Here is a 70315-nt window from a genome sequence, read left to right on the forward strand (position 1 = left end):
GATGTTTGAAGGGGCTGCAGAGGTGAAGCTGGAGGATGGCAGCGGACGCTGTGCTGGGAGAGTGGAGGTGAAACACCAGGGCCAGTGGGGGACTGTGTGTGGCATCAGCTGGGACAGGAATGATGCTGCAGTGGTTTGTAAGCAGCTGCACTGTGGGTCTGCTGTCCAAGCTCATGCTGAAGCATACTTTGGGCCAGGTTCTGGCCCCATTTGGATGGCTGGTGTCACGTGTCATGGCACCGAGTCAGCCCTGTCTGATTGCACAAACAGAGAAGATTTTCGACAATACTGTGATCACAGTCTGGATGCTGGAGTGACGTGTTCAGGTACGGTGCCAGCCTGTTCCCCACCTTTGTGACCAGGACGGGGGAAGGGACCTGGCTGTGCCCTCAAGGAAACAAGGAGTTATTGGAGAAGGGCCTGGTGTGGCTGGTCACGCTGCTGAGCTGGGACTGTCATTGCTGGTTTCCCCGGTCCCTGAGGAAAAGCCAGTGGGAACCCGCCACTGCCTGACCCCTGATGTGTCTCAGCCCACCCTCCGTCAGTGCCTGGGGCTGGGAGATGGTGCCCTCGTGCAAAAGGAACTTAGAGCAGCTCACATGGCCACCCACAACCTTGGGCCCAAGGAGGTCAGGGACTTTTGGGTTGTGTCCCCTGGCAGACATGTGTCCCCCAAAGCAGAGGGGCTGCTCAGAGGGCAGGGGCCCTGGGCTTGGGCAGAAGAGCTGGGTGGCTCATGGCCACCTCATTCCCCTTCCAGAGTCACCCCATGAGAGCGAGCCCACAGGGAAACACCCCTGTGCAGGCAGCGCTGACCTGCTGCCCAGCCTCTCCTGCCTACCCCAGCCCCTGCCTGCCCTGTGCCAAGGGCACTTGCCAGCACTTTCTGGCTCTCCTTGCCCTGGGAGCTCGTGTCAGCCCAGGGCTGCTCCTCTGCCCCCTCTCCTGCCCTCTACCCATCTGGGGCCAGGGATGTGCACCCCTGGCAGTGTTCTCTGGCCCTGGCTGAGGACCCTCCCCAGGCAGGTGCTGGAGCTGGGGGCTGGTGGAGACAGCGACTGGAGGTACAGCTGCACCACATCTGCTCCCTCTGACATGTCCCATCTAATAGCAGTGCCTCAATGGGCTCCATTTCTGGTGGCTCCAATGGGTTCCTCAGCCTGGCTCTCAGCTTGGTGGGGCAGAGCAGGCTGCAGCAGCCAGCAGAACCTCAGCCCATCTCCTTGGGCTCAAGCGCTGCAGTGCCTGGGGCCAGTGCCAGGTAGCCCAGGGTCTCCAGGAGGGCAGCAGTTTTTCTAAGCACTTCCTGTGGCCGTGGTTTTGGGAGAAAATCCAGCCCACGAGTGCTGTGATGATGTTGGGGGAGCAGCAGGGGGTCCCTGGTGTGTTTGTGCCATCAACACCCACTTGGAGCTGCTGGGAGGGTCGTGGGGCTTTTTGCCTGTGGCCATCTTAGAGATGAGGTGGGACATGTAACTGCCAGAGGGCTGTGGGAACTCATAGGGTTCTTTGGTTACTCCAGGATTTGTCCGGCTGGTTGGAGGGGACAATCCCTGCTCAGGACGAGTGGAGATCCATGATAGGAACAAGTGGAAAACTGTCTGTGACTCCGACTTTGGTCCCAAAGCTGCCGACGTGGTCTGCAGAGAGTTGCAGTGTGGCACAGCCCTGTCTGTCCCCGGGGCAGCTCACTTTGGAGAAGGGGCTGGTCCCATGTGGGACAGAGAGCTGCAGTGTGTGGGGAATGAATCCCTTCTCAGCTCCTGCCCCACGGGGTCCCCCAGGGACCAGCCCTGCACCCACGCGAATGCTGCCGGTGTCACCTGCACACGTAAGGACTCAGGGCAGGGTGTTACCACCGGGGGTGTGCCGATGATGGGGGAGCAGGGACGGGACTGTGCTGTGCTGGGTGTGAGGACACAAGGGGTGATCACAGAACCATAGAATGGTTTGGGTTGGAAGGGACCTTTCAATGTCATCTAGTCCAACTGGCCTGCAACCAGCAGGGACCTCTTCAACTAGATCAGGTTGCTCAGAGCCCCGTTAGACCTGACCTTGAATGTTTGTCTGCAGCCCTAAAATGGTGCAGAAGGAGGAGAAAGGCAGGGTGTCCATTTGCCCTCTACTCCACCACCAAAGGGAGAAAAGCACAAGTCTGCCCTGTCTCATCCTTCTCTGTCCCGAGTTCACAGGGTTCAGGCTGGTGAACGGCAGCACGGCGTGTGAGGGGAGGGTGGAGGTCCATGTGCAGGGCACCTGGGGCACCCTCTGTGCCTCCCGCTGGGACCTCTTGGACGCCCACGTTCTCTGCCGTCACCTCAACTGCGGGTTTGCTGAGTCCATTCCTAAAGGAGGGCATTTTGGGAGAGGAAGCGGCCCTGTCTGGAGAGACTCCTTCCACTGTGACGGGACTGAAGCCCACCTGGGAGAGTGCCCAGTGACTGCCCTGGGGGCCTCGCCGTGCTCCCATGAGAACGACGCTGCTGTCATATGCTCAGGTGAGTGCAGGAAAACACTCGGTTACTCTGTTTTCCTCTTAAATGCTCCCAAAGCAGGGGACCCTGGGGCAGTGCAAGGCTCTGGCTCAGAAGGTCCCCACAGAGGGCTGGCGGCCGGCAGGCGAGCTCCAAGGCCCTCCTGCAAGGGTGCCAGAGCCTGGAGACATGCTGCAGGCTGCCGGGCTCCCCGATGCCGCCAAGGGCTGGGGCATGGCTGTTCTCCCCAGGCCCAGCTCGCTTCGCATCCCTGCGGCTGGTGGGTGGAGGAAGCCCGTGCGACGGGCGAGTGGAGATCTTCCAGCACGGGACGTGGGGCAGAGTCCTGGATGAGCAGTGGGACGTGCAGGAGGCCAGCGTGGTGTGCCGGCAGCTGCAGTGCGGAGAGGCAGAGGCAGCCTACAACCCCCCAAAGGCTCAGAGAGGGATGGGTCCCGTGGGGCTGCGCGGGTTGCGGTGTGCAGGGCACGAGGCCAACCTGACCCTCTGCAACACCTCCCCGCCTGGGAGTGCGCTGGAAGCAGGGATTGCCGAGGACGTGGGGGTCGTTTGCCGGGGTGAGTGGCGCTGCACGGTCCCCCCAGGCTCTGGGCTGGGTGGGCAGCCGGCCCTTGACGGCAGCCGGGGTTTCCTCCTGCTACAGGGAGCCGTCAGGTGCGGCTGGTGAACGGGCCTGGGCGCTGCGCTGGGAGAGTGGAGATCTACTACCAGGGCAGCTGGGGGAGCGTCTGCGATGACGGCTGGGACCGGTCTGATGCTGCCGTCGTTTGCCGCCAGCTGGGCTGCGGAGGGGCGCTGGAGGCGGTTGGCTCCGCTCGCTTCGGGGAAGGCTCCGCTCAGATCTGGCTGGAGAGCGTGAACTGCTCCGGGGCCGAAGCTGCTCTCTGGGACTGCCCGGCAGGGTCCTGGGGGCAGCACGACTGCGGGCACAAAGAGGACGCAGGAGTCGTCTGCTCAGGTGTGTGCCGGGAGCTGTGGTGGGAGCCCAGTGCCCAGGCAGGCCGGGACGAGGGGAGAGCCGGACACGGCCGAGGCTGTTCCTGGCCAGCTCTGAGCCCCTGACAAAGGCCATTGTGGGGACACCCATGCACAGGTGCCCTCAGTCCCACCGGGGGTCCCTGGGGCGCTCCGCTGTCCCTGAAGGTCAGCAGGGAGGGCAGGGGTGTCTGTCCATCAGGGACATTTCTCTGTCTGTGGGTGCAAGGGGGACATGCTGGACGTGCCTTTGCCTGTCTGAGGGCCTGGCGGGTGCAGGGGTGTCCCTGCTCCCCCAGCCCCAGACCAGCCTGTTCCCCCTCGCTGCCTTTCCTCCCAGAGTTCATGGCCCTGAGGCTGGAGAAGGGCACCAACTGCTCCGGGCGCCTGCAGGTTTTCTACAATGGGACGTGGGGGAGCGTTTGCTCCAACTCCATGACTCCTGAAACTGTGTCACTGGCATGCAAGGAGCTGGGCTGCGGGGACAGAGGATCCCTGGAAACACAACGGCCCTACGGCAGGCTGTCTAGCACGGCCTGGCTGGATCGTGTGGAGTGTGGGGAGAGAAACAGCTCCTTCTGGCAGTGTCCCTCCGCTCCCTGGCACCCGCAGTCATGCGACGACCTGCGAGATGAGACCCACATCACCTGCAAGGGTAATTCTGAGCTAGCCAGGCACCAGCACCCCCTGCGTTCCTGCTCCTGGCTGGGCATGGTCAAATTCCTGGGCCTGCAGGGGCCTTTCGTTTCCAAGGCAGACGCTAGTGCTGCTGGTACCAAAAATGGGACTTCCTCTCCTGGAGCCCCACACATTCACCAGCGGGTGCCAGCTGGGCTCCCAGCTTCGCCTTCACCCGTCCTCCCCACCAACGCTGGGTCTTCTTGGGGCCAGGCTGTGACCCACAGCCGGAGGGAAGGGGCTCCTTGCTGGGCTGTGAAACTCCCAGGAGGAGGCACCGGGGTAGCGGTGGGGCGGGAGGCTGGGTAGGGCTGTCATTCACCCAGCCAGGTGGGAGCTTCCCCATCCCTCATCCCCTGAAACCTGGTATGTAATGGGGGTTAGGACTGCGGTGTGCCGGCCCCTCACCTCTCCCAGGCCTGGTGCTGCCCTTTCTGTGTTCCTGCCATGCAGATCCCCCACGGGGCCGTCTGACCGGCAGCGGGACAGTCTCATTGCCCGTCATCATGTGCATCATCCTGGGAGCCCTTGTCTGCCTGCTCCTGGCCCTCCTGGCTGGGCAAGTGCGAAGCGCCAGGGCTGGGCGCAGAGGTGGGTCCCTTCCCAGGGGAAGATGCCTGCTGGCAAGGCCAGGGGTGCCGTGGGGTGTCAGTGAGTGGGAGAGGCAGAGCTGGGGGGACAAGAGTGTGTGCTCTCTGCGGGATCCCATCCCCTCTCTGACCATCCCTGGGCCAGCCCTGCCTCTGTCCACAGGCTCTGAGAGAGCTCAGGAGCCCTTCCCTGAGGCCGTGTACGAGGAGATCGGTTCCAGCCCAGCATGGCAGAAGCAGGCAAGGTTCAGCGGCTCAGGTTGGTGTGCGGCCCTCGTTGAGGACACATCTACAGTGCTCTTTCCCCTGGCTGCCACCCAGGGTTGACCCCTGCAGCCCCCTAACCCATGGTTCGTGCGGTTGTCGGGCTGTTGGATCTGTGTGGGGAGCACCCATGTCCTGGGCCCAGGAGAGAAGCTTTCTCCCCACCTGCTCTGCGCGTCCCATTTGGGGACAGCCCCTCTCTGCCTGCCCCTGCACCCTGGGGGACACCTGAGGGGTGAGGGAAGGGGCTGTCCCAGGGCAGCTCTGGCAGGCCCTTGGAGATGGGCTTTGTCCCAGGGCAGCAGGGTGAATCCTGAGCCCTCGTCCCCGTGCAGCCATGGCTCTGTGGGTCCCACGTCCCCAGCAGCACTGAGCACAAGCTGGGTCAGCAGAACGCACTCCCCTCACACCCGCTGGGCCTCTCTCCAGGCTCCTATTCAGAGGGGTCCCTGAGCAAGCTGCAGCCCTACCCCGGGGACAGCGAGGAGGAGGATGGTCCGGGGTCAGCACCAGGTAATGGGGGCAGGAAGGGGTGGATGTCTCCTCCCTGCAGACATGTGATGGACACCAGTGTCACTGAGCATCACCCTCGGAGCTGGGAGGTCAGGCGGGATCTCCTGTGGGGCTGCAAACACCGATGTCGGAGCCTCACGTCCCTGCGCATCCTCCCATCCTCTGCTCTGCAGAATGCATCTTCTCACTGTCACCAGCTCTCCTCTCCTTTCAGACGTCCCTGTCCTGCCTGGAGGTGACCCAGCTGATGGCTATGATGATGCCAGGGAGGTTTCTGACCCTGGGGAGGATCCTTCCCCTGGGCAGGAAGACTGGGAAATGCCCAGGGTGGCAGAGGAAGGATCTGGACCCACGCATACCCTTGGAGGTGAGAGGGAAAGAAAGTGCTGCTGGTTCCTGGGGTGGCATCCCTGGTGTTGGATGATTCGCTGTCGCAACGAGAGCCCAACATGCTGGGATGGGGGAACCTGCCCCAGGAGTTTCTTCTGGGGTACCGTGGGTGGGAGAGGGAGCTGAACGTCTCGGGACTGGTGAGGAGAAGGGAGGAAGGTGATGTACAGCCCAGGAGAGGCTCCCCATGGGGTGAACATGCAATGGCCTGCCTTGCTGCTTGCAGGGCCAAACCTGCTCTCCCAGAGAGGTGCTGGTGCCCCCGGAGCTAAGCGGGATGGCTGGTCCCTGTCCCCAGAGAGCACGGGCTATGACGATGCTGAAGAGGTGTCTGTGGCACATCCCCCTGAGGACACAGAGGCTGTGACACCGGAGCTCAGTGCACAACGGTCCCTGAGCCCCGGGCCAGGAGAGCCCGTCCCTGCAGTGCAGCTGGGGGCAGCCAGGAGGGAGGAGAGGTCTGTGCAGCTGGGAGAGCCGTGAGCACCAGGGAACCCTCTCCCTTTTCCCACGGGCAGCACAAACTGCCAGGGGTTTCCTTGATTTTGATTCCCCTGTTTTTACACAGGGGCCCCCATATTGGGTCTTATTAAAAGCCTTTGAGCCAGAGCTGTGCTTGCCTGCCCAGGTGCTTTAGTGTCTCCCCGATGGTGGCTGGAGGAAACCGAAGCCCAAAGACATGGCGGTGGGGAAGGGGCACGTCTCGGGTGGGTGTGTGGTGCAGGGCAGTGAGCTGAGCTCAGGTCCAGCACAGCTGCCCGCCTCTCTCCTGAGAGGGGGCTCCAAAGAGGCAGAGCACACAGCCCTCCTCACCCCACAGCCAGACCCCAGGGCAGGCCCACAGTGCCTGCAGAGGACCAGAGGCTCCAGCTCCAGCCTTTCCATCATTTATCAACAATCTTGGTCAACAGGGGAGGTACCAGATGACTGGAGGGTGGCTAATGTGACGCCCATCTACAAGAAGGGTCAGAAGGAGGATCCGGGGAACTACAGGCCTGTCAGCCTGACCTCGGTACCAGGAAAGATCATGGAGAGGATCACCTTGAGTGAGCTCTCACGGCAAGCGCGGGGCAGCCAAGGGATCAGGGCCAGCCAGCAGGGGTTTAGGAAGGGGAGGTCCTGCTTAACAAACCTGATCTCTTTCTATGACCATGTGACCCTCCTTCTGGATGCGGGGAAGGCTGTGGACGTTGTCTATCTGGACTTTGGCAAGGCCTTTGACACCGTCCCCCACAGCATTCTCCTGGAGAAGCTGGTGAATCATGGCATAGACAAGTGTACTCTTTGCTGGGTTAAAAACTGGCTGGATGGCCGTGCCCAGAGAGTTGTGATTAATGGGGTGAAATCCTCTTGGCAGCCAGTCACCAGTGGTGTCCCTCGGGGCTCAGTTTTGGGGCCAGTTTTGTTTAATATCTTTATCAATGATGTGGATGAGGGGATTGAGTGCACCCTCAGTAAGTTTGCAGATGACACCAAACTGGGTGGGAGAGTTGATCTGCTGGAGGGTAGGAAGGCTCTCCAGAGGGACCTGGACAGGCTGGATCGATGGGCCAAGGCCAACTGTGTGAAGTTTAATAAGGCCAAGTGCTGGGTCCTGCATTTCGGTCACAAGAACCCCAAGTAACGCTATGGGCTTGGGGAAGAGTGTCTGGAAAGCTGCCCATCAGAAAAGAACCTGGGGGTGCTGGTGGCCGGCCAGCTTCACATAAGCCAGCAGTGTGCCCAGGTGGCCAAGAAGGCCAACAGCATTCTGGCTTGTATCAGGAATGGCATGGCCAGCAGGAGAAGGGAAGTGATGGTGCCTCTGTACTGGGCACTGGTGAGGCCTCACCTCGAGTGCTGTGTTCAGTTCTGGGCCCCTCTGTACAAGAGAGACATTGAGGTGCTGGAGCATGTCCAGAGGAGAGCTACCAGGCTGGTGATGGATCTGGAGACCAGGGCATATGATGAGAGGCTGAGGGAGCTGGGCATGTTCAGCTTGGAGAAGAGGAGGCTGAGGGGAGACCTCATTGCCCTCTACAACTCCCTGAAAGGAAGGTGCAGAGAGGTGGGTGTTGGCCTCTTCTCCCAGGTGAATAATGACAGGACCAGAGGAAATGGTCTGAAGCTGCGGCAGGGGAGGTTTAGGTTAGATATTAGGAAGAATTACTTTACTGAAAGAGTGGTCAGGCGCTGGAACAGCCTGCGCAGGGAGGGGGTTGAGTCACCATCCCTAGAGGTATTTAAGGAACGTCTAGATTTGGCACTTCAGAGCATTCTCTTAATGAGAGAGATTTCAGGTTGTTGGGGTTTTTTTCTGGTTTTTTTTTGTTTTTTGTGTGTGTGTGTGTATGTTTGGACTCGATGATCTCAAAGGTCCTTTCCAACTATGAAGATTCTCTTATTCTATGGTTCTATGATTCCCTGAGGCTGGGCATTCAGGGAAGAACCCCCTTGGAGATGCTGGGGATGGAAGCCAGGATCTCCCACATGCAAAGTGGGCGCTCTGCCACTGAGCTACACCCTCTGGAGCCTTCCCAGCAGGAGACACTCTCCTCCCATGAGGGGTCTGTGATAGGCACAGCCCCGTTGTCCCCTGTGTGCCCAGGGACCCTCTGCAGGAAACAGCACTTGAGCCCTCCTGAGATGGGGGAAGTCCGCACGGCCTCTCCCCTGGGGCCTGATCCTGGCACAGGGCTGCACGGCAGAGCACTGCCCCTCCAGCGTCTCTGAAGAGCGATGGGGCAGAAGGAGGCTCTGGCTGCAGGTGCTGCTCCCACGCTCTGGCCGCCTCCAGGGCCAACGGAGAGGAGAAAACTCCCGAGCCTCCTCTGTCCCCCAGGGCAAGGGCAACCCCCCTGTGTGCCACATCTGTGTGTGGTCCTCATACAAAGGGGACAAGAGTGAAGGTAAGTGGGCAGGCCAGGCATGTGCAACTGCAAAGGCTGAGGGACAAAGAAGCATAGGACCGATGGAAGACCTTATCGCCTGGAAAGCCTCCTCCCACACCTTTTTTCCCTTGCTGAACTTTGCTGCTTCCTTCCCAACTCCTCTCCCTCCTTCCCCCTGAGCAGTGCAGGGCGATGGGGAATGGGGGTCCTGGTCAGTCCATACCAATTCCTCTCTGCTGCTCCTTCCTTCTACCACTTTTCCCATGGGGTCCCTCTTACTGGCTACAGTCTTTCGAGATAAACCTGCTACAGCATGGGCTCTCCTCAAGCTGAAATTCTTTCAGGAAATATCCAGCCTCTCCAGTGTTGGGTCCTCCACCAAGTGCAGGGATTACCTCCTCCGCTGTGCTCCTCTCCTTAGGCTGCAGGGAAATACCTGCTCTACTGTGGTATTCTCCACAGGCTGCAGGAGACCATCTGCTCTGGCACCTGGAGCACCTCCTCTCCCTCCTCCTTCACTCACCCTGGTGTTTTCAGGGCTGTTTCTCACACTGGTTTTCCCTCACTTCTCTCCCACTCGAGCACTTGCGTCCTTTCTTAAATACACTCTCACAGAGGTTCCACCATCCTCGTTGATGGGCTCGGTTTTGTCCAGCAGTGGGTTTCTTTTGGAGCTGGCTGGAACCAGCTCTGTCTGGCACGGAAGCAGCCCCTGGTCTCTTCTCACAGAGGCCCATGCCTTCAGGCCCACCACTACCAAACCCTGGAGACGGACACCAATTCCACAAGCCCTGGCTCTGCACCACAAACACTCTGGTGTGAGTCCTCACCCCGCATGGGCACACGGTACAAGCTGCACTCCAAGGATTTTTCCTCCTGGGCACTTTCCAGCCCAGCCCAGCTCCCTCCAAGCTCTGCCACCTCCCCTGCCCTCTCTCCATCCCAGCCCAGTCTGCACTGGCCCAACAGCAGAGCCTGCCCCAGGGTGCTGCAGAGCTCTGGGCACTCACTCCACAGCCACAGCCCCTCTGAAGGGCACCGCAGCTGCTGGGGGGCAGAGGAGGGTCAGCCCCAGAGACGGGGGGCATTTGGGCACAAGGCAAAGGCAGTCAGTGGGCCCCTGTGTCCTCCTCCCCAGGATGTTCTGAGGGGTCTGCAGCCCCTCACTGCCATCCCCTCTCCCCAGCCCAGTACAAGAGCCCTGGCCCTGGGGACCCTCAGGCAGCTCCTGCCGCCCCAGTGACAGAGTGGCACTGGGACAGCCTGCCCCAGGCTGCTGCAGCCAGAAAGGTCTTCTCATCTCCCGTTTATTCAGCCCTGATGCTGATGGGTCTCAGAAAAAGTATTAGCTGGTTCATTTTTTGTTTATTTAAACACACACTGACTGAAACACGCTTACTGACTCTTTATTTACATAAATATTTTTTGTCACAGACGAGAAGTGAAAAGTTAAGGAGGAGGGGAGGAATAGTGAATGCTTGTCACACCAGATGCTGTGAATCCTTTGCAGAGGAAGGTACACAGTCTATGGCTGATGAAAAAATGTCCAATCAGTTTCCTCAGGGCATCCTTGAGCTCCTGGTTCCTCATGCTGTAGATGAGGGGGTTCACTGCTGGAGGCACCACCGAGTACAGAATTGACACCAAGAGGTTGAGAATGGGTGAGGTGATGGAGGGGGGCTTCAGGTAGGAAAAAAATGAAGTACTGATAAACTGTGAGACCACGGCCAAGTGAGGGAGGCACGTGGAAAAGGCTTTGTGTCGTCCCTGCTGTGAGGGCATCCTCAGCACAGCCCTGAAGATCTGCACATAGGACACCACAATGAAAACAAAACAGGCAAAAGAAATAAAGGCACTAAACAGAATAAGCCCAACTTCCCTGAGGTAGTCTGAGTCTGAGCAGGAGAGCTTGAGGATCTGGGGGATTTCACAGAAGAACTGGTCCACAGCATTGCCTTGGCAGAGAGGTATTGAAAATGTATTGGCCGTGTGCAGGAGAGCATGGAGAAAGGCACTGCCCCAGGCAGCTGCTGCCATGTGGACACAAGCTCTGCTGCCCAGGAGGGACCCATAGTGCAGGGGTTTGCAGATGGCAACATACCGGTCGTAGGCCATGACTGTCAGAAGATAAAACTCTGCTAAGATAAAGAAGGCAAAGAAGAAGACCTGGGAAACACATCCGAGAAGGAGATGGCCCTGGTGTCCCAGAGGGAATTGGCCATGGCTTTCGGCAGAGTGGTGGAGATGGCACCCAGGTCGAGGAGGGCGAGGTTGAGGAGGAAGAAGTACATGGGGGTGTGGAGGCGGTGGTCACAGGCTACGGCAGTGATGATGAGGCCATTGCCCAGGAGGGCAGCCAGGTAGATGCCCAGGAAGAGGCAGAAGTGCAAGAGCTGCAGCTCCCGCATGTCTGCGAATGCCAGGAGGAGGAAGTGAGTGACGGAGCTGCCATTGGACATCATCTCCCTCTGCACATGGGGGCCTGTCCAAGAAGGAAACAGCAGTGAAGAGCGAGGACAAACACCTCTGAGCAGAACCTGTTGCATTTGTCACAGTAACGTCCTAGGAGATGGGAACCAGGAGTGATCGCAGGTTAAATCTCACTATGATATAAAAGAGCTTTTGACCACTGTCACTCCCAGGTCCCCTGGCTGCAGAACAGAGCTGGGGGGGTTGTTTTGTTTATTTTGATCCTGTTACCCCTGGCCCACTTGAGGAGTCATGTTTGAAGGTAGAAATCCCTGGCATTTCTGCTACCCTACGAGTGCTATTGTGAGAGTCCTGGGAGGCAATAGGACAGACCCTTAGTGCAGAAGGAGGAGAGCTGGTCTCTCCATCCGTCCTGCTCTCAGCTGCTTTTTGCCAGCCCCGCTTTAGTCTGGAGGATGATCCCACGGAGAGCAGAGGAGTCCAGTTCCAAAGTGCAGATCTCCAAACTCCCCTCCCCAGGGAAGAGCTGTCAGCTTTTGGATGCCCAGAAGATGGCGTGCCCTTTGTGAAGAGTTAACGTTATCCCCACCCCATGGACTGCATTGCCTAGAGACCCAGAGGTTAGAAGAGGCCTTGGGTACCAGGGACACATCTGCATGGCAGGACCTGCAGGGTCAGTGGCTGAGCTGCTGCTGAAGCCCCCACCCCAGAGAGACTGAAAACAAGAGCAACAGCAGCAGCAGAAGGGACGGGTGAAGAAGCAAGGAGAAGTGCCCCGATGCTTCTGCCAAGGGAAACAAGGCCAGGGAGGGACAGAGGGTGCTCAGGAGAGTCCCTTCTGCTGCAGCTACGGCCACAGATGAGGCAGCTGCTGCTCTGGATCCCACATCCTTGAGGGCAGAAGCTCACTGGGCAGGTTTAGAGTTGGCACTGGCAGGAGGCAGAGCTCCTCTGAAGCACCGGGACCCTGCTCTGAAGGACAGCCCCGGGCACCCCTGGCTGCACACCCGCCTTCATGCCCCTGCAACCATCCCCAGGAGAAGGCAGCCACCGTGTCCTGTCCCTCTGACGGTGCTGCAGGGAAGCCCTGCTCTGCAGCACACCCTTCTCCTCCTCTACACCAGAGAAAGATCCCACAGGCTGTGGGCTACGACACCTTTATGAGAACCTTTCAGGATCGGCAGCGGCATTGCCCTGCAGCCTCACACTTACCGGGCAGAGGGCTGGGAAGCTTTCTCCCACAGTGAGCTCTCAGCTCTCCTCCCCATCACGACTGCCTTCACGCTCTCTCTGCATTGATGGTCCCATCCTCGGTGCCTGCAGGCAGCGCCCTCAGCCCTGCTGCCTGCTTCACATCAGCTTCCTTTGTCCCAAGAGCCCGGCCCAGCTCAGCACCAGAGGAGCAGCCCAAGGCATTTTAATGACCCCTCGGGTGGGTTTGGGGTGGAGTCCCTGAACCTCAGACACTGAGAGGAAGTTGGAGAAACTTCTCAAGAAGAGAAACCCAGATGTATACTCCAAGGTTTCTTGGAGTGTTAATGGGTCCCACTGAGGACCATTACCAACAAAGCCTCCCCAGGGGCTCGTTAGAGCACAAAACTGGAGGCAATAATGACAGGTAGGTAAAGGGAAATTAAAGGTGGCTCTGATGCTGAGCAAACCTGAAGGTGTTGCTCCTTCAGTGTCCCATACCTGCACCTCTTTCTTTGAAGGGACCCAATTGTCTTTTTGGTTTCACCCCAATTTCTCACTACCCTTACTGATATCTCTCCATCCTCCCTGGCTGTTCCTGGAAAGACAAAGCCATGGGCTGGTCCAGCCTCCCCCGGGTGTCCTCTTTTACCACAGCACTGCCCTCGGGGTGACAGTTTCTTCTGGTCATTTCTGGTCTCAACCTCCCAATCCAAACTTTGTGGCATCCTTCTTTTCTCCTGCTTTTTTTTCCACCATGAAGAAAAGCTCAGCATCTCTGAAACCACCCTTCAAGCAGTTACAGGTCATGGCTGTGACGCTCTGAGCCCCCACTTCGCCAGGCTGAAGGAGACCAGGACCCTCAGCCTCCCCTCACGGGGCGTGTGCTTGAGGCCATGAATCCCATATTGGCAGAGCTTCTCTGGACACTCTCCATTCCTCCCCACTTGTCTAGAACAGGAAGCCCCAGTGACGGGCACACGAGCCCCGAGGTGGCCACTCCAGGTTTCAGTGGAGTGAGATGACAGCTCCCCTGGTGTGGGTGACCCACGCTCCTCCTAATGCAGCGCCCTCCCTACAATATGCACCCACTCTTCCAGCAGCCTTACTTTTCCAGTCACGCAGACCCTTCTGTGGGATGTGGCAATTCTGTCTGAGGTTATGGAAACCTCTGCTTTTCTCTTACTTCCCTTCCTGTCAATTTCTCCAACTGAATGTGGCGCTTTTGTTTAGGCTTCTCAATGTCTTAAGAATTCCTAAAAACCTTCTAGTTGGCTTAGCTTGAATTTTTTTCTCTACTCCCATTTCCTCTGATTTCCCCATTGGTTAGCAAAACCGGAGAGACTACTAATGTGCGTCTCTGCTAATTCTCATCAGGTCTTTCCTGCTGCTTTTTTAATGCCCTTTTATTTTTGTGTATTTTTCCAGATATCTGTAAAACTAAATCTTCACGTGGTGTTAGCTCTCATAGAGACTGTGAATTTGAATCTGAGGTCTTTACATTTTCCCTTTGCTGTATTGAGTGCCGCCGACTTTGTTTTAATACAACATTTTCAGTTGACCTTCAGTTTTACTCTAGACTCCCAGGGTGAGATTCACTTCTAACTTTAGAAGTCTGCAATGGCAGCTAAAGAAGTTTTTCTACACAGTTGTGGAGATGTATAGAAACACCTGCTTTTGAGGTTTCAAAGATCATTTGGTACCAATAATGTGCTACTTTTTGCAAAAAGAGATACATCTTAGCTATATCGGTTAACTTTTATGTCTGTTTAGAATCATAGAATGTGTTGGGTTGGAAGGGACCTCTAAAGGCCATCTAGTCCCACCCCCCTGCAGGCAGCAGGGACATCTTCAACTAGATCAGGTTGCTCAGAGCCTCATCAAGCCTGGCCTTGAATGCCTCCAGGGATGGGGCCTCCACCCCCTCTCTGGGCAACCTGGGCCAGTGTCTCACCACGCTGCTGGTAAAGAACTTCTTCCAAATGTCTAATCTAAACCCGCTCTGCTCTAGTTTAAAACCATTGCCCCTCATCGCTACATGCCCTTGCAAACAGCCCCTCCCCCGCTTTCTTGTAGGCCCCCTTCGGGTACTGGAAGGCCGCTATCAGGTCTCCCTGGAGCCTTCTCTTCTCCACGCTGAATCATGGAATCACAGAATGATGGAATTTTGAGGGTTGTAAGGGAACTTAAAGATCATCTAGTTCCAACCCCCCTGCCATGGGCAGGGGCATCTCCCACTAGATCAGGTTGCTCAGAGCCCCATCCAGGGCTTCCACCACCTCTCTGGGTAACCCGTTCCAGTGTCTCACCACCCTCCTGGTTAAGAACTTCTTCCTGACGTCCAGTCTGAATAGTCCCGTCTCCAGTTTTAATCCATTCCCTCTAGTCCTACCATTACACAACATCCTAAAAAGTCCCTCACCAGCTTTCTTGTAGGCCCCCTTAAGATACTGGTAGGCCACTAGAAGGTCTCCTCAGAGCCTTCTTTTCTCCAGAATGAACAACCCCAACTCACTCAGTCTGTCCTCATAGGAGAGGTGCTCCAGCCCTCTGATCATCCTTGTGGCCCTTCTCTGGACGCGTTCCAGCACGTCCATATCTCTCTTGTTGTAGGGGCTCCAGAACTGGATGCAGTACTCCAGGTGGGGTCTCACGAGAGTGGAGTAGAGGGGGAGAATCACCTCCCTCAACCTGCTGGCCACACTTCTCCTGATGCAGCCCAGGAGACGATTGGCTTTCTGGGCTGCTAGTGCATGGTGATGGCTCATGTACAGCTTCTCATCTACCAGCGCCCCCAAGTCCTTTTCTTCAGGGCTGCTCTCAAGCCAGTCACTGCCCAGCCTATATCGGTGCTTGGGATTGGCCCGACCCAGATGGAGGGCCTTGCACTTGGTCTTGTTGAACTTCATGAGGTTGGCATGGGCCCACCTCTCCAGCCTGTCAAGGTCCCTCTGGATGGAATCCCTTCCCTCCAGCCTGTCAGCTGCCCCACACAGCTTGGTGTCGTCGGCAAACTTGCTGAGGGTGCACTCTACGCCACTGTCCATGTCGCTGACGAAGATGTTAAACAAGACTGGTCCCAGTACTGATCCGTGAGGGACTCCACTTGTCACTGGCCTCCACTTGGACATGGACCCATTGACAGCCACTCCTAGGGTGCAGCCTTCAAGCCAGTTCTTTATCCACTGAACTGTCAGTCCATCAAGCCCATATTTTATCAGCTTGGAGACCAGGATGTCATGCGGGACAGTGTCAAAGGCTTTGCTCAGGTCCAGGTAAATGACGTCAGTTATTCTCCCCTTGTCTATTGATGTTGCAACCTTCTCATAGAAGGCCACCAGGTTTGTCAGGCACGATTTTCCCTTGGTGAAGCCATGTTGATTGTACCAATTACCTCTTCATTATTCTTCTGCCTCAGCAGTGCCTCCAGGAGGATCTGCTCCATAATCTTACCAGGCACGGAGGTGAGACTGACTGGCCTAGAGTTCCCTGGTTCCTCCTTCTTTCCCTTTTTGAAAATGGGGATTATGTTTCCCCTTTTCCAGTCAGTGGGGACTTCACCAGACTGTCATGACTTTTGGAATATAATAGAGAGCAGTTTAGCAACCTCATGCACCAGTTCCTTCAGTACCCGTGGGTGTATCCCATCAGGTCCCATGGACTTGTTCACTCTCAGGTTCATCAGATGGTCATGAACCTGATCTTCAGTTATGATGGGCAGTTCTGTCCAACCCCTGCCATTGTCTTCTGTGACTCCGGGAGTGTGGCTGGAGCCCTTGCCAGTGAAGACTGAGGAAAAGAAGTTGTTGAGAACCTCGGCCTTCTCCATATCACTTGTCACCAGCTCCCCCATTTCCTTTCGGAGGGGGCCCACACCTTCCCTAGTCTTCTTCTTACCTATATGTACCTATAGAAATTTTTGCTGTTGAACAACCCCAGGTCCCTCTGGATGACATCCTGGCCCTCTGGCATGTCAACCACACCACTCAGCTTGGCGTCATCGGCAAACTTGCTGAGGGTGCACTTGATCCCACTGTCTAAATCATTGATGAAGATATTAAACAGCACCTGTCCCAAGATGGATCCCCGAGGGACACAACTTGTTACCCCTCTGCATCTGGACATCGAGCCATTGAGCACTGGATGACCACCTCTGGATGCAACCCTCCAGCCGGTTCCTTATCCACCGAACAGTCCTCCCATCAAATCCAACTTTACCTCACTGCCATGACTTTTCCAACATCATGGAGAGTGTCTTGGCAACTACATCAGCCAATTCCCTCAGGGCTCTGGGGTGCATCAGGCCCCATGGACTTGTGTATGTTCACGTTCCTCAGGTGGTCACAAACTTTGTCGTCACTTACAGTGGGAGGGACTTTGTCCCCCAGGTCCCCGTCTTGAAGTCCTTCAACTTGGGAGGTGTGAGGAGAGAGGCTGCCAGTGAAGACTAATGCAAAAAAATGTTGTGAACCTCAGCCTTCTCCTCGTCTGTTGTTACCAGTTTGCCATTCTCAGTCATCAGGGAGGGCACGCTTTCTTTAACCTTCCTTTTCTGCTTTGACCAGCAGGTCCCAACTCAGCCATGCTGGTCTCTTCCCTTTCTTGCTTGATTTCTTACACCTGGGGATCGAGAGCCCTTGTGCTCTATGGAAAGCATCCTTGAAGATCTGCCAGCTCTCTTCTGCCCCCTTGTCCCTGAGGACCATTTCCCAGGGGGTCCTATTGACTAACTCTACGATGATCCGGAGGTTTGCTTTCCTAAAGTTCAAGGTCCTGACTATGCTCCTTGTCTGACACGTATCCCTTAGCACTGTGAACTCCACCAGTGTGTGGTCACTGCACACCAGGCTGCCTCCAATCTTGACATCCCCAATGAGCTCACTCGCATTGGTGACTGTCAGGTCCAGTATGGCATCCCCTCGGGCAGGGCTGTCTATTTCCTGTCTTAGGAAGTTATCGTTGAGGCACTCCAGGAACCTCCTGGATTGTCTACAGCTCACCGTGTTACTTTTCCAGCGGGTGTCAGGGTGGTTGAATCCCCCAGCAGGACGAGGGCCTTCGAGCGCAATGCCTCCTGTAGCTGCAGGAAGAAGGCTTCATCAGCAGGTTCCCCTTGATCTGGTGGCCTGTAGTAGACACCAACCACCAGGTTCCCCTTGTTGCCTCGGTCTCTAATGCCTACCCATAAGCTTTTGACTTCCTCTTGGCTGTTCTTTAGGGACATCTCTTCACACTCTATCCCTTGCTTAACAGAGAGGGCAACACCTCTGCCCCTCCTTCCTCAACAGCTTGTAGCCATTGATAGCCACACTCCAGCCATAGGATTCGTCCCACCAGGTTTCAGTAATGGCCACTAGGTCATAGCTTTCCAGCAGCATGGTAGTTTCCAACTCCACCTGTTTGTTATCCATGTTGCGTGCGTTTCTGTAGAGGCACTTCAGCTGGGCTGTTGCCTGTGTTACTTTCTTAGAGGAGATCACCTTGAGGTGTTTCATGGGTGTTTCCCTGTTGACTCCAACTACCTCAGAAGCCCCTGGCTCGTCTCTGTAAGACTTTGACTATGATGCAGTGTTCCCAGCATGCCTCCGGGCAACAGGTCGAAGGTCCTTACTAGTGCCCCATCCCTCTAACCCTGACGTGTTATCCCACAGCTGGTCACAGACAAGCCTGATATTCTCATCCCCCTCCCCCTTCACATCTAGTTTAAAGCCCTGTCGATCAGCCCCACAATCTCTTGAGCAAAGACCCTCTTCCCCCTTTGAGAAAGGGGTCTCCCAGGTGATGCCAGCAAGCCCGGTGCCATGTAGGCCATCCCATTGTCAACAAAAATGAAATTGTGGCGGTGACACCAGCCATGGAGCCATGTATTAATAGACTGGATCCGTCTGTTTCTTCCAATGTCACTGCCTGCAACTGGAAGGAGTGAGGAAAAAATAACCCGTGTCCCAGATTCCCTCACCAACCTTCCCAAGGCCCTGAAGTCCCCCTTGATTGCTCTTGGTCTATGAGTCACAGCTTCCTCTCCACCTACAAGGAGGATCAGTAATGGGTAATAGGCTGAGGACTGTATCAAGCAAGGAAGTTTCCTGGTGATGTCCTTCACCCGGGCTCCAGGAAGACAGCATTCTCTATGAGGAGGGTCTACCCGGCATATTGGACCCTCTGGTTTCCTCCGGAAGGAGTCACCAACGACCATAACCCTTCTTTTCTTCCTTGTGGTTGTGGTTGTGATACGGGCGGTACGCCATTCTGACTGTGGAGACATCTCTGGTGTGGACTGCCCATCATCCACATCCTCATTTGACTGGTCTTCCTCAACCAGAACCTCATATCTGTTCTTCAGAGGTACCAGGGTGGGGGACAAGGTGGGCACAGAGGGAATTCGCCTGCTGCCCCGACCATGAATTTCCCTCCATTCACTCTTTGCATTTAGGCTTCTGCCTTCTGCCTGACAGGGCAGGATACAGGGGCCCCCGGATCCCGGTGACTTTCTGATAGGTGCTCCTGCTTCTGTTTCAAGGAGGGCAGAGCCTGGCTCCACCAGTCTGTGTCTTGTTCAGCCTCCCTTATGCTCCTTAACCTTTCGACTTCCTCTCACAGCTCTGCCACCAGGCTGAGCAGATGGTTCACCTGTTCACAAGGCACACAGCAGCTGTTACAGCTGCCCCGCGTTACCAGTGAAAGGCTCTGGCACCCCCTGCAGCCTGTGACCTGGATGGCTGTATGTTCCTGTGGGAGCTCTCTCTGGGTTCCCACATCCATCCTGGCTAAGGTTGAGAGCACGACCCTCTGCCGGGTGGAGACCAGAGCTAAACTCCATCCGAGAGGGTGATGACTGCCTTGTTGTGGTGCTCCCCGGTGACACCCTGGGTGATGCCCATGCGCTGCGTGCTTACTCAGTGCGCAGTGACCAGGTCGCTGTGCTCCCAAAAGGCTTCTTTTATGAGGGGGGAAGTGGTCCCAGCGAGTACGCCTCCTTTAGATCTGCCGCCCGTGGTGCTGGCTCTGCCCACACCTCCTCAGCAGACCACCCACGAGCGGCCGGTTTCCAGCACAGGCTGGCCGATTTTCCTCACTTCAAAAAGCCCCCAAAGGAGCCCCTCGCTGGCCCTTTTTGCCATGATTCCCTTCCCCAGTGCGGACTTACCTGCACAGAGATGGTCACCTCAGAGACTTTCTGTGTGTGCAACTCGATTTAGGAAACTGTTGTAAGTCTTGTGGTTGCGAGTGTCTGATTTGATTCAGGAAACTGTCGTACGTGTCCGTTGAACCTTTCCTTTTTTGAATCTTTAAATATGTCACTGTGTTGGTTATAGCAAATTTTGATAAATCACTTTGAGAACTGGCAAATGATGAAATATTGTTAGAATCGTATGACTTAACCCCGTGTTACTAAACCTGAAATTGCTGCCCCCTCAAAGTTGGGCAGGATCCCAAATCAACATTCACAATGAGACTGGACATGAGGAGAAAGAAATGTCCCATGAAGGACAGTGCTGTGACTGCTGAGGTCACCCAGAGGGAGCCTGGATCAGCGCAACGCTGGGTGTTCCAAGGAACAGGCAGGGAGGAAGAAGAGCTGTCAGGAAAGGCGAGGAGATGCCGCAGTGGGAGCAAGGGGAGGAAAGAGGTTGGGTGTCCACAGCCTGCAGGTCTTTGTCCCCTTGGCTGTGGCTGTTGTCTTTGCTACCCAGGCCTGAAAGGAGACACCTTAATCTCATGGAACCGGGGCCTCACTGCTTCCTCGCACCCCCCAGGGAGGCCGGGAGGTGTGGTGCCGTTGTCCTTCCCTCGACATTGCCTACCCCACACCTCACTGCCCCAGGAGGAGCCCTGAGCCAGTGTGAGGGACAGGATCCCCCTTCCCAGGGCTGGCCGCTTGGCAGGATAAAATACATCAAGGCTTTACTCAGCATCAGCTCCACCTGCACAGTGCCTTTGCCTCCCTGTAATCACAGCCTCCAGTTGCCTGCTTGAACAAATCCATGGGGAAGCTTGGTCTGTCATGGCCCTCAGTGGGGACAATTAATGCTCCAAGACACTTTGGCGTTTGCTTCGGACTTGAATTCCTGCACAGGTTGTTCAAGCTCCTCTCAGTATCTGGCATTCCTGGGCTCAGCAGCAAATGCCCCATGGGGCTTGTTAAAGTGCGGAAAGCCCTAAGGAGCCACAGCTCTTGCATGATTTTCTTCAGGGCTTCTAGCCTGGTACAGCTCAGTGGAGAGGTCTCAGGAGTCTACTTGAAGTGGAAGGTTTCAAGAAGCACTTAATAAAGAGGTAATTTTTCATTTGGAAAGGGCTTTTCATTAGTCTTTTTATTTTTCCAGAGGAAATGCTTGCAGCTTTCTCCAACTGATACTGAACCAGAGGGTCTCCTAAGGAGGACCGGAGAGGTAGCAACTGCCATCTCCTCGAGGTCCCCCACTGTATGGACAACTTGCCCCCCCACCTCCTCCTCCCCACCGTTTCTCTTGGGGCTGCCTGGGACTTGCATTCTTTTCCTACATCAGACTTGTGCGCTGAGTCTGCAGCTGAATGTTTACAGCTCCTTTGCACCAATTCCTGCCCGATTGCCCTGCAGACTTGGCTGTAAATAGACAAGGGATTCTTATTCAATTTGAACAGCCAGAAGGACAAAATGATACCAATTAATTAAAGAAACCCAATGCATTCATCCACTATATGCCAAGTCCAAGCCTCCAATAAGCTCCACCTTCCTCAAATGACTACCATAAAAGAAATACGTTGGAGAGATTGATAGGAAATTCTAAATATACGCACAGTTAGTGAGTTGGCTAAAGAGACAGTGTGGCAGATTAAGTAAACTGTGCCTTATTCTTGGCCAAATTTCCATCCCAGAGCCTTGTCACCAACTCATGTCTCTAGCGATGTCCCTGCCCATGTCACATTATGTGCTTGTTAAACAAAACTTTACTTCTCCAGCAAACTCTAGCAAAACTCTTCCTTGGAGACAGTCTCTCCTCAAAGTCCCCTTGCAACCATACGGTGAATTGAGATGCAAGAATAAACTCATTACAGTTCCTTCACGTTAACAAGCTCCCAGGGGAAAGTCACGCAGTGTGGAGGGCCCTGGCAGGAATAAAGAGCCTTGGAGGTTCAGCAGGGTCTGCTGAGGGCTGTGGGTGATGAAGCTGCTTCAGGAAATGCAAGCGTGCCTCCCTGGGGGCTGATTGGAGCAGAAAACCAGAGGCAGTGATTTCAGGGTGACAAAGAAAGGAGGCAGAGACATCCTGTGTACTGTAGCCCCCTGGATGTGCCCTGCCAAGCCAAGGGGCCCAGTGCTAATCCCCAGCTCATTCACATGGGGATGCTTTTGGTCATCCCCACATGAGCTTTCCCTCTGCTCACCACCAGGGCCCATACACGCTGAGTGCCTTCCACACTCTTGCCCCTCAGACTCGGCACGACGCAGCTCCCCCTAAGCCTTTGCCTGGACCCTAACCCTAATCCCTCACCTGCAGCTCTCATCTGTAGCCCTTCCCTGAACACTAACGCCAAAGCTGAAACCCTCACCACATGCCTCACGTCCAAAGCTGTTAGAGCGGGTCAAGAGATGGATCACCAACAATCATTAGAGGGACAGAAGATCTCTCCCAGGAAGAGAAACTGAGAGAGTTGAAGTTGTTGAATGTGGAAACAAAAAAGTTCCAAGGAGACGTTCTTTCAGCCTTTCAATGCATGAGGGAGGCTTATAACAGAGAGAGAGAGAGAGATTTTAGCAGGGCCAGTAATGACAGGACAAGGGGCAATGGCTTTACACTGAAGGAGGGTAGATTTAGACTGGACATAGGGAAGAAATTTTTCAAAATGAGGGTGGTGAGACACTGGAAAAGGTTGCCCAGAGAAGCTGTGGTTTCCCCATCATGGGAGGTGTTCAGGGTCAGGTAGGGCGGGGCTTTGAGCATCCTGATCGAGTCGCAGATGTCCCTAAAAAACAGGGATTGGACCAGATGACCTTTCAAGGCCCCTTCAAACCCAAACCATTCTGGGATACTGTGAGGGCAGACGTGGCTACACCAGTGCCGAGTCAAGGGGGAAAATAACTCCCCTTCTTTGGATGGCCACAGTCCTACTAACACCACCCCATATGCAGCCGGCCTTAATGGTGCTGAGCCTTTACCAGAGGCTCATATGGCATCCCTCAAAATGCCCAGGCCTCTCTCCTCAGACTCACTCCTCACCTCGTCCTGTCCCACTTTTCCTCCTTCTTGAAAAACTTGAGGAGGTTTCTGTTGGCCACATCCCCAGGTGTCTCAAGGTCCCTGTGCACTGAAGCTCCAGCTCATAAGCATTTAAATTGCATGTGCAGATGGCTCATGCTGATTCATGGTTCCTCTAAGACAACTTGAGTAGCTGTAGGACAGCAGAGGTAAGAAAAGGGGTTACTAGTGTAATGGACGTCATGAGGAAGGTGGAAAGTGCCACTGTCACAAACTCAGAAACGCCAAGGGAAGGGCCAACAAGGAAACGGTGAAAAAGAGTTGGCTCTTTGTATGGGAGGAGATGAGGATGATCCAAGAGAAGAACTTGAGAGTGGAAGAAGAGTGGAAAAGGGAACGAAACGTTAATAGAATCATAGAATTGCCTTGGTTGGGAGGGAGCTTTCAGATCACCTAGTCCAACCATCAACCTACCTCTGACAAAAGCCATCACTACACCATATCTCTAAGCACTGTGTCTGCCCGTCTTATATTATTGTTCCGTGGCCTTGCCTTGTGACGAATAGCAGATATGGGAACGAGATAGCACTACGGAACAGATAAGCTGCCTACTTGCTTACTACGAAACAGATAAGCGGCCTACTCGCTACCTGAGCCAACATTTCATCAAAGTTTGATGAAATTTTGTCCTTTGTGCGAACTTTGCTCATTACAACGTACCAAAACACACCTCCATCCCAGAGGCTACCCGCCAACAAGGTGCGACCACTCCTCCTTGAGTACACCAATCATAATAAAAGAATTTATGACTAAAGTCACTCAAACTCCACTTTGAAGATAAAATAAATAGTATAAAAATAGCTCGAGAGAGGGGCGATATCGGGGAAGACACCATCGCGAACAAGTCAGGAGAATTCCATCACTAACTTCTGGGACCAGTCGATTGGCTGAGCCTTTCTTCCCTGCCATAGGAACGCCTTTGGGTAAGACTTAGATTATACCGAGTGTTTCCTCGGGAAACTTAGAAATCTCTGTAGAGAATCTCTCTCCTACATTTATAGCCAGGCTGTATTGTATATAACTTCATTGTGCCTTTTCTGTATTTAACAATATCGTTATTTGCACGTGCTTTGCAGACAGTGTATTTATCACCGGCAATCCTATATACCTGTTATTTAAATAAACTGCACTGTTTCAGTAGCTGGACGTTTCGGTTTCTCACTGAACGCGACCAAAGACTCAAAAGTGGCCGTGCTAGTTCAGGAGCACGACTAGACTGAAGGTGCAGTCCACTATCAGTGTGTCCAAATCGTAACAGTTTAATACATATTAAACGCGATTGGACTGATAGTGCTGGATTGGGCATCACTCCGAATTTAAACCCAGCTGCACCTGGTCCCCCACCTTGGTGAGGAGTGTTAGAACACAAGGGGGTTTATCTTCTGCCAAAACGGCTTTGCCCATTTTTATGCAACAGGAGGGACCTTTCAGATCACCTAGTCCAACCACCAACCTAACTCTGACAAAAACCATCACTAAACCATAGCTCTAAGCACTATGTCTGCCCATTTTTTAAATACCTCCAGAGGTGGTGCCTCAACCACTTTCTGGGCAGCCTGTTCCAATGCTTAATAACCACTTCAGTGTAAAATTTTTTCCAAATATCCTCAGCCTCCATTTCTCCAGGCTAAACAATCCCAGCTCCCTCAGCCACTCCTCATAAGATTTATCCTCCAAATCCCTCACCAGCTCCTTTGCCCTTCCCTGGACCCGCTCCAGCACCTCAATGTCTTTTTTTGTGGTGAGGGGCCCAAAACTGGACACAGTACTCCAGGTGGGGCCTCACCAGTACCGACTCCAGGGGGACAGTCACTGCCCTACTCCTGCTCACCACACTGTTCCTGATAAAGGCCAGGATGCTGTTGGCCTTCTTGGCCACCTGGGCACACTGCTGGCTCACATTCAGCCGGCAGTTGACCAAGACCCCCAGGTAATTTTCTGCAGGGCATCTCTCTAGCCACAGCCTGTAGTGGAGACAATCAAGGGAGTTGGCAAGGCTGAAAGCCCCCAACAGTGCTTATGTCTTTCTCCTCTTGGCTGTGGCTGTTGTCTGTGCCACCAAGGCTACCAGAAGACACCTTATCCTTACAGCACTAGGGCCTTAGCGCCTCCTCTTCCCCACCCGGGAGCCGTCATTCTGTCTTTCTGCCCTTGGCATTGCACGTCCTCCCATCACAATGCCCCAGGAAGAGCCCTGAGCTGTGCTTGTGGGGCAGGACCTCCCTTCCCAGGGGCTGGAGGCCAGGGCTTGGCCCTTTGCCTTCCTCTCACACATTCAGCATTAGCCAGCGTCAGAGACACCTCTCCATTGCCTTTGCCTACCTGCCCTCACCGCCTCCAGTTTTCCCTCGAATGAGCCCCCAGGAGCCTTTGGCAGTAATGGCCCTCAGTGGGACCCATTAACACTCCAAGAAACTTTGGAGTTTGCATCTGACGTTGACTTCTGGAGAGGTTTCATCAGCTTCCCCTGTGTCTGAGCTTCATGAGCTCAGCACCAAAACCACCAGAGAGGGCATTAAAATGCCTTGGGCTGGTCCTGCTCAGTACAGAAATGGGGGTTGGCCAGGCGGCAGGAATCCGTGTTCGCTGCTCAGGATGGGCATCTGGGGGTAAGCAATTGTACTGCATCACTCCTGGTTTCCTATATTATTTTACAATGATTGTTGTTTTCTTTCACGTTACTGGTCTATCAAACTGTCTGTATCCCAACACATGAGACTTTATTCCTTTTTCTCCCTCTTCTCCCTTTCCTTCTCAGTGAGTGTGGGGGGAGTGAGTGAAGAGCTGCGTGGTCTTTCCCCCCCAACAAGGCTCACAGGTGAGCTGGCTCTGCTCATGTCACTGCAGCATTAGGACAACCAGGAGTTTCCTTGAGGTTTTCCTGCAGGAATATGCTGAGCAGCTCCTCTGCGTTACAAGTGGATCACAGATGAGGTAACTAGTGAATGGCAGAAGCTGTAACCCCTTTCCCAAATCCCCGCTGCTGTGGAGCAGGGATGACTCCTTGGGAGCCCACAAGCAGAGCTCTGCTCCTCACGGCACACTTGGCCAGCAACAATGAGAGCTCCAACAAGGGCAATGCAGAAAGCTCCCGCAAAAAAGGACACAGGCAAAGTGTGTTTTCGGGGCTTGGGTTTGGAAGGGCAGGCAATGGGAAGAGATTTGCTCAGAGCTGTCCTGACTTGTGAGTGTGCTTTCCTCCTTTGGCAGTACCTCGGGAACAAAGGGATGCGATGTCCAACGGCAGCTCCATCACCCACTTCCTCCTCCTGGCATTCGCAGACATGCGGGAGCTGCAGCTCTTGCACTTCTGCCTCTTCCTGGGCATCTACCTGGCTGCCCTCCTGGGCAATGGCCTCATCATCACTGCCGTAGCCTGTGACCACCGCCTCCACACCCCCATGTAATTCTTCCTCCTCAGCCTCTCCCTCCTCGACCTGGGCTGCATCTCCACCACTCTGCCCAAAGCCATGGCCAACTCCCTCTGGGACACCAGGGCCATCTCCTTCTCAGGATGTGTTTCCCAGGTCTTTTTCTTTGCCTTCTTGATGTCAGCAGAGTTTTGCCTACAACCGGTATGTTGCCATCTGCAGACCCCTGCACTATGGGTCCCTCCTGGGCAGCAGAGCTTGTGTCCACATGGCAGCAGCTGCCTGGGGCGGTGGCTTTCTCACTGCTCTGCTGCACACTGCCAATACATTTTCAATACCTCTCTGCCAAGGCAATGGCCTAGACCAGTTCTTCTGTGAAATCCCCCAGATCCTCAAGCTCTCCTGCTCACAATCAGACTACCTCAAAGAAGTTGGGCTTATTCTGTGTAATGCCGTTATTTCTTTTGTGGGTTCTGTTTTCATTGTGGTGTCCTATGTGCAGATCTTCAGGGCTGCGCTGAGGATCCCCTCTGAACAGGGACGGCACAAAGCCTTTTCCATGTGCCTCCCTCCCCTGGCCGTGGTCTCCCTCTTTATCATTTTTGGCAAGTTTGCCTACCTGAAGCCCCCCTCCATCTCTTCCCCAGATCTAGACCTATTGGTGTCATTTCTGTACTCGGTGGTGCCTCCAGCAGTGAACCCCCTCATCTACAGCATGAGGAACCAGGAGCTCAGGGATGCCCTGAGGAAACTATTGCAATATACTGTATTTCAGCATCAATGAGGTAACTGTCTTTTCATATAACTCCAATTATATTCACAGAAAACAGTAGGAAGACCTTTTGTTCAGAACCTTCTTCCTTCCTCCCTTCTTCCCTCCCGCCCTTTCTTTCTTTCTTTCTTTCCTTCTTTCCTTCTTGTTTCTTTCCTTCTTTTTTTCTTTTTCTTCCTTCTTTTTTCATTTCAACCTTCCTTGCTTTCTTTCCTCTCTTTCTCTTTCACTGTTTCTCTTTTTCATCTCTTGCTCTTATTTTAGGCTTGTGATAATGTTTTTCCTAATCTCACTTCTTAAGCTTTCAGATGTTCTTTCTTTCCAATGACCTGATGTACATGAGAGGCCAGACTCCCTCCATACTTGAAACAAAATAAAGGCAGCAGCAGAAAATCAAGCAGTGAATGAATGCTTTATTTTGCTTTGCTTACACACGCAGCTTTGGCTTTGCCTGGGCTGAACTGGGAAGTGCTCGGGAGAGGAAAACACCAGTGCAGAGCTCAGCTGTGTGAGTGCGAAGGCTGGGTGCACAGAGCAGTGTTCTCACACAGCCAGGCCTTCTGGAGAGACAGGAAGGACCAGCAGAGCAGGACCTGCTCTGTGCCACGGTCCCTGGACACCCCGGGGAACCTGCCCCAGGGTAATTGTCACCAACCAGCCCCTCACAGCTGCAGCAGCAGCCACACACCTCAGCTCAGAGAGCTGGTCTGTCCCTCCATGGAGGGACACAAAATGACTGCATCAGAAGTTTGTTCTTGCATCACAGACTTATGAATACACATTTCTTGTGTGCGATGAGATGAATTTGAGGGAGCACAAGTGCCAGCAGCTACTCCTAGGAGTGTCCTGTTGTGGGAAACTCAGCTTATTGAGATCACTTCAGGTTTGGAGTAACATCCGCTGGGTAACCACCACTGGCATGTGCTCCCTTGGGTGTAGGTCATAGAGACATCGCATCATAGAATCACAAAATGGTTTGGGGCTGCCAGCGCACGTATCCAGCTCATGTTCAGTTACTCCAGCCCCAGCATCCTCACGCCCTTCTCTGCAGGGCTGCTCTCAATCCCTGCGTCAACACACTCCATGAGTCTCCTGCACTGCTCACAGCTTCATGGGATGCTCTTCCAGCAGCTGCCAGGGTGACTGGAGTCCCCCAGTAGATCTCAGCCTCTGAGTGTGGTGCTTCCTGCAGGTGAAGTAAGAACGCTTCGTCAAAAGGCTCCTCTTGCTCGGGTGGCCTGTAGCAAACCCCAGCCGTGAGGATTCCAGCTGCACAAGGGTGCTCAGCTCCTCCTCTTTGTTCCCCAGGCTGCGTGTGTTGGTACAGAGGCACTTCAGCTGGACCACTGACCATGACAACTTCTTTAGAGGAACACACCCCAAATCCTATGAAGCATTTCACAGCCGTTTCCCTGTGGGTTCCGAACACACCAGCAGCCCCTGGCCCTTCTCTCTTCCTAAAAACTCCATCCCTTTCCCGGTCAATCCAGTCTGACATGCAACTGGCCTCTTTTACACCATGTTCTGCCTCCCCCCTCTTGGTTCCTCCCTGCTCCCCCTTCCGCTGCATGTCCCTCAGGGCTTTGCACAGCTCTATTCATTCCCGCATCCCTCCCAGACCAGGCTCCCTCTGACTCACAACGTTCTCATTTCAAACGGCCACTTGATCTTCCTGGAGGTGCCACCTGGACTTTCTTGATGGCCCACCAATTCCTGGGACTGGCAAAAGCTCTTTCTTGCCATGGACTCCATGGTTCTTTTCTCAAGTTTGTGGCTCAGTGCACTCTGCTTCTGCTTTCCCCTTTTTTCTCCCCGTTTCCCCATGAACAAGGTCCCCGCTCAGATGACCTTGCCGGAATAAACACTCCCCCTCTCACACGCCTCCATCCCTCAGCGTGACTGACCACCTTTGGTTCCCATCGCTGCCTCCCTGAGCCTTTGCCCTCAGGTTTGGGGCCCTGCACCTTCTTCTTGATGGCCACGTGGCCTGACAGCTGCCCCGCCCACCAGCTTCCGGTGGAAGTCCCGCCCCCTCTCCTCTACCGGGCCTCTGCTCTCTTCTGATTGGCTGCCAGCACCGGCCACCCCGGCTGGATGGACCTGGAAGTGCGTCGGACCCGGAAGGCCCTTCCCCTACATGCACGGGGGCCGCCATTGTGGTTTGTCCGCCATTTTATGCCGAGATGCCGCCATTCCCTGGCAGGGAGCTGCCATTTGGTTAAAGATCACACAGCGCCGTGATTGGCTAACGGCCATTTCCTGACACCGTCACACCCGCGTGTTCTCAGGCAGCCCCTGGGATGGGCCGCCTGCCTCGTTTGGATATAAAAATAGAATATTTATAGACAATATAATCATATATTGTATATATCTATGAAAGGAAGTGTATAATTCTACTAATGAATTTTTTTTTTTAATAATGCACCCATTATTTTTATATATGTACTTATGTATATGTGTATAGATTTCTACATGGGTAAACATTAATAAACATATAGAAATTAAATTAATAATCTTTGTTTCTAAAGTTTGCATAACTGTAAATTTGAAATGGAGCTATAGTTTTGAATTGAATAAACCCTTCTTCAATAAGATTTAGTGTAGTGAAGAATTAGAGTTTAAATGTGAACGGAAGCAGAAGGAAAAGGCCGGGTGGGGGTCCCCCACTTTACCAGGCTGCAGAACAAGCCCTGACAGGGTGGGCTGGGGGGAATTCAAGAGGGCGGAGGGGTGCCCGAAAGGTGGTGGGGCACGGGCACGCTGGAACATGCCCAGGGGCTACGGCCCCCTTCTAGGAGGGGTGAGCAAGTGACGGAGAGGGGGGTCAGTACTGGCTTGGGTCCCCCCAAAAGACGAGCACGCAGCAAATAGGTTGGTATGTGCTTGTGAGGAGCTGCTGCCTGAGTAGCCAACAGGCCAAGAGGAGGCTTCTGGTCTGTGCAGGAGCTTGTGAGGAGTCGTATCTCAGAGGTGAGCAGACAGCAAGCAGGGGGAGATGTGGGGGTCAGGTCTCTGGTGCCTGAGTAGCTGATAGAGCAGGAGCAAGGCCAGGGCTCCTGTAGGGGCTGGTGAGGTCACTGGTGCTGGTGTAGCTGATAGGATACACATGGCTCGGGCTTGTCCTTGGGATGTCACTCTTGGCTGAGTAGCTGATAAGGCAGGCCCAGGTGCACAGCTCGTGTAGGTGCCTGTGAGGTCACTGCAGCCTGAATCCCTCACTGGCAAGTACATGGCAAACGGGCAGATACGCTCCTGTGAGGTCCCGCTCAGCTGACAGGCCATGAGCTGACCCACGGATCGTGTAGGTTTGGTGAGACCCTTCATGTCTGGACACCTGACAGGCCAGGAGCATGCCCACGCCCTGCATCTGTGCTTATGAGGTCACTCATGCCTGAGTAGCCAGTGGGCCAGGAACAGGCCTAGGGATTGTGTAGGTGCCTGGAGGTCACTGGTGCCTGCGCAGACGACAGGCCAGGAGCTGTCACCTGGCTTGTGGATGTCTCTGCCATGTCACTGGTGCCTGAGGAGCCCAGGAGAAACATGTCTTGTGCTGGGTGTTTTGAGGTCCCAGGTGCCTGAGAAGCTGGTAGGCCAGGACTAAGCCCCCATCTTGTGTAGGTGTTTGCAAGGTCACCTGTGACCGCTGAGCTGACAGGCCAGGAAGAGGCCCATGGGTTGTGTAGGAGCTGGTGAAGTCACTGCTGCCCGCGTACCTGGTAGGGCAGGAGCAGGAACATGGGGGGTGTCACGGGTGCCTGAGTAGATGATGCCATTAAAATAGTATTTGGCCCCCACCCCAATATGGGGTTTTTGGAAGAACCATCGTCAGCAGAAGCCCGGACACAGCACACACACGTGTGACAGCGGGACTCCTGAGCACGCAGCAGCAGCAGCAGGAGGGTGCGAGGTCACGATCACCGTAACCCCTGCGCACACAGGGGTGGCAGCAGGAGGGACAGGAGCTCCTTCTGCAGGTTCTTCTGCTCCTCCTTGACGTGCTCCTCCTGCACCTTCAGGAACTCCAGCTCCTGCTGCAGCTTTGGGAAGGTGCCTGGGAAGGTCATGGAACAGATCCTCCTCAGTGCCATTGCACGGCACATGCAGGAGAACAGGGTGATCAGGCCCAGTCAGCATGGGTTTGTGAAGGGCAGGTCATGCCTATCAAACCTAATATCCTTCTATGATAAGGTGACCCACTTAGTGGATGAGGGAAAAGCTGTGGATGTTGTCTACCTGGATGTTTGCAAAGCTTTTGACACCGTTTCCCACAGCATTCTCCTGGAGAAACTGGCTGCTCATGGCCTGGACAGGTGTACTCTTCGCTGGGTAAAAAACTGGGTGGACGGCCGTGCCCAGGGAGTGGTGGTAAATGGAGTTAAATGCAGTTGGTGTCCAGTCACAAGTGGTGTCCCCCAGGGCTCGGTGCTGGGGCCGGTTCTCTTTAATATCTTTATCAATGATCTGGATGAGGGGATCGAATGCACCCTCAGTAAGTTCGCAGATGACACTAAACTGGGCGGGCATGTTGATCTGCTTGAGGGTAGGTTGGCTCTGCAGAGGGATCTGGACAGGCTGGACCGATGGGCTGAGACCAATGGTATGAGGTTCAACAAGGCCAAGTGCCGGGTCCTGCACTTGGGTCACAACAACCCCATGCAGCGCTACAGGATTGGGGCAGAGTGGCTTCAAAGCAGCTCGACAGAAAAGGACTTGGGAGTGTTGGTTGACAGCCGGCTGAATATGAGCCAGCAGTGTGCCCAGGTGGCCAAGAAGGCCAACAGCATCCTAGCCTGTATCAGGAATAGTGTGGTGAGCCGGACTAGGGAAGTGATCATCCCCCTGTACTCAGCACTGGTGAGGCCCCACCTCGAGTACTGCCTTCAGTTTTGGGCCCCTCGCTACAAGAGGGACAGTGAGGTGTTGGAGCGTGTCCAGAGAAGGGCTACAAAGCTGGTGAGAGGTCTGGAGGACAAACCTTATGAGGAACGACTAAGGGAGCTGGGGTTGTTTAGCCTGGAGAAGAGGAGGCTGAGGGGAGACCTTATCACCCTCTACAACTCCCTGAAAGGAGGTTGTAGAGAGATGGGGGCTGACCTCTTCTCCCTGGTGAGAAGTGATAGGACGAGGGGAAACGGGTTCAAGTTACGTCAGGGGAGGTTTAGATTAGATATTAGGAAACATTTTTTCACTGAAAGGGTTATTAAACATTGGAATAGGCTGCCCAGGGAGGTGGTGGATTCACCATCTCTGGAGGTGTTTAAAAAAAGGGTAGATGGGGCACTTAGGGACATGGTTTAGAAGTGGCTCTTGTCAGGGTAGGCTAAAGGTTGGACTCGATGATCTTAAAGGTCCCTTCCAACCTCAACAATTCTATGATTCTATGATTCTCCTGCCACAGCTGGAGGTCGGGGGGAGGTCCTACCTGCCCCCACCATCTGCCTGCACCCCCTCCTGCCCGCCGCCCACCTGCCTGGACCCTCTCCTGCCTGCACCCCCCTGTGCCCGCACCCACCTTGTGGCGGGTGTCACGGTCCTCCAGGTCCTCGGGTTCGGGCACCAGGAAGGACAGAGACGGGGCAGGGCGTGGGGCGGCAGCTCCTCCTGGGGGGGCGTGGGGGGGCTGCACCCAGGGGTGGCGGCACCCGGCGGGAGGGTGGTGGTGGTGAAACCCAGATGAGAGAGGACACCTGGGCAAGGGGGGGCACCCGGACATTGCGGGGGGACAGTACCCATGGGCTGAGGAGGGCACCCAGAGACTGGGGGGGGCCCCATGGGGAGGAGTCGCCCAGAGACTGGGGGGGCTGTCACCCATGGGGGGGCACCCAGAAACTGGAGGGGGACGCCAGAGATGGGGAGGGGGTACCCAGAGACTGGGGGGGGCACACAGAGATGGGGGGAGGCACCCAGATATTCGGGGGGGCGCAGCCAGAAAGTGGGGGGGCACCCTCGGATGGGGGGGAGACCCAGAACCGTGGCGGGACCCGGAAGCGGGTGCGGGATCACGCGGACATGGCGGGGGGGGACCGAGCGATGAGCGCGACCCGGTAGCGGGGGCCGCCCACGGGCGGGTGGGGGCCGGGGGGTCCCGGGAGAGTCTCAGCGGTGTCCCGTCCCCCCCCCAGGGTGTCCCCAGGGTGTCCCCGGGCCAACCGACCTGCGCGACCTCCCGCGGCGACCCCAGCTCCGCCATGCTGCCGCGCGTCACAGGGCAACGCCCACCGCGGCCGGAAACCGCGCCCACTTCCGGCGCAGGGGATGATGGGAGATGGAGTACGGCCCTGTGCGGACCAGTCATCCCAGTACGGGCCAATAATCCCAGTATGGACCAGCATAGAGCGATCCCAGTGCGGTCCCAGTGCTCCCAGTATGACTCCCTCACTCCCCCCAGTTCTCCCAGGGTGCTCCCAGTGCTCCCAGTATGACCCCCTGACTCCCCCCAGTGCTCCCAGTGCTGTTCCAGTCCTCCCAGTATGACCTCCTGACTCCCCCCAGTGCTCCCAGTGCTCCCAGTATGACCCCCTGACTCTCCCCAGTGCTCCCAGTGCTGTCCCAGTGCTCCCAGTATGACTCCCTGACTCCCCCCAGTGCTCCCAGGGTGCTCCCAGTGCTCCCAGTATGACCCCCACTACTCCCCCCAGTACTCCCAGTGCGGTTCCAGTGCTCCCAGTATGACACCCTGACTCCCCTCAGTGTTCCCAGTGCTTTCCCAGTGCTCCCAGTATGACCCCCGGGGATCCCCCCAGTGTTCCCAGTGTGGTTCCAGTGCTCCCAGTATGACTCGCTGACTCCACCCAGTGCTCCCAGTGCGGTCCCAGTTCTCCCAGTGTGAATCCCTGAATCCCCCCAGTGCTCCCAGGGTGCTCCCAGTCCTCCCAGTTCGACGCCCTGACTCCTCCAGTGCCCCCAGTGCTGACCCAGTCCTCCCAGTATGACCTCCTGACTCCCCCCAGTGCTCCCAGTGCTCCCAGTATGACCCCCTGACTCTCCCCTGTGCTCCCAGTGCTGTCCCAGTGCTCCCAATGTTGTCCCAGTTCTCCCAGTATAACCCCCTCACTCCCCCCAGTGCTCCCAGGGTGCTCCCAGTGCTCCCAGTATGACCCCAACTACTCCCCCCAGTACTCCCAGGGTGCTCCCAGTGCTCCCAGTATGACTCCCTGCCTCCCCAATGTGTTCCCAGTGCTGTCCCAGTGCTCCCAGTATGACCCTCTCACTGCCCCCAGTGCTCCCAGTGCGGTCCCAGTGCTCCCAGTATGACTTCCTGACTCCCCCCCGTGCTCCCGGTGCGGTCCCAGTGCTCCCAGTATGACCCTCTCACTCCCCCCAGTGCTCCCAGTGTGGTCCCAGTGCTCCCAGTATGACCCCCTGACTCCCCCCAGTGCTGCCAGTGCTGTCCCAGTGCTCCCAGTATGATCCCCTTGCTCCCCCCAGTGCTCCCAGTGCGCTCCCAGTGATTCCAGTATGACTCCCTCACTCCTCCCAGTGCTCCCAGTATCACTCTCTGGTTACTCCCAGTGCTCCCAGTATGGTCCCAGTGCTCCCAGTATGGTCCCAGTGCTCCCATGGTGTGTTTTAACCTCAGAGGGCAACAAAGAACCACATGCCGCTCGCTCGGGCCTTCCCAATACGGGAAGAATTGGAAGAAAAAAGGCAAGACTCTTGGGTTGAGACAAAGGCAGTTTCACAGAACAGCAAAGGGAACAAGAAAACAACAACAATCACACGGACAGAGGAATGTACAAACACGATTACGGAACCGCCGCTCCCCGCCGCTCCCCGATCGGACCCGGGACGCCCCAGCCCGCTCCAAGGGGAGATGTCCTGCCCCCTCCCCCGGCAGCTCAGGGTGGGCATGGCTCACATGGCATGGAATACCTGTGTCCTGGGGAGAATGAACCCTGTCCCCGCCGCAACCAGGACATTATCCACCCCTTATTCCAGACCATCTCTGCCATGCCCACATCTTACAGCTTCCAATGAATTGCCACCACTTTCCCCTGTCATGTATATATATACGTATATATTCATGCAGATATAGTGCCCTTAGTCTATGGGCCATCCCTCCAACGTGTCCCTTGAGTTCATTTCATCCATGGCTCTGGGCTCCATCTGTTAGAACAGTCTGTGTCCTGGAGAGAATTAACCCTATCCCTGCCAGAACCAGGACAGCAGCCCAGAAAGACAATCATAGCCTGGGCTGCATCTACAGAAGCCTGGCCAGCAGGTGGAGGGAGGGGATTCCCCGTCTCTACTCCAATCTCATATGACTTCATCTGGAATGCTGTGTCCAGTTCTAGGGGCCCCAGCACAAGAAAACTTGGACCTGTTAGAGTGGGTCAAGGGAAGGATCACCAAAAATCATTGGAGGGCTGGAAGACCTCTCCTAGGAAAAGAAACTGAGACAGTTGATGTTGTTGAGCCTGGAAACAAAAAAGCACCAAGGAGACCTTCTTACGGCCTTTTACTCTATGAGGGAGGCTTATAGAGGAGAGAGAGAGAGATTTTACCAGGGCCAGTAATGACAGGACAAGGGGCAACGGCTTTACACTGAAGGAGGTTGGATTTAGACTGGACATAGGGAGGAAATTTTTCACAATGAGGGTGGTGAGACACTGGAAAAAGTTGCCCAGAGAAGTTGTGGATTCCCCATCATTGGCGGTGTTCAGGGTCAGGTAGGGCGGGGCTTTGAGCATCCTGATTGAGTCGCAGATGTCCCTAAAAAACAGGGATTGGACTAGATGACCTTTCAAGGTCCTTTCAAACCCAAACCATTCTGGGATACTATGAGGGCAGATGTGGCCACACCAGTGCTGAGTCAAGGGGGAAAATAACTGCCCTTGTCTGGGTGTCCATGGTCCTTCTAACACCACCCCATATGCAGCTGGCCTTAATGGTGCTGAGCCTTTACCAGAGGCTCATATGGCATCCCTCAAAATGCCCAGGCCCCTCTCCTCTGACTCACTCCTCACCTCGTCCTCTCCCACTTTGCCCCTTCTCCTTGAAAAGCTTGAGGAGGTTTCTGTTGGCCACGTCCCCAGGTGTCTCAAGGTCCCTGTGCACTGAAGCTCCAGAACATCAGCATTTAAATTGCATGTGCAGACGGCTCATGCTGAGTCGTGGTTCCTCTAACAAGACAACTTGAGTAGCTGTAGGACAGCAGAGGCAAGAAAAGGGGTTACTAGTGTCATGGACGTCATGATGAAGGTGGAAAGTGCCACTGTAACGAACTCAGAAACACCAAGGGAAGGGCCAACAAGGAAACGGTGAAAAAGAGTTGGCTCTTTGTATGGGAGGGGATGAGGATGATCCAAGAGAAGAACTTGAGAGTGGAAGAAGAGTGGAAAAGGGCATGAAAGTTGAATAGAATCATAGAATTGTCTTGGTTGAAAAGGACCTTTCAGATCACCTACTCCAACCATCAACCTAACTCTGACAAAAGCCATCACTAAACCATAGCTCTAAGCACTATGTCTGCCCATCTTTTAAATACCTCCAGGGATGGTTCCTCAAAAACTTCCTGGGCAGCCTGTTCCAATTGTTAATAACCCCTTCAGTGTAAAAATGTTTCCTATTATCCTGCCTAAAATTCCCCTGGCACAACTTGAGGCCGTTTCCTTTTGTCCTATCACCTCTTACTTGGGAGAAGAGACCAATCCCTACCTCTCTATAACCTCTTTTCTGGGAGTTGTAGACAGTCAGAAGTCTCCCCTCAGCCTCCTTTTCTCTAGGCTAAACAATCCCAGCTGTCTCAACTGCTCCACATGTTTATTCTCCAGATCTCTCACCAGCTCCGGTGCCCTTCTCTGGACCTGCTCCAGCACCTCAATGTCTTTTTTGTGGTGAGGGGCCCAAAACTGGACACAGTACTCCAGGTGGGGCCTCACCCGTGCCGATAGGGGGACAATCACTTCCCTACTCCTGCTCACCGCACTGTTCCTGATACAGGCCAGGATGCTCTTGGCCTCCTTGGCCACCTGGGCACACTGCTGGCTCATATTCAGCCGGCTGTCCACCAACACCCCCAGGTCTTTCCTGCAGGGCAGCTCTCCAGCCACTCCTCCCCAGGCTTGTAACGCTGCATGGGGTTGGTGTGACCCAAGTGCAGGACCCGGCACTTAGCCTTGTTGAACCTCATACCACTGGCCTTGGACCATCGATCCAGACTCACCAGATCCCTCTGCAATGCCTTTCTACCCTCAAGCAGGTCGACACTCCCACCCAACGTGGTGTCATCTGCAAACTTACTGAGGGTGCACTTGATCCCCTTGTCTAGGTCATTAACAAAAATCTTAAAGTGAACTGGCCCCAATACCGAGCCCTGGGGAACAAGCATCAGGGTGACCATCTGCACACAAACATTAACAGCTGACCAAACGGAGCTTGAGTCCAGGGGCAGCTGGAGAGACGCTGGGATTTGGCCAACAGAAACGTCTTGAAGTCTTTCAAGGAGAAGTGTCCAGTCCTGCATCCCGGGGAAGAATAACCCCAATGCAGCAGGACAGGCTGGGACCTGATGTGCTGAGCAGTGACCCTGCGGAGACGGGGCTGGGCACCCTGAGGGACGCCTCATGAGCCAGTGGTGCACGCTCACTATGAACAAGGCCGGCTGCCTACGGGGCTGCAGGAGGAGGAGCGTGTGCCCCCCAGGCAACTTGAGTCACCTTCCCCTTTGACTCAGCACTGCTGTGGCCCAACGCACACAGCTGTGTCCCAGTGTGCGGCTCCCCATTTTGGAGAAGTGGAGAGGACCTGGAGAGTGTCCAGAGGAGGTCTGCCAAGAAGGCCTTTAGGGCCCAGTGCACGTGTGCTTGGTGGAGAGGCTGAGGGACCTGGGCTTCTCTGGCCCAGTGGCAGGGAGGCTCTGGGCACTATTGGAATGGCCTGAACCTGGTTGAAAGGTTGTTTCAGAGACTATGGAGCTTTTCTTTGGGGAGAAACAGCAGGAGAAAGAAAAAATGCAACAAAGGGCAGCTTGGGAGGTGGAGACTGGACACCAGGAGAAAGAAGTGCAGCTGCAAGGGCAGTGCTGTGCTGCAACAGATCACCCAGAGGGAGTCGGGATCAGCCCAAGGCGTTGTGTTTCAGGAAAAGCCAAGGACGATGGAGAGAGATGAGTAAAGGCAGTGAGATGCTGAGGGGAGAGCAAGACGGGGAAGCAGGGGGGATGTCTGCAGCCTGCAGGGGAAGAGGAGCAGATGTGGGACACCATAGTACCGCCTGTGGTGGAGACGATCAAGGGAGTTGGCAAGGCTGAAAGCCCCCAACAGTGCTTATGTCTTTCTCCTCTTGGCTGTGGCTGTTGTCTGTGCCACCAAGGCTACCAGAAGACACCATATCCTTACAGCACTAGGGCCTTAGCGCCTCCTCTTCCCCACCCGGGAGCCATCATTCTGTCTTTCTGCCCTTGGCATTGCACGTCCTCCCATCACAATGCCCCAGGAAGAGCCCTGAGCTGTGCTTGTGGGGCAGGATCTCCCTTCCCAGGGGCTGGAGGCCAGGGCTTGGCCCTTTGCCTTCCTCTCACACATTCAGCATTAGCCAGCGTCAGAGACACCTCTCCATTGCCTTTGCCTACCTGCCCTCACTGCCTCCAGTTTTCCCTCAAACGAGCTCCCAGGAGCCTTTGGCAGTAATGGCCCTCAGTGGGACCCATTAACGCTCCAAGAAACTTTCAAAATTACATCTGACGTTGACTTCTGGAGAGGTTTCATCAGCCTCCCCTGTGTCTGAGCTTCATGGGCTCAACACCAAAACCACCAGAGAGGTCAATAAAATGCCTTGGGCTGGTCCTGCTCAGTACAGAAATGGGGGTTGGCCGGGCGGCAGGAATCCGTGTTCGCTGCTCGGGATGGGCATCGGGGGGTAAGCAATTGTGCTGCATCACTCCTGGTTTCCTATCTCCTTTTACAATGATTGTTAGTTTCTTTCCCGTTACTGGTCTATCAAACTGTCTCTATCTCAACCCATGAGATTTTTATTCCTTTTTCTCCCTCTTCTACCTATCCCTCTGCAGGGGATCAGGGGGCAGTGAGTGAGGAGCTGCGTGGTCTTTCCCCCCCAACAAGGCTGAGGAGTGAGCTGGCTCTGCTCATGTCACTGCAGCTTTAGGACAACCAGGAGTTTCCTTGAGGTTTTCCTGCAGGAATATGCTAAGCAGCTCCTCTGCGTTACAAGTGGATTACAGATGAGGTAACTAGTGAATGGCAGAAGCTGTAACCCCTTTCCCCAATCCCCGCTGCTGTGGAGCAGGGATGACTCCTTGGGAGCCCACAAGCAGAGCTCTGCTCCTCACGGCACACTTGGCCAGCAACAATGAGAGCTCCAACAAGGGCAATGCAGAAAGCTCCCGCAAAAAAAGGACACGGGCAAAGTGTGTTTTTGGGGCTTGGGTTTGGAAGGGTAGGCAATGGGAAGGGATTTGCTCAGAGCTGTCCTGACTTGCGAGTGGGCTTTCCTCCTTTGGCAGTACCTCGGGAACAAAGGGATGCGATGTCCAACGGCAGCTCCATCACCCACTTCCTCCTCCTGGCATTCGCAGACACGCGGGAGCTGCAGCTCTTGCACTTCTGCCTCTTCCTGGGCATCTACCTGGCTGCCCTCCTGGGCAATGGCCTCATCATCACTGCCGTAGCCTGTGACCACCGCCTCCACACCCCCATGTACTTCTTCCTCCTCAACCTCACCCTCCTCGACCTGGTCTGCATCTCCACCACTCTGCCCAAAGCCATGGCCAACTCCCTCTGGCACACCAGGTCCATCTCCTTCTCGGGATGTGTTTCCCAGGTCTTTTCCTTTGCCTTCTTGATGTCAGCAGAGTTTTGTCTTCTCACCATCATGGCCTATGACCGGTACGTTGCCATCTGCAAACCCCTGCACTATGGGTCCCTCCTGGGCAGCAGAGCTTGTGTCCACATGGCAGCAGCTGCCTGGGGCAGTGGCTTTCTCAATGCTCTCCTGCACACAGCCAATACATTTTCAATACCTCTCTGCCAAGGCAATGGCCTAGACCAGTTCTTCTGTGAAATCCCCCAGATCCTCAAGCTCTCCTGCTCAGACTCAGACTACCTCAGAGAAGTCTGTCTTCTTTCTTTTAGTATCTTTTTTACTTTTGCCTGTTTTGTTTTCATTGTAGTGTCCTACGTGAAGATCTTCAGGGCTGTGCTGAGGATGCCCTCTCAGCAGTGACGGCACAAAGCCTTTTCCACGTGCCTCCCTCACCTGGCTGTGGTCTCTCTGTTTCTCAGCACTGCCACATTTGCCTACCTGAAGCCCACCTCCATCTCCTCCACAGATATAGACTTAGTGGTGTCATTTCTGTACTCGGTGGTGCCTCCAGCAGTGAACCCCCTCATCTACAGCATGAGGAACCAGGAACTCAGGGATGCCCTGAGGAAACTATTGCAATATACTGCAATATTCACAGAAAGCAGCAGGACAACTTTTTGTTCATAACCTTTTTACAGTCTTCCTTTGTTTCCTTCTTTCTTCCTTCCTTCCTTCTTTTCTTATTTCTTTCTTTCCTTCTTTCCTTTTTTCTCTTTCTTTCCTTCTTTCTTTCTTTTTCCTTCTTTCTGTATTTTCTTTCTTTCTTTCTCTTTCTTTCTTTCTTTTTCTTTCTTCCTTCCTTCCTTCCTTCCTTCCTTCCTTCCTTCCTTCCTTCCTTCCTTCCTTCCTTCCTTCCTTCCTTCCTTCCTTCCTTCCTTCCTTCATTCCTTCCTATATTACTTGCTTTCTCTTCTCTCTTTCTCTCTTTTACTGTTTCTCTTTTTTCTCTCTTCCTCTTATTTTAGACTTTTGATAATATTATTCCTTAGCTCACTTTTTGAGCATCCCAATGATGTACATGAAAAGCAGACTCCCTCCATACTTGAAACAAAATAAAAGCAGCAGCAGAAAATCAAGCAGTGAATGAATGCTTTATTTTGCTTTGCTTACACACGCAGCTTTGGCTTTGCCTGGGCTGAGCTGGGAAGTGCTCGGGAGAGGAAAACACCAGTGCAGAGCTCAGCTGTGTGAGTGCGAAGGCTGGGTGCACACAGCAGTGTTCTCACACAGCCAGGCCTTCTGGAGAGACAGGAAGGACCAGCAGAGCAGGACCTGCTCTGTGCCACGGTCCCTGGACACCCCGGGGAACCTGCCCCAGGGTAATTGTCACCAACCAGCCCCTCATAGCTGCAGCAGCAGCCACTCACCTCAGCTCAGAGAGCTGGTCTGTCCCTCCATGGAGGGACACAAAATGACTGCATCAGAAGTTTGTTCTTGCATCACAGACTTAGGAATACACATTTCATGTGTGTGATGAGATGAATTTGAGGGAGCACAAGTGCCAGCAGCTACTCCTAGGAGTGTCCTGTTGTGGGAAACTCAGTTTCCTGAGATCACTTCAGGTTTGGAGTAACATCCGCTGGGTAACCACCACTGGCATGTGCTCCCTTGGGTGTAGGTCGTAGAGACATCGCATCATAGAATCACAAAATGGTTTGGGGCTGCAAGCGCACATTGCCAGCTCATGTTCAGTTACTCCAGCCCCATCATCCTCACACCCTTCTCTGCAGGGCTGCTCTCAATCCCTTCGTCAACACACTCCATGAGTCTCCTGCACTGCTTACAGCTTCATGGGATGCTCTTCCAGCAGCTGCCAGGGTGACTGGAGTCCCCCAGTAGATCTCAGCCTCTGAGTGTGGTGCTTCCTGCAGGTGAAGTAAGAACGCTTCGTCAAAAGGCTCCTCTTGCTCGGGTGGCCTGTAGCAAACCCCAGCCATGAGGATTCCAGCTGCACAAGGGTGCTCAGCTCCTCCTCTTTGTTCCCCAGGCTGCGTGCGTTGGTACAGAGGCACTTCAGCTGGGCCACTGACCATGACAACTTCTTTAGAAGAACACAGCCCCTGGGATTGGCTGCCTCCCTCCTTTGGCCCAGAAGTGCTTGGATATAAAACTATAAGATTGGTAGGCAATATATACGTCTAGAGGAATATATCTATGAAAGGAAGTGTATAATTCTATTAATGAATTTATTTATTCATTTATAAATAGATACACTACTTATATATATCTCTATAAATGTATATACATTTTGATGTAGGTAAACATTAATAAAGGTATAGAAATTAAATTAATAATTTTGAATTGAAAATTTTGAATGTTTCTAAATTGAATTGTCATTTTTAATTGGATAAATCCTTCTTCAATAAGATTTAGTGTAGTGAAGAATTAGAGTTTAAATGTGAACGGAAGCAGAAGGCAAAGGCCAGGTGGGGGTCCCCCACTTTACCAGGCTGCAGAACAAGCCCTGACAGGGTGGGCTGGGGGGAATTCAAGAGGGCAGAGGGGTGCCCGAAAGGTGGTGGGGCACGGACATGCTGGAACATGCCCAGGGGCTACGGCCCCCTTCTAGGAGGGGTGAGCAAGTGACGGAGAGGGGGGTCAGTACTGGCTTGGGTCCCCCCAAAAGACGAGCACGCAGCAAATAGGTTGGTATGTGCTTGTGAGGAGCTGCTGCCTGAGTAGCCAACAGGCCAAGAGGAGGCTTCTGGTCTGTGCAGGAGCTTGTGAGGAGTCGTATCTCAGAGGTGAGCAGACAGCAAGCAGGGGGAGATGTGGGGGTCAGGTCTCTGGTGCCTGAGTAGCTGATAGAGCAGGAGCAAGGCCAGGGCTCCTGTAGGGGCTGGTGAGGTCCCTGGTGCTGGTGTAGCTGATAGGAGACACGTGGCTCGGGCTTGTCCTTGGGATGTCACTCTTGGATGAGTAGCTGATAAGGCAGGCCCAGGTGCACAGCTTGTGTAGGTGCCTGGAGGTCACTGGTGCCTGCGCAGATGACAGGCCAGGAGCTGTCACCTGGCTTGTGGATGTCTCTGCGATGTCACTGGTGCCTGAGGAGCCCAGGAGAAACATGTCTTGTGTTGGGTGTTTTGAGGTCCCAGGTGCCTGAGAAGCTGGTAGGCCAGGACTAAGCCCCCATCTTGTGTAGGTGTTTGCAAGGTCACCTGTGACCGCTGAGCTGACAGGCCAGGAAGAGGCCCATGGGTTGTGTAGGAGCTGGTGAAGTCACTGCTGCCCACGTACCTGGTAGGGCAGGAGCAGGAACATGGGTGGTGTAGGGTGTTGTGGTGTCACGGGTGCCCGAGTAGATGACAAGCTGGGAGCCAAGCAGTAGTTTATGTAGGTGTTTGTGAGGTCATTGGTGTCTGAATACCTGATAGGCCAGGAGCAGGAACGTGGCTTGTGAATGTCGCTCTTGTGATTTCACCGCTGCCTATGTAGCTTTTGGGCAAGGAGCAGGCATATGGCTTGTGTGGCTGCTTCTGATGCCATTAAAATAATACTTGGACCCCACCCCAATATGGCTTTTTGGAAGAACCATTGTCATCAGAAGCCTGTACACAACACACACACACACGTGTGTGACAGCGGGACTCCTGAGCACGCAGGAGCAGCAGCAGGAGGGTGTGAGGTCATGGTCACTGTAACCCCTGAGCACACGGTGGTGGCAGCAGGAGGGACGTGAGGCGTGAGGTCACTGTCGGTACCACTCATGAGCACACGGCAGCAGAAGTAGGAGAGTGTGAGGTCACCGTCAGTATAACCCACGAACACACAGCTTTGGCAGTAGGAAGTGTGTGATGTCACATCACCGATGTCACCCCGTGCCCATGGGGCTCGGTGCAGAGCGGCCGTGTGCATGACAGGGGCATGACGGGGGCTGGGAGCTGCCCGTCCCCATGTCAGCGAGGCCGAAGGAGCAGCCCCTGCGGCCCTGGCTGGAGCAGTCGGGGTGGGGGTGGCTCGGGGGCACTCTAGGGATGTGCCTGGGCACGGCGCCAGGAGGAAACCACAGACTTCCTGCCCGGGCGCTGCGGGGGGAGCGGGGGGAGCACGGCGAGGCCACGTGGGCTGTGGTTTGTGCACCTGCAGGCTCCAGCTCCCGCTCCGCCCGCGGGGAATAACGGCCCCTGGGTGACACACTGAGAGTCAGGGACACGTCTGAGCCTCTGGGCTTCCCGTCTGCTGCCAGGGCAGGGACATGATCCAGCTCCGGCTCCTGCGAGGGACTCACTGTGGGGCCCTGCAGGGAGGGACGGACAAGCCAACCCTCCTGGGATGGAGCCCTTGCCCTGGATGAAGACCTCTCCCAGATGCTGCTCCCAGCACAGTGAGGTCGGTAGCAGGGGCAGGGGCTGTTTCCTCCCCATCCTGACACAGACCCTGGTGCAGTCCCCGCTCCATGGTCACCGCAGCTTGGGGGCAGCTGGACACTTGCCTCATGGCTTCTTGGATGAGCCCAGCGCAGGAGATGCTCAGTGCTTCCAGGCCCACAGCAGGGTGCAAGGGGTGACTAACCAAATTCCCCTGCACACCCAGCTTGTCCCATGATGATCCGCCACCACAGCGACCATGACACCGGCAGTGGGACATATATGTCCCTCATATATGGTCATGAACGGCGCTGGAGAAGTTCATTGGCGGGCTGGGCTGTGTCAGAGGGGAGATAGCTCCCGATAACGTCTAAAAAGGTGCTGCTGCTTCGATTGGCTCCTTCCGCAGCTGGGTCGGCATCTGCAGAGATATATCACCCTCCCATCATCATTGTCCCCCTGAGTCCCCAGGAGCTGTGACAGGGAGTGGGGAAGAGCAGGGCTGTGCCAGCAGGGCAGGAGGCTCAGGATGGGAATGGAGGGACTCCTGTCCCCTCGGGTGCTGTGGCTGCTCCTCTGGGTGCAGCTCTGCAGAGGTAAGTGCTGGCTCCCTTTTCCCACAGCCCAGGGCCATCGGGTACCAGTGGGGTCATCAAGAGCCCTTTGGGAAGAGGGTTTCTTTCCAAGTGCCGCTGAGATGAGGGTCAGAAGGTGCTCAGGTCTATGGACCCTGTGCCTTTGCCTGTGTCCATCTGGGTGGGAGCGGGTGTCTCCATGATGCTGTTAAGGGGTGCTGGGCTGGGGAGGAGCAGGTGCCCTGCGCACGGCCTGGGGATACAGGTTTTGGGTGGGCATGGGCAGGGGCCCTTTGAGGTGGGAGGAGGTGCTGAGGGCTGTGGGACAGAAAATGGCCGGGCGGGTCTGGAGTTAGCACCCCCAGCCTGCACAGCCCATGGGGAGTCGGGGGACGCCCACACATCCCCAGGGAGAGCCTGGAGGGGAGAGGGCTCCCATCCTGGTGCCTGCGACAGGCAGGGGGGACCCCAGACCTGCACTCTGGGACTCGGTGCTCTCCTGACCAGTCCCATCTCAGTGGTTGAAGGGGCTGCGGAGGTGAGACTGGAGAATGGCGGCGGACGCTGTGCTGGGAGAGTGGAGGTGAAACACCAGGGCCAGTGGGGGACCGTGTGTGATGACTCCTGGGACACGAATGATGCTGCAGTGGTTTGTAAGCAGCTGGGCTGTGGGTCCGCTGTCAAAGCTCATGCTGAAGCATACTTTGGGGCAGGATCCGGCCCCATTTGGATGGATGATGTTAAGTGTCACAGCACAGAGTCGGCCCTGTCTGACTGTAGACACAATGGATGGGGTCAAAGCAACTGTGATCATGGTGAGGATGCTGGGGTGACATGCTCAGGTAAGGAGCCAATCTCTTCCCCACCTTTGGGACTGGGACAGGAGAAGGGACCTGGCTGTGCCCTCAGGGAGCAATGAACGGCTGCCAGGGCAGGGTCCTGTGTTGCTGGTCACACTGCCAAGCTGGGACTGTCATTGCTGGTGTCCCTGGTCCCTGAGGAAAGACCAGTGGGCTTCCACCCACTGCTGGGCCCCAAGATGGTTCATCCCACCCTCAGTTGGTGCCTGGGGCTGGGAGATGAATCCCCCTCAATGCCCCGCATTTTTTGTTGGTTCTCATCTTTCTTCTCCAATTCAGCCAGCACCTGTCTGGCATTGCTGAGGGCCAGGTTCCCCTGTGCCAGAGGCACCGAGAGCTGCTCACGCGGCCACCCACAGCCCCAGAGAAGGGTGCAGAGTGGCCAGTGGCTTTTGGGTTGTGCCTCCTGGCAGACACAAGTCCCTCAACCAAAGCAAAGGGGCCGCTCAAAGGGAAAAAGCCCTGTCCTTGGGCAGAGGAGCAGGGTGTCCCTGGTATACCTGTGCCATCAGCACCCATTGGGAGCTGCTGGGAGGGTCGTGGGTCTCTTTGCCTGTGGCCACCTTGCAGGCCAGGTGGGACATGGGTACGTAGCTGCCAGAGGGCTGTGGGAACTCACAGGGTTCTTTGGTTACTCCAGGATTTGTCCGGCTGGTTGGAGGGGACAATCCCTGCTCAGGACAAGTGGAGATCCATGACGGGAGCCAGTGGAAAACTGTCTGTGACTCCGACTTTGGTCCCAAAGCTGCCGACGTGGTCTGCAGAGAGTTGCAGTGTGGCACAGCCCTGTCTGTCCCCGGGGCAGCTCACTTTGGAGAAGGCGCTGGTCCCATGTGGGACAGAGAGCTGCAGTGTGTGGGGAATGAATCCCTTCTCAGCTCCTGCCCCACGGGGTCCCCCAGGGACCAGCCCTGCACCCACGCGAATGCTGCCGGTGTCACCTGCACACGTAAGGACTCAGGGCAGGGTGTTACCACCGGGGGTGTGCCGATGATGGGGGAGCAGGGACGGGACTGTGCTGTGCTGGGTGTGAGGACAGAAGGGGTGATCACAGAACCATAGGATAGTTTGGGTTGGAAGGGACCTTTCAATGTCATCTAGTCCAACTGGCCTGCAACCAGCAGGGACCTCTTCAACTAGATCAGGTTGCTCAGAGCCCCATTAGACCTGACCTTGAATGTTTGTCTGCAGCCCTAAAATGGTGCAGAAGGAGGAGAAAGGCAGGGTGTCCATTTGGCCTCTACTCCACCACCCAAGGCAGCAAAAGCACGTCTGCCCTGTCTCATCCTTCTCTGTCCAGAGTTCACAGGGTTCAGGCTGGTGAACGGCAGCACGGCGTGTGAGGGGAGGGTGGAGGTCCATGTGCAGGGGACCTGGGGCACCCTCTGTGCCTCCCGCTGGGACCTCTTGGACGCCCACGTTCTCTGCCGTCACCTCAACTGCGGGTTTGCTGAGTCCATTCCTAAAGGAGGGCATTTTGGGAGAGGAAGCGGCCCTGTCTGGAGAGACTCCTTCCACTGTGACGGGACTGAAGCCCACCTGGGAGAGTGCCCAGTGACTGCCCTGGGGGCCTCGCCGTGCTCCCATGAGAACGACGCTGCTGTCATATGCTCAGGTGAGTGCAGGAAAACACTCGGTTACTCTGTTTTCCTCTTAAATGCTCCCAAAGCAGGGGACCCTGTGGCAGTGCAAGGCTCTGGCTCAGAAGGTCCCCACAGAGGGCTGGCGGCAGGCAGGCGAGCTCCAGGGCCCTCCTGCAAGGGTGCCAGAGCCTGGAGACGTGCTGCAGGCTGCCGGGCTCCCCGATGCCACCAAGGGCTGGGGCATGGCTGCTCTCCCCAGGCCCAGCTCGCTTCGCATCCCTGCGGCTGGTGGGTGGAGGAAGCCCGTGCGACGGGCGAGTGGAGATCTTCCAGCACGGGACGTGGGGCAGAGTCCTGGATGAGCAGTGGGACGTGCAGGAGGCCAGCGTGGTGTGCCGGCAGCTGCAGTGCGGAGAGGCAGAGGCAGCCTACAACCCCCCGAAGGCTCAGAGAGGGACGGGTCCCGTGGGGCTGCGCGGGGTGCGGTGTGCAGGGCACGAGGCCAACCTGACCCTCTGCAACACCCCCCTGCCTGAGAGTGCGCTGGAAGCAGGGATTGCCGAGGACGTGGGGGTCGTTTGCTGGGGTGAGTGGCGCTGCACGGCCCCCCCAGGCTCTGGGCTGGGTGGGCAGCCGGCCCTTGATGGCAGCCGGGGTTTCCTCCTGCTACAGGGAGCCGTCAGGTGCGGCTGGTGAACGGGCCTGGGCGCTGCGCTGGGAGAGTGGAGATCTACTACCAGGGCAGCTGGGGGAGCGTCTGCGATGACGGCTGGGACCTGTCTGATGCTGCCGTCGTTTGCCACCAGCTGGGCTGCGGAGGGGCGCTGGAGGCGGTTGGCTCCGCTCGCTTCGGGGAAGGCTCCGCTCAGATCTGGCTGGAGAGCGTGAACTGCTCCGGGGCCGAAGCTGCTCTCTGGGACTGCCCGGCAGGGTCCTGGGGGCAGCACGACTGCGGGCACAAAGAGGACGCAGGAGTCGTCTGCTCAGGTGTGTGCCGGGAGCTGTGGTGGGAGCCCAGTGCCCAGGCAGGCCGGGACGAGGGGAGAGCCGGACACGGCCGAGGCTGTTCCTGGCCAGCTCTGAGCCCCTGACAAAGGCCATCGTGGGGACACCCATGCACAGGTGCCCTCAGTCCCACCGGGGGTCCCTGGGGAGCTCCGCTGTCCCTGACGGTCAGCAGGGAGGGCAGGGGTGTCTGTCCATCAGGGACATTTCTCTGTCCGTGGGTGCAAGGGGGACTTGCTGGACGTGCCTTTGCCTGTCTGAGGGCCTGGCGGGTGCAGGGGTGTCCCTGCTCCCCCAGCCCCAGCCCAGCCTGTTCCCCCTCGCTGCCTTTCCTCCCAGAGTTCATGGCCCTGAGGCTGGAGAACGGCACCAACTGCTCCGGGCGCCTGCAGGTTTTCTACAATGGGACGTGGGGGAGCGTTTGCTCCAACTCCATGACTCCTGAAACTGTGTCGCTGGCATGCAAGGAGCTGGGCTGCGGGGACAGAGGGTCCCTGGAAACCCAACGGCCCTACGGCAGGCTGTCTGGCACGGCCTGGCTGGACCGTGTGGAGTGTGGGGAGAGAAACAGCTCCTTCTGGCAGTGTCCCTCCGCTCCCTGGCACCCGCAGTCATGCGACGACCTGCGAGAGGAGACCCACATCACCTGCAAGGGTAATTCTGAGCTAGCCGGGCACCAGCATCCCCTGCGTTCCTGTTCCTGGCTGGGCATGGTCAAATTCCTAGGCCTGCAGGGGCCTTTCGTTTCCAAGCCAGACGCTGCTGCTGCTGGTACCAAAAATGGGACTTCCTCTCCTGGAGCCCCACACATTCACCAGCGGTTGCCAGCCGGGCTCCCAGCTTCGCCTGGTTGAGGCAGAGGTTTCTCGAGGCAAGGTCCCAGAAGGGAACAGCCAGGGCTCTGAGGAGTGTCCCTTCCATGGACACCCTCCTACTGCTCTGTGACCCAGGGTCCCTTTGGGGCTGAGCAGTCAGGGTCCCCCACATTGCCGAGTGTGTGTCCCCCGAAGGACCAGGGTTCAGCTGCTGCCATGGGTGGGTGGCACGAGCTGAGCTGAGCCCCGCTCTCTGCTGCACGCCCCCCTGCAGCAGCCCCTTCACCACAGCGTTTCCCTCTGCAGGGAGTCAGCCAGAAACGCCCCCGGCCCCAATGGCTGCGTGCCCCAGCACCCCGAGCTGCACAGGTAGCTGCTCCTCTGCATGCCCCTCTCGCCTGGCAGGGCTCTGCCTGCTGTCCCGCGGCCCTGGGAGCTCTCTGCCTTCTCCAGACAGGGAGAAGATTCGTGCCATGGGAGGGGAGAAGGGGTGCTCTGGCCGAGTGGAGGTGTGGCACCGCGGCTCCTGGGGGACGGTGTGTGACGACTCTTGGGACATGCGGGATGCCGAGGTGGCATGCAGGCAGCTGGGCTGTGGCCCTGCGGTGTCTGCCCTGGCCGAGGCTGCATTTGGGGAGGGGAGCGGCCCCATCTGGCTGGAGCAGGTGGAGTGCCGGGGGACAGAGCCATCTCTGCAGGACTGCTGGGCCCGGCCTGGGGACAGCGGTGCCTGCCGCCATAAGGAGGACGCGGCCGTGAACTGCTCAGGTGAGCGGCAGGGCTGGGACACCTCACAGGGAGCCCTTTTCCCCATTGGCTGCCATCATGGCTCCAGAGCTCCTGAGAGCAAGGCCATCCCTGCAGAGCAGGAGAGCCTTTTGCCGAGTGGGCAGCAGCTTCTGTGGGGCTGGGTGTCCTCCATCTTCTGCCCGCAGGGCCCTGCAGCCCCCAGGGGCATCTCCCGGGCTGCCGGCTCTGTCCCTGCTCTGGGCCCTGCGCTCCTTCCTGGCCATGCTCACCAGTCGTGCAGGAGGGGCGATTTGGGTGGGATGTGGCAGGGATGTCTGCACATGCACACGTGCGCACACACACACACACACGGTGTGTCAGAGAGGAGGCTCCCTGGTACCTGCACCCCCACACTCTCAGCCCAGCTCTCCTTCTCCTCCTCTGCAGATGCACCCAGGACGGCAGCACCAACCCCTCCAGCAGGTAACCCGTCCTCCCCACCAGCGCTGGGTCTTCTTGGGGCCAGGCTGTGACCCACAGCCGGAGGGAAGGGGCTCCTTGCTGGGCTGTGAAACTCCCAGGAGGAGGCAGCGGGGTAGCGGTGGGGCGGGAGGCTGGGGAGGGCTGTCATTCACCCAGCCAGGTGGGAGCTTCCCCATCCCTCATCCCCTGAAACCCGGTATGTAATGGGGGTCAGGACTGGGGTGTGCCGGCCCCTCACCTCTCCCAGGCCTGGTGCTGCCCTTTCTGTGTTCCTGCCATGCAGATCCCACGCGGGGCCGTCTGACCGGCAGCGGGAGAGTCTCCTTGCCCGTCATCATGTGCATCATCCTGGGAGCCCTTGTCTGCCTGCTCCTGGCCCTCCTGGCCGGGCAAGTGCGAAGCGCCAGGGCTGGGCGCAGAGGTGGGTCCCTTCCCAGGGGAAGATGCCTGCTGGCAAGGCCAGGGGTGCCGTGGGGTGTCAGTGAGTGGGAGAGGCAGAGCTGGGGGGACAGGAGTGTGTGCTCTCTGCGGGATCCCACCCTCTCTCTGACCATCCCTGGGCCAGCCCTGCCTCTGTCCACAGGCTCTGAGAGAGCTCAGGAGCCCTTCCCTGAGGCCGTGTACGAGGAGATCGGTTCCAGCCCAGCATGGCAGAAGCAGGCAAGGTTCAGCGGCTCAGGTTGGTGTGCGGCCCTCGTTGAGGACACATCTACAGTGCTCTTTCCCCTGGCTGCCACCCAGGGTTGACCCCTGCAGCCCCCTAACCCATGGTTCGTGCGGTTGTGGGGCTGTTGGATCTGTGTGGGGAGCACCCATGTCCTGGGCCCAGGAGAGAAGCTTTCTCCCCACCTGCTCTGCGCGTCCCATTTGGGGACAGCCCCTCTCTGCCTGCCCCTGCACCCTGGGGGACACCTGAGGGGTGAGGGAAGCGGCTGTCCCAGGGCAGCTCTGGCAGGCCCTTGGAGGTGGGCTTTGTCCCAGGGCAGCAGGGTGAGTCCTGAGCCCTCGTCCCCGTGCAGCCGTGGCTCTGTGGGTCCCACGTCCCCAGCAGCACTGAGCACAAGCTGGGTCAGCAGAGCGCACTCCTCTAACACCCGCTGGGCCTCTCTCCAGGCTCCTATTCAGAGGGGTCCCTGAGCAAGCTGCAGCCCTACCCCAGGGACAGCGAGGAGGAGGATGGTCCGGGGTCAGCACCAGGTAATGGGGGGCAGGAAGGGGTGGATGTCTCCTCCCTGCAGACATGTGATGGACAGCAGTGTCACTGAGGGTCACCCTCGGAGCTGGGAGGACGGGTGGGATCTCCTGTGGGGCTGCAAACACCGATGTCGGAGCCCCACGTCCCTGCGCATCCTCCCATCCTCTGCTCTGCAGAACGCATCTTCTCACTGACACCAGCTCTCCTCTCCTTTCAGATGTCCCTGTCCTGCCTGGAGGTGACCCAGCTGATGGCTATGATGATGCCAGGGAGGTTTCTGACCCTGGGGAGGATCCTTCCCCTGGGCAGGAAGACTGGGAAATGCCCAGGGTGGCAGAGGAAGGATCTGGACCCACGGATACCCCTGGAGGTGAGAGGGAAAGAAAGTGCTGCTGGTTCCTGGGGTGGCATCCCTGGTGCTGGATGAATCGCTGTCACACTGAGAGCCCAACGTGCTGGGATGGGGGAACCTGCCCCAGGAGTTTTTCCTTGGGGGCTCCATGGGTGGGAGAGGGAGCTGAACGTCTCAGGACTGGTGAGGAGAAGGGAGAAAGGTGATGTACAGCCCAGGAGAGGCACCCCATGGGGTGAACATGCAATGGCCTGCCTTGCTGCTTGCAGGGCCAAACCTGCTCTCCCAGAGAGGTGTTGGTGCCCCTGGAGCTGAGGGGGATGGCTGGTCCCTGTCCCCAGAGAGCACGGGCTATGACGATGCTGAAGAGGTGTCTGTGGCACATCCCCCTGAGGACACAGAGGCTGTGACACCGGAGCTCAGTGCACAACGGTCCCTGAGCCCCAGGCCAGGAGAGCCCGTCCCTGCAGTGCAGCTGGGGGCAGCCAGGAGGGAGGAGAGGTCTGTGCAGCTGGGGGAGCCGTGAGCACCAGGGAACCCTCTCCCTTTTCCCACGGGCAGCAGAATCTGCCAGGGGTTTCCTCGATTTTGATTCCCCTGTTTTTATGCAGGAGCCCCCATATTGGTTCTTATTAAAAGCCTTTGAGCCAGAGCTGTGCTTGCCTGCCCAGGTGCTTTAGTGTCTCCCCGAGGGTGGTTGGAGGAAACCAGAGCCCAAAGACATGGCGGTGGGGAAGGGGCATGTCTCGGGTGGGTGTGTGGTGCAGGGCAGTGAGCTGAGCTCAGGTCCAGCACAGCTGCCCGCCTCTCTCCTGAGAGGGGGCTCCAAGGAGGCAGCGCACACAGCCCTCCTCACCCCACAGCCAGACCCTGGCTGGGCAGGGCAGGCCCACAGTGCCTGCAGAGGACCAGAGGCTCCAGCTCCAGCCTTTCCCTGAGGCTGGGCATTCAGGGAAGAAGCCCCTTGGAGATGCTGGGGATGGAAGCCAGGATCTCCCACATGCAAAGTGGGCGCTCTGCCACTGAGCTACACCCTCTGGAGCCTTCCCAGCAGGAGACACTCTCCTCCCATGAGGGGTCTGTGACAAGCACAGCCCCGTTGTCCCCTGGGTGCCCAGGGACCCTCTGCAGCAAACAGCACTTGAGCCCTCCTGAGATGGGGGAAGTCCGCACGGCCTCTCCCCTGGGGCCTGATCCTGGCACAGGGCTGCACGGCAGAGCACTGCCCCTCCAGCGTCTCTGAAGAGCGATGGGGCAGAAGGAGGCTCTGGCTGCAGGTGCTGCTCCCACGCTCTGGCCCCCTCCAAGGCCAACGGAGAGGAGAAAACTCCTGAGCCTCCTCTGCCCCCCAGGGCAAGGGCAACCCCTCTGTGTGCCACATCTGTGCGCAGCGGCACAGGAGGAGAAATACAACAGGGTGAGGGACATGCCCTCCCTGGGGTGAGGTGCCCCCAGGCTCTGATGGCACCCCAGGGTGTGCGATGGGGCAACATGGGGGCAGAAAGCTCACACGCCCTCATCCATGTAGCGGGCCTCCTCCTGCACCCCTCTGCCCCACAGCATCCCTGGAGGTGGGGTGAAGGGCAGGTGTCCATCTCCATGGGGCTGATGCCCAGAGAGGAGCATATTGGTGTGTTACCAGTCATTGGAGCAGGGGGGCAAAGGGGGCCAAGAAATTCTGCTCAGGACAGCGTGTGGCTAAACAATACCGATGGCCATGCACTCCGGTGGGTGATCCTCAGCGTGCCTTTGTCAGCTGTCCTGGGCACATCGGAGGTCTCACTGCAACACCCCCCCGGGGGAAGGATGCTGCCATTCAGGCCGCAGCTCCAGGGAGTGCCTCTCCCTGGGACTATGGGTCCAGTGGCCTCTGCTCTGGGAACTGAAGACAAGGTGCAGGAGGCGCCTGAGGAGGGGAACAGACTCTGCACCCTTGAGCATGATGAAGAGGAGAGGAATTGGGTCGTGCAGAGACCCCGCAGAGGACACATCCCGATCCTGTGGAGCAGGGAAGGGGGCACAGCTGGAGACCTCCCCAAAGCAGCCCTGAGTGGAGAGTCCTGCCCAGGGGCAGGCTGGGGACTTGTGGGGCTGGAGGGAGGCTCCTTCTAAGCCGCAGATGTGCAGGTCCAGGGCAGGGACAGTGCTCTGGCAAGAGGTGAAGGAGCAAGCAGGGCTGGGGCAGGCTGGAAGGCGGCAGACGGGCTCTGCAAAAAGCAGAGGGAGAAAAATCACTGCTGAAGCCCAGGGCTGAACCAGGCACCTTTAGATCTTCAGTCTAACGCTGTCCCAGCTGAGCTCCTTCAGCCCTGCCCCAGCAGCCCTTGTCCCTGGACCACCCCTGCCGGGCCCCAGGCTGACACAGACGAAGAGTGCTCCTCAGGGAGGTTCCCAGGGAAAAGCTGTGCCCAGCCCCCGACAGAGGGGACCGGGCCCCTCCCTGCCTCCAAGGCCAGGTGGGCTCCAGCTTTGGTGGAGGCCACGTTACGCTGGGCGTGCCAAGATGTGTGTGGGCCTCGTACAAAGGGGACAGGAGTGAAGGTAATTGGGCAGGCCAGGCATGCGCAGCTGCAAAGGCTGAGGGTCAAAGAAGCATAGGACCGATGGAAGACCTTATCGCCTGGAAAGCCTCCTCCCACACATTTTTTCTCTTGCTGAACTTTGCTGCTTCGTTCTCAGCTCCTCTCCCTCCTTCCCCCTGAGCAGTGCAGGGCGATGGGGAATGGGGGTCCTGGTCAGTCCATAACAATTCCTCTCTGCTGCTCCTTCCTTCTACCACTTTTCCCATGGGGTTCCTCTTACTGGCTACAGTCTTTCGAGATAAACCTGCTACAGCATGGGTTCTCCTCAAGCTGAAATTCTTTCAGGAAATATCCAACCTCTCCAGTGTTGGGTCCTCCACCACGTGCAGGGATTACCTCCTCCGCTGTGCTCCTCTCCTTAGGCTGCAGCGAAATACCTGCTCTACTGTGGTATTCTCCACAGGCTGCAGGAGACCATCTGCTCTGGCACCTGGAGCACCTCCTCTCCCTCCTTCTTCACTCACCCTGGTGTTTTCAGGGCTGTTTCTCACACTGATTTTTCCCTCACTCCTCTCCCACTCGAGCACTTGTGTCCTTTCTTAAATACACTCTCACAGTGGTTCCACCATCCTCGTTAACGGGCTCAGTTTTGGACAGCGGTGGGTTTCTTTCGGAGCTGGCTGGAACCAGCTCTGTCTGGCACGGAAGCAGCCCCTGGTCTCTTCTCACAGAGGCCCATGCCTTCAGCCCCACCACTACCAAACCCTGGAGACGGACACCAATTCCACAAGCCCTGGCTCTGCACCACAAACACTCTGGTGTGAGTCCTCACCCCGCATGGTCACACGGTACAAGCTGCACTCCGAGGATTTTCCCTCCTGGGCACTTTCCAGCCCAGCCCAGCTCCCTCCAAGCTCTGCCACCTCCCCTGCACTCTCTCCATCCCAGCCCAGTCTGCGCTGGCCCAACAGCAGAGCCTGCCCCAGGGTGCTGCAGAGCTCTGGGCACTCACTCCACAGCCACAGCCCCTCTGAAGGGCACCGCAGCTGCTGGGGGGCAGAGGAGGGTCAGCCCCAGAGACGGGGGGCATTTGGGCACAAGGAAAGGCAGTCAGTGGGCCCCTGTGTCCTCCTCCCCAGGATATTCTGAGGGGTCTGCAGCCCCTCTGTGCCATCCCCTCTCCCCAGCCCAGTACAAGAGCCCTGGCCCTGGGGACCCTCAGGCAGCTCCTGCCGCCCCAGTGACAGAGTGGCACTGGGACAGCCTGCCCCAGGCTGCTGCAGCCAGAAAGGTCTTCTCATCTCCCGTTTATTCAGCCCTGCTGCTGATGGGTCTCAGAGAAAGAAGTGTTAGCTGGTTCATGTATTTTATTTAAACACACTCTTCATTTATATAAATTTTTTGTGTCACAGGCAAGAGGTGAAAAGTTAAGGAGGAGGGGAGGAATAGTGAATGCTTGTCGGAACAGATACAGAGAATCCTTTGCAGAGGAAGGTACACAGTCTATGGCTGATGAAAAAATGTCCAATCAGTTTCCTCAGGGCACCCTTGAGCTCCTGGTTCCTCATGCTGTAGATGAGGGGGTTCACTGCTGGAGGCACCACCGAGTACAGAAATGACAGCACCAGATCTAAGGATGGGGACGAGATGGAGGTGGGCTTCAGGTAGGCAACTACAGCAGTACTGATAAACAGGGAGACAATGACCAGGTGAGGGAGGCACGTGGAAAAGGTTTTGCGCCGTCCCTGCTCTGAGGGGATTCTCAGCACAGCCCTGAAGATCTGCACATAGGACACCACAATGAAAACAAAACACGTAAAGAATAAACAGGCACCAAACACAATAAGACCAACTTCCCTGAGGTAGTCCGAGTCTGTGCAGGAGAGCTTGAGGATCTGGGGGATTTCACAGAAAAATTGGTTTAGGCCATTGCCTTGACAGAGAGATATTGAAAATGTATTGGCCGTGTGCAGGAGAGCATAGAGAAAGCCACTGCCCCAGGCAGCTGCTGCCATGTGGACACAAGCTCTGCTGCCCAGGAGGGACCCATAGTGCAGGGGTTTGCAGATGGCAACATAGCGGTCGTAGCACATGATGGTGAGAAGATAAAACTCTGCTGAGATCAAGAAGGCAAAGAAAAAGACCTGGGCAGCACATCCTGAGTAGGAGATGGCCCTGGTGTCCCAGAGGGAGTTGGCCATGGCTTTGGGCAGAGTGGTGGAGATGCAGCCCAGGTCGAGGAGGGCGAGGTTGAGGAGGAAGAAGTACATGGGGGTGTGGAGGCGGTGGTCACAGGCTACGGCAGTGATGATGAGGCCATTGCCCAGGAGGGCAGCCAGGTAGATGCCCAGGAAGAGGCAGAAGTGCAAGAGCTGCAGCTCCCGCGTGTCTGCGAATGCCAGGAGGAGGAAGTGGGTGATGGAGCTGCCGTTGGACATCGGATCCCTTTGTTCGCGAGGTACTGCCAAAGGAGGAAAGCACACTCGCAAGTCAGGACAGCTCTGAGCAAATCTCTTCCCATTGCCTGCCCTTCCAAACCCAAGCCCCGAAAACACACTTTGCCCGTGTCCTTTTTTTGCGGGAGCTTTCTGTATTGCCCTTGTTGGAGCTCTCATTGTTGCTGGCCAAGTGTGCCGTGAGGAGCAGAGCTCTGCTTGTGGGCTCCCAAGGAGTCATCCCTGCTCCACAGCAGCGGGGAATGGGGAAAGGGGTTACAGCTTCTGCCATTCACTAGTTACCTCATCTGTAATCCACTTGTAACGCAGAGGAGCTGCTCAGCATATTCCTGCAGGAAAACCTCAAGGAAACTCCTGGTTGTCCTCAAACTGCAGTGACATGAGCAGAGCCAGCTCACTCCTCAGCCTTGTTGGGGGGGAAAGACCACGCAGCTCCTCACTCACTGCCCCCTGATCCCCTGCAGAGGGATAGGGAGAAGAGGGAGAAAAAGGAATAAAAATCTCATGGGTTGAGATAGAGACAGTTTGATAGACCAGTAACGGGAAAGAAATAACAATCATTGTAAAAGCATATAGGAAACCAGGAGTGATGCAGTACAATTGCTTACCCCCCGATGCCCATCCCGAGCAGCGAACACGGATTCCTGCCGCCCGGCCAACCCCCATTTCTGTACTGAGCAGGACCAGCCCAAGGCATTTTAATGCCCTCTCTGGTGGTTTTGGTGTTGAGTCCATGAAGCTCAGACACAGGGGAGGCTTATGAAACTTCTCCAGAAGTCAACGTCAGATGCAAACTCCAAAGTTTCTTGGAGTGTTAATGGGTCCCACTGAGGCCATTAGTGCCAAAGGCTCCTGGGGGCTCGTTCGAGGGAAAACTGGAGGCAGTGAGGGCAGGTAGGCAAAGGCAATGGAGATGTGTCTCTGACGCTGGCTAATGCTGAATGTGTGAGAGGAAGGCAAAGGGCCAAGCCCTGGCCTCCAGCCCCTGGGAAGGGAGATCCTGCCCCACAAGCACAGCTCGGGGCTCTTCCTGGGGCATTGTGATGGGAGGACGTGCAATGCCAAGGGCAGAAAGACAGAATGACGGCTCCCGGGTGGGGAAGAGGAGGCGCTAAGGCCCTAGTGCTGTAAGGATAAGGTGTCTTCTGGTAGCCTTGGTGGCACGGACAACAGCCACAGCCAAGAGGAGAAAGACATAAGCAGTGTTGGGGGCTTTCAGCCTTGCCAACTCCCTTGATCATCTCCACCACAGGCTGTGCTATGGTGTCCCACATCTGCTCCTCTTCCCCTGCAGGCTGCAGACATCCCCCCTGCTTCCCCGTCTTGCTCTCCCCTCAGCATCTCACTGCCTTTACTCATCTCTCTCCATCGTCCTTGGCTGGTCCTGAAACACAACGTCTTGGGCTGATCCCGACTCCCTCTGGGTGATCTGTTACAGCACAGCACTGCCCTTGCAGTGGCATTTCTTTCTCCTGGTGTCCAGTCTCCACCTCCCAAGCTGCCCTTTGTTGCATTATTTCTTTCTCCTGCTGTTTCCCACCAAAGAAAAGCTCCATTGTCTCTGAAACAACCTTTCAACCAGGTTCAGGCCATTCCAATAGTGCCCAGAGCCTCCCTGCCCCTGGGCCAGAGAAGCCCAAGTCCCTCAGCCTCTCCACCAAGCACACGTGCACTGGGCCCTAAAGGCCATCATGGCAGACGTCCTCTGGACACTCTCCAGGTCCTCTCCACTTCTCCAAAATGGGGAGCCGCACACTGGGACACAGCTGTGTGCGTTGGGCCACAGCAGTGCTGAGTCAAAGGGGAAGGTGACTCAAGTTGCCTGGGGGGCACACGCTCCTCCTCCTGCAGCCCCGTAGGCAGCCGGCCTTGTTCATAGTGAGCGTGCACCACTGGCTCATGAGGCGTCCCTCAGGGTGCCCAGCCCCGTCTCCGCAGGGTCACTGCTCAGCACATCAGGTCCCAGCCTGTCCTGCTGCATTGGGGTTATTCTTCCCCAGGATGCAGATCTGGCCACTTCTCCTTGAAAGACTTGAAGACGTTTCTGTTGGCCAAATCCCAGCGTTTCTCCAGCTGCCCCTGGACTCAAGCTCCGTTTGGTCAGCTGTTAATGTTTGTGTGCAGATGGTCACCCTGATGCTTGCTCCCCAGGGCTCGGTATTGGGGCCAGTTCAGTTTAAGATCTTTATAAATGATCTGGACGAGGGGATCGAATATGTCTGAATATGAGCCAGCAGTGTGCCCAGGTGGCCAAGAAGGCCAACAGCATCCTGGCCTGTATCAGGAACAGTGTGGTGAGCAGGAGTAGGGAAGTGACTGTCCCCCTGGAGTCGGCACTGGTCAGGCCCCACCTGGAGTACTGTGTCCAGTTTTGGGCCCCTCACCACAAAAAAAGACATTGAGGTGCTGGAACGGGTCCAGAGAAGGGCTAAGGAGGTGGTGAGGGATTTCGAGGATAAATTTTATGAGGAGTGGCTGAGGGAGCTGGGATTCTTTAGCCTGGAGAAATGGAGGCTGAGGATATTTGGAAAAAATTTTACACTGAAGCGGTTATTAAGCACTGGAACAGGCTGCCCAGAAAGTGGTTGAGGCACCACCTCTGGAGGTATTTAAAAAATGGGCAGACATAGTGCTTATACCTATGGTTTAGTGATGGTTTTTGTCAGAGTTAGGTTGATGGCTGGACAAGGCGATCTGAAAGGTCCCTCCTGTTGCATGAAAAGGGGCAAAGCGGTTTTGGCAGAAGATAAACCCCCTTGTGTTCTAACACTCCTCACCGAGGTGGGGGACCAGGTGCAGCTGGGTTTAAATTCGGAGTGATGCCCAATCCAGCACTATTAGTCCAATCGCGTTTAATATGTATTAAACTGTTACAATTTGGACACACTGATAGTGGACTGCACCTTCAGTCTAGTCGTGCTCCTGAACTAGCACGGCCACTCTCCAGTCTTTGGTTGCGTTCAGTGAGAAAGCGAAACGTCCAGCTACTGAAACAGCGCAGTTTATTTAAACAACAGGTATATAGGATTGACGGTGATAAATACACTGTCTGCAAAGCATGTGCAAATAACGATATTGTTAAATATAGAAAAGGCACAATGAAGTTATATACAATACAGCCTGGCTATAAATGTAGGAGAGAGATTCTCTACAGAGATTTCTAAGTTTCCCGAGGAAGCACTCGGTATGATCTAAGTCTTACCCAAAGGCGTCCCTATGGCGGGGAAGAAAGGCTCAGCCAATCGACTGGTCCCAGAAGTTAGTGATGGAATTCTCCTGACTTGTTCGCGATGGTGTCTTCCCCGATATCCCCCCTCTCTCAGGCTATTTTTATACTATTTATTTTATCTTCAAAGTGGAGTTTGAGTGACTTTAGTCATAAATTCTTTTATTATGATTGGTGTACTCAAGGAGGAGTGGTCGCACCTTGGGGGGGGGTAGCCTCTGGGATGGAGGTGTGTTTTGGTACGTTGTAATGAGCAATGTTCGCACAAAGGACAAAATTTCATGAAAATTTGATGAAATGTTGGCTCAGGTAGTGAGTAGGCCGCTTATCTGTTCCGTAGTAAGCAAGCAGACAGCTTATCTGTTCCGTAGTACTATCTCATTCCCATATCTGCTATTCGTCACAAGGCAAGGCCACAGAACAATAATATAAGACGGGCAGACATAGTGCTTAGAGATATGGTGTAGTGATGGCTTTTGTCAGAGGTAGGTTGATGGTTGCACTAGGTGATCTGAAAGGTCCCTCCCAACCAAGGCAATTCTATGATTCTATTAACGTTTCGTTCCCTTTTCCACTCTTCTTCCACTCTCAAGTTCTTCTCTTGGATCATCCTCATCTCCTCCCATACAAAGAGCCAACTCTTTTTCACCGTTTCCTTGTTGGCCCTTCCCTTGGTGTTTCTGAGATGGTGACAGTGGCACTTTCCACCTTCCTCATGACGTCCATGACACTAGTAACCCCTTTTCTAATTGGAATCCTGTTTGCGATTAAATCATTTATCACAATTTGGGGGCTCGTCCGGGATGGTCTTAGTTCCTGAATTCTGACTTGATCTAGGAGGGGCGCCCCACCATTAGGTGGCTCCTGATCAGGTCAGGTCGGGACTAACGCCATCCTGAACCTGAGTAAAGGCAAGCAAAGAAAAGATTTTGATTTTTATTTTTATGAGCTCCCTTGCCGGCTGCAGCAGTTTATTTTACCCGTAATTCTGCGCACGAAGATCCGAACGAAGATGACGGAGTCGTAAGTATATAAAGTGTATACCGTTCGGTTGGGTGGGATTCGGTTGGCTGTGTGTAAGAGTGTGATTGAGACGGAACCTGGTTCCGAAGGGATTGTGGAGGTCTTCTAACCGCGGTTCCAATCTCCCACGAGGGACTTGTCCGGTGAAGGACCGAAGCGATTCCTATAGGATTCGTGGGTGGGTGATAGGTCCTAAACCCCCTGCAAGACACTCTTACTGGTAACCAAGGGCTGTAGGAATTCCCACAGTAAAATTCCTAGATGGGTCAGACAAAATCGAAGACCCAGGACCAGAGGAAAGGGAGCAAATTACCAAATATACCATTGGAAAGTCCATTAGGAATAATGATTAGGAATTGGAATGAAAGGGACCCCAGAAAAGGAAAAAGTAAATTAAAATTAGTTCACTATTGTATGATTGAATGGCCGAAGAAACCTTTAAAACCACATGTCTTTTGGCCTGGTTTTGGATCCTTTTTGAAGACTGGATTTGCCAGGCCTTAAATCTATATGTTAATTCAAAGCAACCTTTTAGTCAGGAGGAAAGTGATTATGCAGGATTATGGATCAGGACTTCACATCCTTTTCCGGCTTCAATACTTACATTAAAAACGGATGAAAAGTCTGAGAAAGAAGAAGGAAACAAAGACGAAAAAGGGAAGGAAAAAGATGATAAAGGGGAACCACTGGATAACTTACCACCTCCATATCCTAACAATCCTCCTCCAACGGCGGCTCTCCCTCCAGCGGCCGTAGTACCCCCAACAGTGCCACCGTTACCCCTGCCTCCACCACCAACAGCACCGGAATTAGATAGACCTCCGGCTGCATGTACGAGAAGTAGAACTGCCACATCTGGGGGAGCTTCTCTATATCCCTTACGAGAAGTACCCCTCGGAGGCAATCAGGGAGGCATCGGGTTTGTGGCAGTTCCATTAAATACCACAGATGTAAGGAATTTCAAGAAAGAAATGGGGACCCTATTAGATGATCCCCTTGGAGTAGCAGAAAAACTAGACCAATTTTTAGGACCTAATACTTATACCTGGGAAGAAATACAATCCATTTTAGGGATCTTATTTACTGCTGAGGAAAAGGGACAAAAATTTTTGTAGCAGCAGTAAAAGAAAGTCAGAAAAATCAGAATCCGTTTAGAGAGAAAAGGGAAAAAAGAATAGAGCAGACACCCAGAGGACAGCCTCACAGGGAGAGATTCACAATTCCTGTCTGTTACTACTGTAAGAAGAGGGGACATGTTCAGAGGAACTGTTGTAAGCGAGAACAAGATGAGAAAATGTTCAAAGAAGAATAGGGGTGTCAGGGGCTATATCTTTTGGGGCCTTCAACATCAACAGAGCCCTTGATAAAATTATTAATAGGTCCCCATAAGGAGGAGGTTTTATTTTTAGTGGATACAGGAGCTGAAAAATCAACCATTCAAAAACTGCCAAAAGAAATAGAAATAGGGAAGAATTATATGTCAGCAGTCGGGGCAAAAGGAGAACCTTTTAAAGTCCCTATCTTGAAAGTTGTAGAAGTAGAAACAGAAAAGAAAATTTGTCTTAATGATTTCCTTTTGCTCCCTGAAGCGGAATACAATTTACTAGGAAGGGATCTGATTTTGAAGTTAAACTTGAGCATTCAGAGTCAGGGGAACAAACTGCAGATCAAATTATATACTTTAACGCAGGAGGATGAAGAAGCTATTAACCCCTCGGTGTGGTATAAAGAAGGGGAAACTGGAAAAATAAAAATGGACCCCATAAGCATTCAAATAATAGATCCACATCGTTCGATTAGAATCAAGCAATACCGTATACCCATGGAGGGTCGAAAAGGATTAAAACCTGTAGTTGACAGACTTTTGGAAAAAGGAACCTTGGAACCATGTATGTCACCTCATAATACACCCATCCTCCCTGTAAAGAAACCGGACGGGTCATACAGAACGGTACAGGATTTAAGAGCTGTAAATCAGCGAACGATTACTAAATTCCCTGTAGTGGCAAATCCCTATACTTTATTAAGTCATATTTCTCCCAGACATACTTGGTATCATGTGATAGATTTGAAAAATGCTTTTTGGGCCTGTCCTCTGGACGAGGGATCTAGAGATTATTTTGCTTTTGAGTGGGAGGACCCCGAAATGGGACGGAAACAGCAATTAAGATGGACGGTATTACCACAGGGGTTTACGGAGTCACCACATTTATTTGGGCAAATTTTAGAGAAAATCTTACAGGATTTTACATTACCCCAGGAGATAAAATTATTGCAATATGTAGATGATTTATTAGTAGCAGGAGAAACTGAAGAGGGGACCCGAGAAGCTACTATTAAATTGTTAAATTTTCTAGGGGAGAAGGGATTGAAGGTGTCCCGATCAAAACTACAGTTTGTAGAACAGGAAGTAAAATACTTAGGACATTGGCTAAGTAAGGGAAAGAAGAAACTAGATTCTGATAGGATATCTGGGATTCTATCTTTAAGACCCCCACAAACTATAAAGGAGGTTCGGCAAATATTGGGATTATTAGGATATTGTAGATCATGGCTTGAAAATTATAGTGACAAGGTAAAATTTCTATATGAAAAATTAACTAGTAACCAACTTAAGTGGTTTGCAGAAGATGACCAGAAATTCGAGGAAATAAAAAAGGCATTAATACAAGCATCGGTATTGAGCCTCCCAGATCTAGAAAAACCTTTCCATCTTTTTGTGAATACATCAAATCAGACAGCATATGGAGTTCTTACTCAAGAATGGGCAGGAGTAAAAAAACCTGTGGGGTACTGTTCTAAATTACTTGATCCAGTACGTAGAGGATGGCCTGCTTGTCTCCAAGTTTTGGTAGCTACCGCATTATTAATAGAGGAAGTTCGGAAAATTACCTTTAGTGCTCCTTTAAAAGTGTATACCCCACACAATGTCAGGAGTGTTTTACAACAAAAGGCAGAAAAATGGTTAACGGACAGCCGGATCTTGAAATATGAAGCAATATTAATAGACTCCCCCGATTTAGAACTGAGGGTGACTTCTGCTCAGAGTCCAGCACAGTTTTTGTTTGGAGAGCCATCAAAGGAAGTACAACATAATTGTTTAGAGGTAATTGAGACCCAGACTAAGGTGAGGCCGGACTTAAGAGATACTGAGTTAGAAAATGCAGAAGTGTTATTTGTAGATGGCTCCTCCCGTGTGGTGGAAGGGAGGAGAAAATCAGGATATGCCATAATTAATAAAAATTTAGAACTTATAGAATCAGGACCTCTGAGTCCATCATGGTCAGCTCAAGCTTGTGAGCTGTATGCCCTTTGTAGAGCCCTGGAATTATTACAAGGAAAAAGCGGGACCATATTTACGGATTCTAAATATGCGTATGGAGCAGTCCACACTTTTGGAAAAATTTGGGAGGAAAGCGGTTTAATTAATACCCAAGGAAGGAATCTAATACATCAAGAACTAATAGTGAAAATTGTAAAGGTGTTAAGAAAACCAAAGGAGATAGCAGTGGTACATGTGAGAGGACACCAAAAGGGATTAGATTATCGAACCAGAGGGAATAACCTAGCCGACAGAGAGGCCCAGGAAGCAGCCCTGAGGAGTCAGGTCACTAAAATTAATGTAGTACAAGTACAAGGAGACATTAGTGAAAAAGAACTAGAGGAGAAAGAGAAGAAATTTACCCCTGAGGAACAGGCAAAATTAGAGAAAATAGGAGCTAAGTTAGAACAGGGAAAATGGATGCTGCCCGACGGGCGAGAGATGTTGCCAAAAGCTTATGCCAGGCAAATATTAGAACGATTACACACACAAACACATTGGGGTACAAAGGCGATAAGTGATATTTCCTTAAACAATTTGGCTGTATTGGGATTTTTGAAATAGCAAAGCAAATCATGCGAGGATGTTTAACTTGTCAAAAAGTAAACAAGAAAGTGTTTCGACAAGCAGCCACGGGAGGAAGGAAAACAGCTTATAGACCTTTTGAAAGAATACAAGTCGATTTTACTGAATTGCCTAAGGTAGGGAGAATAAAATATTTACTAGTAATAGTAGATCATTTAACACAATGGGTAGAAGCTTACCCTGTAGCATGAGCTACGGCACAGATGGTAGTAAAAATCTTATTAGAACACTTAATACCTAGATATGGGATAATCCAGTATATTGATTCTGATCAGGGCACACATTTGACTTCTAAAATAATAAAATTATTATGTCAATCATTAGGTATTCAATGGGAATACCACACTCCGTGGCACCCACAAAGCTCAGGGAAAGTAGAAAGAATGAATCAAACAATAAAACAGCAATTGGCTAAATTAATGATTGAGACACAGATGTCCTGGACGAAATGCCTACCATTGGCACTATTAAACATAAGAACTAAGCCACACAGTGAGACTGGATTATCGCCATATGAAATGTTATATGGAATGCCTTACTCCCAAGGGATGCCCCTGGGGAACAATGTAGTTGAAGATTATAGTATCCAAAAATATATAATAACCATTGGAAAAAGGTTAAAAGAACTACGAGAGACTGGGATGATGGCTCAAACACCACCATTAGGATTTGACACATGTGTCGCGAGTGAAAGGTCCAGTGAAGGAGTGGAGAGTCACATCTGAGCCCGGAGAAGCCAAGCTAACCATCAGACGAACTTAAAGAGACCTTCATCAAGAAGCATAAGCTAAGTTGCTGTGGGAATTTCATTGTAACTACTCCTGTAGAATTAGTGGACAGGGATAAATACCTATTAGGAAAGGTGATTTAGTCCATTGTGTAAACGGTGTTGTTTATTTTTAAGGGCAAAGTGTTCTACATGTTTTAAAATATATCATTTTCCAAAAAAGAAGTCAAGGATCTAGGAAACAGTTTAGAATTTTTGTGCATTCGCTGTGGGGCCACCACTCCCCTATATAACCTACCATGGGTTAGGCTTTATTGTTGTCAATTTAATCAAAGAGTGCTTCTTGATTGAAGGTTACCCCTTAAAAGATTAAGGAAGAGGGCAAGACCGGAGGGGAACGAGTGGTGCGGCTTGAAAGGTCTGCCAAGGGCTGCAACCCCTTCGGGCTGTGACCGCCGATCACTATGGCCCTGACCGGACCTCTTCTGGTCCTATTTGGGGTAAGCTCCTTGACTCTGGTTATGGCAAACAACTGCAGCCAGTGCGTAGGAACTACTAGGAGGGGACGGGTAAGTTCCCAGACTTTGGTTTATCATACTATTTATGAGTGTAAAGGCCAGAAAATAGTAAGCTGCATTTATAATCTAACCCGATATACTTTATGCAAAGACGAAGAGAGGATTGTGTGCTATGATCCAAAGGAACTCCCCTATCAATATTGGGTAGAAATGAAGACAAATTCAGAAGTAGGAAGACTAATAGGAACAAGTGAGGTTATAACCAATTTAAGTACATCGGTGTCGGTAATTTTTGACGCGTGCGACATTATAGATGATGATCTAGACACTAATTGCAGGAGTTCAGACTGGAGACGGTACTATAGTAATCAACCAAAATATATTTGCCCAGGGGGACACCAATGTGACATAAATCCTGATTATACACCTAGTCAAACAGCGAGATATCAATCAGCACACCTGTGTGGAAGAAGAGGGTGGTCTTGTGTATGTTGGGACACTGCAGGCTGGGGATATGATAGACAGTGTGGGAATTTACAACCTTCAATCACAAAGGTACAAACAGATAGTAATTGTACAACCCGTACCTGCAAAATTTATTAGAATAAATATTAAATTTATTTATTAGAATAAATATTAAATTTATTAGAATAAATTTAACCCTGATAAATTTAGAAATTTGGAAGCAAAAGAAAGTAAATAAAATTGGACTTAAGATACATGGACCCGGAGAAGATCCGGGTGTAATTATTAATATCGAAATAAAAGAAAGAATAAGGGAATCGGTACAGCACAGACTACTATTTAACTCATTTTATCATGAAATAGAAACAGGAGTGGAATATGAAATTCCCACAGTTGCTAAAAATCTATTTGTAAATCTTGCTGAAAACATTGCTAAGTCATTAAATGTAACTATTGTTACGTTTGTGGTGGAACAAACCAAGGTGAACAATGGCCATGGGAGGCTATGGAGAGCAACATTAGTAATCCTCAAATATGGAAAACAATGGGAAAGGGTAACAGGAAACAACAGTGGGTACTTCAAACGAGTATAATTGGAAGGAGTTGTTGGCAAAATTTAAAAGAGAATGGAAAACAAGTAGGTAATCTAGAGTGTGAAGGAGGTTACCTATGGAACGAAACTCAGAATAAATGGGATAAGTGGGGGAGTCCATGGGAAATGAGTGATCAATTTTAAAATTGGACCAATGGAACAAACATACCAAATGGACGGCCCACTCCTGAAGGACATTATTGGATTTGTGGTAAACTAGCTTATGCGTTTTTGCCACAAAATTGGACGGGATCCTGTGTATTGGGAATTATAAGGCCCAGTTTTTTCCTGTTACCTATAAATCGGGGAGAGCGATTGAGAGTCCAAGTGTATGCTGAAGCTGGTGAATTAAGAAAAAGGCACTATAAACGGAGTCTACAAATTGGACACTGGAAAGATAAAGATTGGCCTCCCGAAAGAGTCATTGCCTACTATGGTCCAGCCACATGGGCAGAAGATGGATCCTGGGGCTATAGAACTCCAATATATATGCTAAATAGAATAATTAGATTACAAGCTGTATTAGAAATAATTGTAAATACAACTGGAGATGCCCTTGGACGAATTGCGAGACAAAATACCAAGATGAGAACTGCTTTGTACCAAAATCGCTTAGCCTTGGATTATTTGCTAGCACAAGAGGGAGGTGTTTGTGGGAAGTTTAACCTTAGTAATTGTTGTTTAGAAATTGATGATGAAGGGGAAGCTGTAAATGAACTGTAAAAGAAATAAAGAAAATTGCATGTGTCCCAGTTCAGACTTGGACTGGAGTCGACCTAGAAGGATTCTGGGAAAACTTTACGGGAGGTGATCAGCTTACTAAAATCGGGATTGTTATATTAGGGGCATTTGCAGGATTGTTAATAATTCCATGTTTTATACCTTGCTTTATTAGACTAATACACTCAGTTATACAAGGAACGCAGATAGCTACAGAACCTGTTGATTCAGAACCAGGGAAAGAGAAAACTCTTTCCCTGATGATACTAAACACAAAAGAAGATTCGAAACTAATACCCATTCGGCAAGTATTAACTCGGTTGGAAACAAAAACACGAATCAATGCCATAGAAAAAGAAAATGGGGGATTGTGAAATGTGCTGAACTGATTCGTGTCAGTGTGGAACAGTGTCAGGGCCACAGGGTGAAGTGTGACCTTTGACTGTTTTGTCTGTATGGCCGCAGACGAGGCGGTGTGTCTATCGCAGACGAGACGGTGTGTCTGTCGTGTCTGTGTTTTGCAGGAGCCACCTGGCGAACATTCTAGAATACCAACTTAAACCGGTCCTGTTGTTATCTGCATAGTGACCTGTAAGGGGGGGGATACACCCATTTTTGGCAAGGGCCAAGCATTTTAGAGGCAGTTATGAATATGTATTAGTATAGGAGATATAAACCAAAAATGGGGTCTGTAAGGTGTGTGTCTTGGTTGGGCAGAGACCCCCGGCACACCCAGCGCTGTTTGCTTGCCTTTGTTCATATAATAAATTGTAAAATCTAATTGGAATCCTCTTTGCGATTAAATCATTTATCACACCACTGTGGTCCCAGTGCCCCCAGTATGACTCTCAGGTTCCCACCAGTGCTCTCAGTGCGGTCCCAGTGCTCCCAGAATGACCCCCTGACTCCCCCCAGTGCTCCCAGTATGACCCGCTGACTCCCCCCAGTGCTGCCAGGGCGGTCCCAGTGCTCCCAGTAAAAGTTCCTGACTGACCCCAGTGCTCCCAGTGCGGTCCCAGAGCTCCGAGTATGACTCCCTGCTTCCACCCAGTTGCTCCCAGTACTGTCCCAGTGCTTCCAATATGACTCCCTGGTTCCCCCGGGTGCTCCCAGTGCAGTCCCAGTGCTCCCAGTAAGACTCCCTGACTCGGCCCAGTACTCCCAGTGCACTCCCAGTGCTCCCAGTATGACACCCTGACTCCCCACAGTGCTTCCAGTGAGGTCCCAGACCTCCCAGTATGACCCCCTGACTGCCCCCAGTGCTCCCAGTACGGTCCCAGTGCTCCCAGTAAAAGTTCCTCACTCCCCCAATGTTCCCAGTGCGGTCCCAGTGCTCCCAGTATTGACTCCCTGATTCCCCCCTGTGCTCCCAGTGCGGTCCCAGTATGACTCCCAGTATGACTCCCTGACTTCCCCCAGTGCTCCCAGTGCTGTCCCAGTGGTCCCATTATGATTCCCTGACTCCTCCCAGTGCTCCCAGTGCGGTCCCAGTGCTCCCAGTATGACACAATGACACCCCCCAGTACTCCCAGTGTGGTCCCAGTGCTCCCACTATGACCCCGTGACTCCCCCCAGTGCTCCCAGTGCTGTTCCAGTGCTCCCATTATGACACAATGACACCCCCCAGTGCTCCCAGTGCGTTCCCAGCGCTCCCGGTATGACTACCTGACTCCCCCCAGAGCTCCCAGTGCGGTCCCAGTGCTCCCAGTAAAAGTTCCTGACTGCACCCAGTGCTCCCAGTGCTGTCCCAGTTCTCCCAGTATGACACAATGACACCCGCCAATGCTCCCAGTACAGTCCCAGTGCGCCCAGTATGACCCCCTGACTCCCCCCAGTGCTCCGAGTGCGTTCCCAGTGCTCCCAGTATGTCTCCCTGATACCCCCATTGCTCCCAGAGTGGTCCCAGTGCTCCCAGTTAGACTCCCTACTTCCCCCCAGTTCTTCAAGTGTGGTCCCAGTGCTCCCAGTATGACCCCCTGACTCCCCCCAGTGCTCCCAGTGCGGTCCCAGTGCTCCCAGTATGACCCCCTGACTCCCCCCAGTGCTACCAGTGCAGTCCCAGTGCTCCCAGTATGACCCCCTGACTCCCCCCAGTGCTCCCAGTGCCGTCCCAGTGCTCCCAGTATTGACTCCCTACTTCCCCCCAGTTCTCCAAGTGCGGTCCCAGTGCTCCCAGTATGACTCGCTGACTGCCCCCAGTGCTCCCAGTGCAGTCCCAGTGCTCCCAGTATGACTCCCTGATTCCCCCCTGTGCTCCCAGTGCGGTCCCAGTATGACTCCTAGTATGACTCCTTGACTCCCCCCAGTGCTCCCAGTGCACTCCCAGTGGTCACAGTATGACCCCCTGACTCCCCACAGTTCTCCCAGTGCGCTCCCAGTGCTCTCAGTGTGACCCCCTGACTCTCGCCAGTGCTCCCAGTATGATCCCCTGTCTCCCTCCAGTGCTCCCATTGCAGTCCCAGTGCTCCCAGTGTGACTGCCTGACTTCCCCCAGTGCTCCCAGTGAGATCCCAGTGCTCCCAGTATGATTCCCTGGCTCCCCCCAGTGCTCCCAGTATGGCCCCAGTGCTCCCAGTATGACACAATGACACTGCCCAGTGCTCCCAGTGCGGTCCCAGTGCTCCCAGTATGACTCCCTGACTCCCCCCAGTGC

At 54.4% G+C, this 70315-nt stretch overlaps 2 protein-coding genes across 2 annotated transcripts; one reads left to right on the forward strand and one right to left on the reverse strand.

Moving 5' to 3' along the window:
* Positions 1–3146: 3146 nt before the first annotated feature.
* LOC134509671 (antigen WC1.1-like) lies at positions 3147–52152 on the forward strand (the record flags this gene model as incomplete). Its single annotated transcript, XM_063322251.1, has 12 exons — positions 3147–3453; positions 3811–4125; positions 45012–45326; positions 45985–46061; positions 47608–47914; positions 48272–48586; positions 49054–49116; positions 49201–49515; positions 49924–49959; positions 50243–50380; positions 50543–50638; positions 52118–52152. Coding segments are annotated over 12 exons (2319 nt in total), but the record flags the coding sequence as incomplete, so codon positions are not given.
* Positions 52153–55548: 3396 nt separating this feature from the next.
* On the reverse strand, positions 55549–56490 carry LOC134509723 (olfactory receptor 14J1-like; the record flags this gene model as incomplete). The annotated part of the gene is made up of 1 exon (XM_063322331.1): positions 55549–56490. A coding segment is annotated over exon 1 (918 nt), but the record flags the coding sequence as incomplete, so codon positions are not given.
* Positions 56491–70315: the final 13825 nt, after the last annotated feature.

Source organism: Chroicocephalus ridibundus, unplaced genomic scaffold (assembly GCF_963924245.1).
Source record: "Chroicocephalus ridibundus unplaced genomic scaffold, bChrRid1.1 SCAFFOLD_26, whole genome shotgun sequence".
In the NCBI taxonomy this organism is placed as follows: domain Eukaryota; kingdom Metazoa; phylum Chordata; class Aves; order Charadriiformes; family Laridae; genus Chroicocephalus; species Chroicocephalus ridibundus.